We start from the raw sequence: 50,851 nt of genomic DNA, 5'->3' as shown, positions 1-50,851 counted from the left end.
GACTGCAAGAAGGCTGGGTACCCTGAACTGCCGCTCGGCGCATAAGCACAGATGACAGTCAGGACCCGTTCCCTGACCCGAAGGCGACCCGGAGTGTCCACTCCAGGTCAGGGACGAGACCCTGCCCCAAGTGGAGGAGTTTAAGTATCTCGGGGTCTTGTTCATGAGTGATGTGAGAAGGGAGCCGGCCGGCTGGGGTTACTGCAGATGCATAAACACACCTAGTGTGATCTAAATGATGTGAGTCATGATTATGCAGCTTATGTAACCTGTGAAAAAACCCTTCCAGCAGAAAACAAGACAGTCATTCTGCTAAGAAAAGCATACCACTGAGCCACTTAAGCAACGAGTGAAAGAAGCTGTGTGCCAATTATGTGCCAACCAGGAGCCAAACACCCACACCGGCGTATTTCCATTAACTACATGATAAAAACAAATATCCAGTCATGCAATAAAATGTAAGAAGTGTAAAGTAAACACAATGATATTAATATGACTGAAGATACTGCAGACTCACCGTGACAAGAGACACAAAGTTCTTGACTCATTCCTGACTCATCAAAGTGCCTCCTGTGGTGTATCTGCAGATGGGAAGCTGGATGTAAACCCTGGTCTCTGTTGTAAGAGGTACACACTTTATACACCAACCCTGAAAACCTCAAACTGATTCTACCGTTAATGGAGCTACAAGTTATTCCCTTCGCCAGCCTAACTGAGGAGTTCAAGGTCATCAGAACCAGGGAGGTGCTACTTTTTGGAGCCTCAGCAGACACGGGAGTTTCCTCTGCAGGTGTTGCTGTGAAGACTGAACAGACGTGGCAGGCTTTGGAGGCTTTGGAGGCAGCACATATTTTGAGTTGCTCCCCTAAAGCCCTGGTAGAGGGGAGACATATATGGCACCACTGAGGTCTTGAACACAGTAGCTGATGTGATCTCTACAGGGAATCAACAGGCCAAACGCCAGATTTACCAGATACTGGTTTAAACCTCTGAACTAGCTGAAGACCTGTACAGGCTTTACAGGCTTGTTGACCTTTGAACTCACAATCCCCCTAGGAGGACTATTTTGAGGACACCCATGAGCTAAAGGTGGCAAAATATCAGCAGCTTGTAGAATTCTACAAGATCAGGCTTCAAACTTTCCTTTAAAGCATATAGTTAGGGCTGGACCAGGTGACCCTGAATCCTCCCTTAGTTATGCTGCAATAGATGTAGGCTGCCGGGGGATTCCCATGATGCATTGGGTTTTTCCTTTCCAGTCACCTTTCTCACTCACTATGTGTTAACAGACCTCTCTGCATTGAATCATATCTGTTATTAACCTCTGTCTCTCTTCCACAGCATGTCTTTATCCTGTCTTCCTTCTCTCACCCCAACCAATCACAGCAGATGGCCCCGCCCCTCCCTGAGCCTGGTTCTGCTGGAGGTTTCTTCCTGTTAAAAGGGAGTTTTTCCTTCCCACTGTCGCCAAAGTGCTGCTCATAGGGGGTCATATGATTGTTGGGTTTTTCTCTGTATCTATGAAGCGCCTTGAGGCGACTTTTGTTGTGATTTGGCGCTATATAAATAACATTGAAATTGAATAGAATTCTGACGGGTGGAGGATCTGCTGTGAACCCTTGAGATGGGCTACAGGAGGTTCCTGGGTCAGTCTCCGTACCACACACTTACAGTTGTTGGCATCAGAGGGTTGCAGGAGTGGAAAGCTTCCAGATGGCTGTGGATCAAGAAAAGGTGGTGTAGTGCACTGCTTGGACACAAGCTGGATCACCTCCAGCTGAGTCACCCAGGTGAAAGAACGCCTGGGCTCTTCATTCATTGGCTGTATCCCAATTCAGGGTCTGCAGCCTTAAAGTACGCAGCCTCAACGATCCTCAAGGGCCGCGTACTTAAAGACCGCTAAGGCCGGAAGTGCGAGGCTTGTGAAATGGGACGGTTTAGCCTCCGTTGCGCTGCCCAGGTTGCCTAGCAACCATGATACAACAGCTGGAAACGTTTCATACAGCTTTGTTTGACAGAAATGAAGGAGAAAATCTTTTGTTCATTTGTTTGTTTGTTTCTACATGAGCTTTGATCATTCTCTGATTAAGCTCAGCTATTGAACGGCGTATATTTTAAAGGCTTTAAAACCAAGTTAGTACAAACGTCACTAATGTCACATGACTTTGCCGACATGTGGCCAACAGTAATGTTTTAATGGTCTTCATTATTAAACATTTGCACATAAATAAGTGACATAATATTCAGTTCTTACTTAAAGTTTACTCTTCGGGCGCCCCTCATCTGCCGTGTTTTTTCGGCAAAACTATCCCCACACCCACCGCCGCGCTATGCATTCTGGGATATGTTGGGCCACGAAGTCTACACCGCCACGTCCTTAAAATTCAGGGAAATTAAGGACGCACTTGAGGGCCGCATTTCGAGCAGCCTTTGAGTTGGGACAGCCTTCGTCGCGTCGCTGTGACGTAATCGGCCTTAAAATGCGGCCTTTAAGGCTGCAGACCCTGAATTGGGAAACAGCCATAATGTGACCCAGCTCCTCACCTGCACAGGTGATGTTTCCTTAAACTTAGTTGTATAGCAAAATCCTTTAGGGGACAAAGGTGCATGTAAAACATAATCCACGAGGGCACACTGACTGACTAACATGAAGCATGAGCAATAAATTACAAGGAAATCTGTTTTGCAAAATAAAGTGGAAGTTGAGCCATCACAGAAACCTTGATGCTTTCTTAAGAACAAATCTTCATCATCTGCCAGTCCAGTGGTTACAGAAGACAACACAATAAAAACAGAAGACAATACAATAAAAACAGAAGACAACACAATAAAAACAGAAGACAACACAATAAAAACAGAAGACAACACAATAAAAACAGAAGACAACACAATAAAAACAGAAGACAACACAATAAAAACAGAAGACAACACAATAAAAACAGAAGACAACACAATAAAAACAGAAGACAACACAATAAAAACAGAAGACAATACAATAAAAACAGAAGACAACACAATAAAAACAGAAGACAACACAATAAAAACAGAAGACAACACAATAAAAACAGAAGACAACACAATAAAAACAGAAGACAACACAATAAAAACAGAAGACAATACAATAAAAACAGAAGACAACACAATAAAAACAGAAGACAATACAATAAAAACAGAAGACAACACAATAAAAACAGAAGACAACACAATAAAAACAGAAGACAATACAATAAAAACAGAAGACAACACAATAAAAACAGAAGACAACACAATAAAAAACAACTCGGTGAATGTTTCCACTACTCTACAGATTTTATTTGAAAGACTACAAGAATAAACATGGCTTCATACACGTCTTGACAGGTCTATTAACTGACTTTTTATTGATCCTTTTACTCATTACCATGACTATGGCTACGCAGTCACGAGTAGTTAGGTATGGTAACAATGGGCTAATGTTACAAAGTGCCAAACGTGAAAAAAATGCAGGTTCTGACTTATCGGTGTAGAAATGAAGGCGCGGAAGCAAAGCTGAATTTGAATAAAGAGATAACGTAAGACAGATGACATCAGTGTCGCCTCTTTAAACAGAACTAAAGGACACTTCCATGTTTTCTAGGTTAGGTCTCATTTTAAGCTTTCATGTTGTAACTCAGTTGGTTCAAAATCAAAGTGAAGGTCAAACGATATTCATTTTAATTTGTGTTTTCAGTATCTCGGCTATACTACACTGTGCTGCAGAGAAACGTGGTTTTACAACAGCCTCTTTGCACACCTAATGTCTGCATTCAGTTTGCAAAATAGTAATCATTTGGACTGAGATGAATGCATTAGAGTTATGAGAGTTCTTGTTTTTAAACTGGACATGTTCCAAACCACACTCCTTTGTTGTGATTGTGAGTACATTGTTAGAACGGGAAAAGCAAGAAAACAAGACTGGAATTGGCATGCTGTCCTTGTGCTGGCATGGGCTTCCTGCACGTACTCCGGTTTCCTCCCAAAGGTGTGAATGTGAATGCATGTCTCAGATGTAAGCGCTGCGGAGGATTGGAAACATATATAGGGTGTACCCAACCTTTCACCCAATGATTGCTCGGTTTCAGCTTCAGCTGCCCAACACTGAACAGAATCGGAGAAGCGATGGCCAGCAGGATGGACGAGTGCCAAAGTTATATTATAAATATGATAAATGGTAGAAAAATTCACACCTTCTGACAGAGTTAGCTAAAGAGATAACAAGCAGGTGCTTATGAAATCACAACGACAGTTTTTCACTGTAGGTGCAGGACTATGGTAGGTTAGGCCTGTTGGATTCACTGTCACACAACTGTTGGTTAAATCATCACGGAATCAAAAACTAAACACCAGCAAATTTGCACATTTTAGCCTTTAAACTCTTAACATCCGCTAGGTCACCATCAAGTGGTTTAGGGACAAACGGATAAAGTTGGGTTTTGCTACATTTTCAGAAATTAAAAGATAAGAAAAAATATGTGTTCACTTTTTTTCCATTTGGGAAAACTCTGCCCATAATCATAGTCTTATATTAGTGGCACAGGCAGGATGAAACAGGGAAGTAAAGTTAAGCCAGTGCAGACGTGCCCTAAAGCTGAAGGCCAAGAGTTCTGGACCTGTAGAAGTTTGATCAACCTTTTGATGAGTTTACAGACTCTGACTAATTTGGGGGCATGTTGAAACAAAAGTTTGTGATTTCACCTGTTATACTGGCTGCTGTGAACAGGTCAAACTACAAGATTGAAGAAAGAAAGCCTGGTTGATATGTTCTCATTTTTCATGTCATTTTTTAACCACTTTGATCTTATTTGCGTGTTATTTTCTTACAGTTTGCAATGAAAACTTCCATGATCAAAGACCATCAAGAATGGATTTTTCTAAACACATTTAACTTTAAATATTAACTCTCATAGCATGCAGTGCATATGCCAGTAGAGATGTGAAGGAGAAATCACTTTCAGGCACAGACATAAAACACTGGTGTGGTTCTTGACGTGTGCGTTAGAATGCATCGTTCCTGTGGTAGCTTATTCCTAAACAGATTCCATAGCTAGGGTTGAATATTCCTGTCATAACAAACCATTCTTGTAATTTTCAAATATGTGTTCCCTTTCCAAGCGCTTCTTGGGCGGTTCTTCAGCAGTGGAACAGCATTATGTCGTCTTTCCAAAGAGCATGCAATAAAAATGCAGACATTTTACAAAGGGTTACATCCTATATGATCATCTCTGTCTCTGGCTCCTACTCGTCCCTCTCAAAGGTCTCCAGGTAGGTTTTGAGAATTAGGGTGTTGGTGTATGTGAGGTTTGTGGATCTGTAGAGGTCCAGGCCCGTAAGGATCTCCACATCTCGTACTCGGGCTGTGTGGAGCTTCAGCATGTCTTCGACCCACTTCGATTCATCCTCGGCGCTCTGCAGAAACAAAGGCTGTGATTCAGCAGCCGATACCATCATCAACTTGTGCATTCAGTTTTTTCTAATATTTTCCACACTACTTGAAAACATTTCACCCCACAAGTTGTGCAATTGCAGCGTGACTTTTCCAAGTGACTTACTGTCTGACTAACAGTAAAGAAGAACGATGTCTTTGTGAATGTTTCCTGTTTTACTTTCATAGTCTTGTGTGTGGACATTAGTCCCAGCTGTGTTTGCACCTGTTTCCTGCCTGTGTATTTCAGTCCTCAGTCTTGCTCTGTTTGGCGTCACGTTGTTAACCATCAAACCTCCTCAGTGCTGTGTGTTTCCTCCCTACTCGTAGTATTTTCCTAGTTCTTAATTCCAGTTTAGTTCCCTAGTTTACATGTTTTTAGTAGTGCTGTCAGCGTTAATGTCATTAAAATGACTTTAACACCATAATAATAATAATGGATTGGATTTATATAGCGCTTTTCAAGGCACCCAAAGCGCTTTACAATGCCACTATTTATTCACTCTCGCATTCACACACTGGTGGAGGCAGCTACAGTTGTAGCCACAGCTGCTCTGGGGCAGACTGACAGAAGCCAGGCTGCCATATCGCACCAACACCAGTAGGCGGTAGGTGAAGTGTCTTGCCCAAGGACACAACGACCAGGACAGAGAGCCCGGGGATCGAACCGGCGACCTTCTGGTTACAGAAACCAAACCCCTGAGCCACGGTCGCCCCGTTAACTACCATGCATCAACCCATGCATGTTCTGAGTCCTGCGTTTGGGTCCTCATCCTGCCACACAGGGAAACATGAGACGTAGTTATTTCTAGGATCTGAAATATAATATAAACATAACCTCTGCACACTGCCTTGCTTCTCATTTTTATTCAGGACTAACATTTCAGTTTGTGCAACCTTTGACCCTGTACTTTATTTCGTTTACATTTCATCTCTTTTCCTTTTTTCTGTTTTTGCAGTTAAGGCATCTGTGAACTGGATGGATCCGCCTTTTTGTTGGGGCTTGCTAAAGTTTCACATAGCTAATATATATATATATATATATATATAAATATATATATTCCACCATGCTGTATCTCTGCCTCTGTATATATTAATGTTGTGAAATTTTACCAGCCAGAATGTATTTTAAATATTACACATGCTCCAACGAGCTACAAAGAGAGTCCATAAACCTTTCTCATATCAAACAGCAAGAATGCCAGTCCTATTTCTGTGGCTGCTTTGGTGTAAGCGATATGTAAACCTATGAAAACTCATCGTTAAATATCCAAGGTGCAGTAAAAACCCTCTTTAGCAGAGAAGTACACTTTAAAAACGTCTAAACATTTAGAACCCATCGAGTTGTTTTCTCTAAATTTATGTTTCAGTCATTTGAAACTAAAGCTAGATTGTGTTGGTTCTGCATGATACCATTTTACCAAGATTGAAGATTATGTGAGACAAAATGAAACAAGTTAAAATACTGACCACATAACTATGCTAAGCCAGCACACCATAGTTCATGGGAGAGCAGAAACACATGTCAGCACTTGCCCTGCCAACAGAGTTTGGTTTACTTGTTGCTGTTTTGTTGACTCACTGTCAGCACTTTGCAGAATTAACAGGAATCTCAATATCAAGCGATAAAAAAAATTTCAAACAGCTTTTCATGCTTCCTCAAACTGACAATTTTAGCAAGGTCATAAGACACATGACACAGAGCTGCACACTGATCCCAGCATTGCAGTTATTATGCATGACCGATTTAGAGCTGGTGAATGTGACTTTCCTCAGAGCTACATTGTGACACCAGTAATGCTAAACCTCTGAATCACCAGCTGTCTAGAAATGACACATTTTAAGCTTCTAATCCGAACGTGACTCAGAATTTTTTAATATCAATATTTGCTCACGGCCTGAGTTGTTGGTTCCTATAAAGTTTATAGTCAAAATGCCAGTAACCAGAAATTATACAAGGTCTCCATGTTTTTGTGGATGTTTTTATATCTTAATTAGCTCTTGTGAGGTAGCAGCATTATGTAGGAGGAATCCAGTATTGCAAAGTTTCATATTGTTTCCCTTCTGAACCCACATTTACTTAGTTTTGCAGATGAAATATTGGCTCTGTACTCTGAGCCTGTAGCAGCCTGATTGGCTACAGCCTCCAAGATTAACCCACAGCTCATACACACAGATGACATGCTGGTGAACACAGAACAGACCAGATATGTTTACACAGTTGATCTAACACACAACTTGTCCTTTGGCTTCAGCGGCCCGGTTTTCTGGGTTATGGCATTAGACAGGTCTGACACTCCGTACTTTATACGCCAAACTACAATCTTTTACAAACTGAACACCCTGGTGTGAGAATGAATCTACTTCAGAAACTGTTCTGGTTCAATAAACGGTGGTTCTGCTGCTTAACATGGAGTTGAAAAGCAATCCAGAAGCTTTCAGTACCAAACATGTTGTCCCAGGACAACCGTACGTAAAACCTGCTGGAAGTAAGTCCAAGATCGTTCACAAAATAATATACAAAACATCAACAATGGAATCAAACCAGCAACCTCTAACCGCTACACTTCATTGATGATAACATTGACAATAAAATGCAAGATGCATCACCTGATGGAAATAATGTGAAATTTAGACTGTATAATGCTGGGAGTATGACTAATGCCATAACAGATCAACGGCATTAGCATTGATGACTACTATTGACAACATTTCATTTGCAACAGACAAAAATAAATATACAACAGGGGTATTTGTTGACTCAAAAAAAAAGCTTTTGATACGCTGCAACATTTTATTTTGATTTCTAAGCTGAATTATGTGGTGAGACGAATCGTTTTGAACTGGTTAAGTAGTGTGGGATTTTAATATTAACTTATGCCATGTTAGACCCCTAATTAAAGATTGTGAATTATTATGTAGTTTTAGTTTGCATTATTCTCCTGAATTAGAAGAAGGTGATAACTATTACATTTGGTAAACTGATTTGCATTACATTAGACTGCTGATTTATTGTGAATGAATGATATTGTTTTGTGATGCATTATACTGCTGAGTTATAAGAAATACTGTTCACAGAAAGTCATCGCCTTAAGAGTTTGATTAGAAGAGAACAGAGCATACTGCCCCATCTGCAGGAGCAGATAAACAGGGAGCCAAGGTCGTATCTAGAAAATAGGTCCCAGTATGTGCATTATTTAGGGAATTCATCTGAAAGACTGAAAATTGAATGTGGGGTTCCTCAAGGTTCTGTTTTGGGACCAAAACTTTTTAATTGATATATAAATGATATTTGTCCAAAATGTTAAATTCCGTTTTGTTTGCAGATGACAATTTTTTATTGTGCTGGAGATAAATTGAAAGAATTGGCTGAATTAATGGTTTCTGAAATGGAAAATCTAAAAAAAGGGTTTGATGTAAACAAATCATCTTTGAACTTGACAAAAAGCGAAATTTATAATTTTTGGAAAGCGTGTAAAAGAGGATGAAGTAACTCTGTCCATTGATGTTCCAATTAAGAGAGTTACTGAACTCTGTTTTTGGGGGGTTAGTATTGGAGGATAAATTAACATGGAAATCTCATATTGAACATGTTAGAAAAAAGATGGTTAAAAATATTTATATTTTGTGTAATGTCAGAGATGTACTGGATTATAAGGCAATGCGTATTTTATATTTCTCACTAATTTTCCAGTTATTGTTCTGCGACTTATATAAAACTTTTATACTTAGAGGAAAGTGGTACGAATGGTTCATAATGTTAAATATAGAGAACATACAAATCTGTTTATAAAATCGAAATTGTTGAAATTTGAAGACTTGATTTGAGGACCAGTCGGTCCGTAATGGTCGATTTGGGCAGCAGCCCTTTTATTTGCCACACACAAATACACTGTGGTTTTTGCTCATTCAGCCTGGGACACAGACACTCCCCTGGTGGTTCACTGCTGCCTTCTGTGTCTCTGCTCCTCACTGACAACATGAAACAACCCCACGTCAATCCTCTGACCATTATTACTTTAAAAACTGATGGTCAGTCCGTCCTGAAAATTGCTAAAACTTTGTATGTGTCCCCAAGTGCAGTCACAAAAACCATCAAGCCATGAGGACCGCCCCAGCAAATGAAGATTTGAAGACCTCTGCTGCTGAGGATAAATCCATCCAAGTAATTAGCCTCAGAAATCACACCTCAGGTTCCCACAAAGAGTCCCAGTAGCAGACACATCTCTACATCAGCTGTTTAGAGGAGCTGAAAAGCTCAAATAGCTGCTAAGAAACCACGACTAAGGAAAAGCAACAAGCAGAAGAGATTTGTCTGAAAAAGACAAAAAGTGAACAGATGGTCTCTACACCGTGAAGCATAGAGGAGGAGGTGTGGTGGTGTGGGCATGCTTTGCTGGTGACACTGTTGGGGATTTATTCAAAACTGACGGCACACTGAACCGTGGCTACCACAGCCTCCTGCAGCCACATCCCATCCAGTTTGCATTCATTTGTTTTTCAACAGGACAATGACTCCAAACACCTCCAGGACGAATAATGATGGAGTGCCAGAAGTAAAGAAAAACCAATGAAAAGGTGTGTCCAAACTTTTGACTGGTAGCGTACCAGAAAGCCCAGCAGCGCCTCCATTTCTTGAGGGCTCTGAGATAGAACAGGCTGCAGATTGAACTCCTAGTGTCCTTCCACCGTGCCACTATCGAGAGCGTGCTGGTGCACGCCACCCCTGTGTGGTACGCTGGTTGCACAACAGCTGACAAGAAGAGACTACAGAAGGTCATCAGAACTGCAGAGAAGGTGACCGGCTGTCCACTCCCCTCCCTGGACTTAATTGCCAGCTCAAGATGTCTCTCCAGAGCCAGGGCAATTATAAAGGACCACCTCCATCCTAACCACCACCTCTTCAACATCCTTGCCTGTGGAAAAAGGTTCAGATCCATCAGGTGCAAAACCAACAGACTAAAGAACAGCTTCTTCCCGTGGGCTGTCAGAGCTCTTAATGCAAACTAAGAGTGTGTAAAGACTTCCCCAACACATCCACCCTGACACTGCGGTTGATCATCTATGTGCAATATCTCCGTCTCTCCATGTTCTGTGCAATATTTTTGGCTCATGTGCAATTATTTTGGTCCCAGTCTGTTTCAATGTTTCCTACACATACACCATGTATATAGTACCACTCACATATGTATACATATACACTGCTTTTTATTTTATTCTATTTATTTAATTATTTATTTATTTCCCGCCTTCGTTGTATATTGGTTTCTCTTCTTCTTACTTTAGCACCTTTGTGGTTCAGCTACCCAATTTTGCTGTGCAAGAAACTGCACAATGACACTAAAAAGCTCTAAGTCTCTCTAAGTCTAAGTACCTGCCTGGACCTTCTTTGCCACCAGCTCCACTTCCATGCACTCCTGTTCAATCACTTGGAATTTTCAAACAACTCTTTCCAAGAAGAGAACAGAACTTCCCTGCCTGTCCTCCACTCCTTCCACCGACTCTCTGCTCACCAACTCCTACGGAGCACTCCCTCCCCTCAGCTGCTTCACTCACCTGTAGACCAAGTTAGCCAAACCCTCTCCATCTCCGATCACACACCTCTCTATAAAAGCAGTGCCAAGACTAACTCTTCTCTCTGCCCTGCCCCTGTGAAACTCTCCTAGTGTCTCATTAGTTAAAGACTTTGAAATCCTATGCATAGTATCTGCTTTTGTATCCATCCTCGTGGTGGGTTAAACATTTACAGTCATGATAGCAAAATACGTTTGAAACCAGATAAGTATCTCCCTTTGGGCTCTTCCTGAAATGAGATAATTCAAGAATTTCCTTGTTTCATTTTGCATTTCATCCATCTTCTTGTTTCTGTCCTCTTAGGACATCTGTGAATCGGATGGACCCAACATTTTTTACGCTACTGTATACTGGTTAAAGTGTCATCCACAGATGACATGAATTCCAGGAAGCAAAGGACAGACTCTATTTTTTTGGGAAGATGAAACCTTTCAGTGAGGAAGTACGCTATTTCTAATAAAACTGAAAACATTTCAGGTTGATCTCAACACATTCTGTGAATAGTCATGAGCTCCGTCATTGGGAAAGGGATCCAACCACAACTGATACTCGTCCACATCAACAGAAACCAGTTGAGCTGGTTCATGCATGTGACTAACTCCTAAAGATTACTCCTAGGTGAGGTGTTTCTGGGATGTTCAATTGGGAGAAGAGCTCAGCACATACCTGGGACACACTTGAGAGGTTACGCCCGACTGGCTTCTACATGCCCGAGTACCTCCCTGAAATAGGCTGGGGGAGGGAGGTCTGGGGATCCATGACCAAGACCCAGACAACACCCATCAATGCAAGAAAATAGATGTTACAATTACTATATTATGGTGTGTAGCCCTTTCTAAATAATTAAAATCAACTGTATGTAACTATGTGCATATATGTTTGAAAATGTCAGATTTTACATAATCCTCCTGACAGACTGTAAAAACACAGCTTCAGGCGGAGCTACAGAAACTCAAACATCACCGTTATAAGATGTCAAAACAATATGACTCACAAGCAAAAGGTTGACAAAGAATAATATTTTGTCATGCCAAGACACAAGAGCTGAAGCGGTGTGGAAAAAGTTGAAGAGCACAAACAATCCAGGTACACAAAGGGAACCACAAACACTATTTATCCTCACTATGCTTGTCACGCACAGAGTGAGGGTAACCCCTCGGATCATGTTTCTTTTAGGACGTCAACCAAAACAAACAGAGTGCCGAAGCCTGCCAGGATATACTCAACTCAAGCTCTGAAGAGGTATTCCCTGGAAAGCACATTACATTAAAACATGTTCCCATTTATCCATTCAGGGAGTCTGCCAGGAAGCCAGCTGTTTCCTCCATATCAAATATCTTTGCCAGCTTCCAACTATAGCTTTTATCAGACTGAAAGTAATCAGTGGAGTGCAATCGTTTCCCAGAAACAATTATAATATTCAGAGTAAGATGACAGGAAAGCACAGACAGTGTTTCCTTGTCCGGGGGAACATTGGTCTGTCAGGATTGATTAACTGTTCCGATACCAAGAGCAATAAATACTTCCAACAAATAACTACAACCTTCTTTTTTATTGAGGCCATAACCATAACATTACTTTCATTCTTTCTTTTCTTAGAAATTCGCCATGCCATAAGAGCAAATGTGCCGCTGTGGCTCCGAAAGTCTGCTTCAGGCACGTCCTCCCTTCTTCTAAAGAAGGTACTTTGTCTACATCTTCCCGATATCTTGTTCTTTGTCCCGTTTCTTTGCTCCATGGATATTGTTAAAGAATATTTCCTTACAGTTTTCTATGTTTTTTATTCCCTCTTTCATTCCTTTTTCATTCTCTTGAGCCTTCATTTCCCAGTCCTGCATCTTCTCATACGCAGATTCATAGGCATCCTATTACTGAGCAATATATATCATATATTGATATATAACAATCTGTTGTTGTTACAATTTCCTCATTTTAGTAATTGTGTGGATGCCCTCAAAGGCACTATTGAGTTCCTGTTTCTCTTTATTCTTTATTTCACTATAATCTAGTTGCTTCCGTACGTTTTTTTGGCACTTAACTACTCCCTCAGTTTTCAGCCGATTTTCTCAGTTCAAACTTTTAAAAATTCTGCTGTTTCTGCTAATGGGTGCTATGGCTTTTGGTGCTCATAACTTCTATACTTTTTGAGATATTGAATTTTTTATGCAATATTTTTTGCCCATTTCTTCCACATTATCCATGGCGTGACTGATTTTCCTTGCCGGGTTGACCTGTGTTTTAGCTCAGTGAGATGAGCAGCCGTTCTCAGACTGGGAGGCCCGGGTTCAAATCCCGCTTATGGCAACGTTTCTTTCAGTTATCAATTCAACTTATTTAACTCTTTTCAACACAAATTTCAGTTTTTTCTGCTGTTTTCAGAAAAAAACTCTTATCAGCAGAAATTCTGCTTATTCACCTCTTCTGCAAAATTTTCAGCTTTTTCACCTCTTATCAGCACAAATCTCAGCTGTTTTCAGAAAAAAAACTATTTTGAGCAGAAATTCTGCTGATTCATCTGTTTTCAGCACAACTTTCTGCTTCTTTACCTCTTTTCAGCAGAAATTCTGCTGATTCATCTCTTTTTGGCAGAATTTTCAGCCTTTTCACCTCTTATCAGCACAATTCTCAGCAGCTTCTGCTCATTTCAGCAGAATCGTCAGTCTCTCCACCTCTTCTTTGTGAGAATGAGTTTAGCTCAGTGAGACCAGGCGGGCCAGGTTTGAATCCTGCTCAAGGCAAGATATTTTTTCACTACTTTTCAGCAAAAAAATTCTCCGTCTTTACCCCTTTCAGTAGAATTTTTGGCTTTTCACCACTTTTCAGCAAAACTTTCTGCTTCTTCACCTGTTTTCAGCAGAATTTTCGGTTTCTTCACCGCCATACAATTTTTGCAACTTTTCATCTTTTTCAGCTATTTTCAGCAGACAGCTTCAGCGTTATGGCATCCACACAGCATTTTCGCAGGAAATGCAAATTTTTCTAGTTTCCTTTTGCAGTTTTCCCTCGCCTGCTTGTTTTGGACTAGCCTGGCTCATCATGGAGAGATTTTTGTTAGCTTCCCCTCCCAGTCTGTCCATTTCCACTGTCTGCAGGACTTATTGCATCAAGTATGTCACAGCACAGAATTATGTTGCAAGGCAAGGGTTTGCACAGTTCGCAGCCCTCCCCTGAAAACATCCATGAACTTTGACAATTAACCACAAAAATGATTCCGTCAAATAATCAAACACTATATGAGCAACATCTTGTCAACAATCCTGTGACAGTAAATAAAGTATCTCAACACACTGGAGTCAGTTTATGTTTGTGCAGTAAGTTAGCTGTTAGCATATTATAAGTTAGCATATTACCATAACCTCACTGTAATACAGATTTTCATTAGCCTTTGCTATCAGTGCAGAATCTTAATGGCTGATATGTTGCACACAGACACACTGATCATGTACTCCGTGTTCTCTGAAAAGAATTGTTTTTATCATTTAGGACATTTGGAGTAAAACGGAGCAACATGAGACTAGATCAGTAATGTCTTTCAAACAGCTCGTGCAAACCTCCAACCTGGTGGTTGTTGGGAAGCCATCTCCTCAATTTTCTCCTCAAATGATCAGTGAAGCTAAACATCTGTTGTACCGTTTGACAAGTGACAATGGGCTAATTTTTAACCATAAAAACACACAAACTCAAATGTTTTAGCACTTTTCCTGATTTATTTTTCTTGCAGCTGTTAGATAAGACACGATTTCAATGTTTGCCGATGGCTTAAAAAGTTAATCCAAGGAGCAGCCTCTGTGTGTCACACACCGTGACTCATTGTTTATTCAGAGGCACATTTTTCAGTCACACTAACCCAGACCTTCCCAGAGTGTGGGGTCCGCAGAGCCATTGCAGGGGGGGCGCGGCATGAAGGGAAAAACTAACGCTTGAACACTGCTAGCAGGGGTGCCCACAAAAACGCAAAGCAGGAGATGAAGCATCACTGAATATGTTTCCAAACCAACTTCATTCTGAGCCAAAGACTAGAAAATATGGTGAAGCAAATCTTCCCTTTGGCTTCACCTGCACAAGTGCTGAGGTAGGTCTCCCTGCAGGATTAGTTTTCCCTGCATCGGGAGCAGCGCTGGGCTGTTTAAATCACAGACAAACAGGATCCCACAGCTGTTTATGTTTTTAAACCCATTTTGCACAGAGAGGCATTTTTTGAAAAATGTATTGATAGCAATGTTGAATATTATTACACAGGAAAAAACAGTTATATGTAAAATAATCACATCGTGACGCCTCTGCCTTTGTAAATGGAGGGACAGTAACTGCTTGTGTAAACGTGTAAAACCTGCAGATAGTCAGATTAACAGTATTTTGTCTCTATCTGTCATTCTGCAATTCATCTCATGTAAACAATGACGTGGCACGAATATTTTTCTTGTAAAACAAAGGGGGGGCCAGCGAAAAAAGTTTGGGAACCACTGCCCATATTTCATTACATATTTAGACAGCGGGGACAAAAGCCAGATGTTACAGCAATGAGTCACATCATTATTTAGTACGTGTCCCAACACTCAAGTTTTGGCATAATTTCCATTCACAGACAAGAGGAAATCAAGTGGATCCAAACACTACGAGTCTAATCTGGATTTTGCATTTCCATTGTCTATAATCAAATATTTATTGAGGGTGCAGTGGTTTCATATGGTAACAGCTGGCCTCTTGTCCTCACTTCTATTTGCCGTATTGCCAGCTGCCATATTACCTCACAGCATCACGCAAACAAGGACTGCAAAATACTGTTTGATAGGTGGTTTCTGTAATCTGAGCGTTGTGCTTATTTCAGGATCATTCATGGCTCCCTGAACTGCCCAGCTGGCTCTGAACTAGCAGTTCTGCATAAACAGGCAGTCAGGGTGGTAATAAGTTCACATGTCATGTTGCTGTACTATAGACACAGTGTTTGCCCCTCCCTGATTTCCTATTTCTTTGTATGTTCATCACACTTAAATGTTTCAGATCATGGAACATTTAAGTGTGTTCCACTTTTTTGTTTACCATCAAACAGGCAAACACAAAGGCGTTTATTAGTAAAGGAAAAACTTATAGCCAGTTATTGCAAACGGTTGATTGGTGGCCCAACCAGATATTAGGTTTACGGGCCAAATACTGTCACACAGGACCAGCTAGGTTTGGATTTTTCCCCTTAATAAAAGACCTTCATTTAAATTCTTTTCAATGATCTGAAATATTTAAATGTATCAGGAAACCATCAAACGTGTTCTACGTGTTTAGGAGGACGAGGGCATCTTTGTTGGGAATCACTGATGCCTGATAAGCAACGGTACTGTTACAATCATGACACCATAGGATGTAAATCTAATCTAGTGAGCGAGCATAATTGGTTCTTTGTGCAGGGAGTGAGCAAAGAACAAGTCAGTGACGCACAGAATCAGTGGTTCTGTGAGCACGATGTTACTGGATCAGGGTTTTTATCACATTGGTCATGACTCTTTGTTCCAGTTGTTCCAGTGCCTCCCAAAGCACACGGCACGAGTCAGTGTAAGAATTATCACTCTGCTTATCATTACAATCTCTCTAAATTATTTTTCACTTCTGAACGGCTCAAAAACCCCCAAAAGTCTGACCTGGTCAAAGTCTAGAGTCCAATCAGATTGAGCTACTTTGGCGTGACGTTAAACACGATCATTTTCATGCTGGAAACCTTCAAGTGTTGCTGAATTTAAGAAAAAAGGACGAGTGGGCCAAACTTTACAAATGTTCCCATTGCTGCTTTCTTCTTCTTTTCTTGAACTTTTCTTGACCTTGACCTACTTTTACTTGTTTGAAAGACGTTGTATATCTATGGAAACAGCACAGTTGCTCAGCTTTACTCCGTCCAACCCGACAGAGGAAGAAAAGACCAAGTTTGTGCCGATAAACAAAGACGCATTCTTTAGAAATGACCCAGTGGTGCAGTCGCAGCACGGGCTTGTTGGCTGTTTAGCTTCAAAGCATGGCATGAGAATGGAAGTAGTTTAACCATTACTGAGTATATATTTGTAGGGTCTGCATAAACATGAGCAGTGTGTTTATCATGAACTAATTGCAGTTTTATATTTAGAGCTGTTTGTAAAAGCTCCATCATTTAATCTGCCCGCTCCATTCATTCTGCTCACGACTGGAGCTGAAGAGTCTCAGGAAAGTTTGGAGATGTTTACAAAGCTGCCCATTAACAAGCACACAGGACAGCGGATTAATCACACTTTATGTAACATTGTTGAGCTTGGACGCAGAATAAGAAAATGTAAAATGTACTGGTACTAAAAGTGAATTAAAAGAAATGCTGCCCATTGTTATTTTATTACTTTAATTTGGAGCCATGCAGTCGGCCTTCATAATGATTTGACACAGAGTGGGTAAGTCGTGCTTATTAAAGCATGACTGGCGCCTTAATCAAACGTCAGAGTTGCAACACATCCCCTCCCAGAGATTAGATGATCAACTGCAACTTATTGCAACAAGTCTGAGGAGCTTGGGAAGAAACATTTTGGGAGGAACATCGAAGTATTTCAGAACAGCATGTATTTAATTCCTTCCATAACAGTCACGTGACTGTGTTGATAAGAACTATCCATCTCTATGGTAACGCTCTTAAACGAAAAACATCATCTTAAAACTTCAGTGAACGATTAATGAAGCTGAATGAGTTGTTTGTAAGGATGTGTTATAGCTCATTACTGTATCATTACCAGAGATGGGCAGTAATCCGATTACTTTTTTCAAGTAACGAGTAAAGTAAGGGATTACTATTGCAAAAACAGTAATTAGATTACCGTTACTTTCCCGTAGGAACGCTGCGTTACTGCGTTACTAAAACCGTGATTTTTTTGCGAGAATGTCTCATGACAGTGACGTAAGCGAGTGCGACGTTCGTGACAACAGCTGTGTGCAGATCAACAATGGATCATATATCGAGTGCAGAGAGAGTATGAGCGTGCAGCGTTTAAAGCGTGGAAGTACTGACCTTACTTTGAGTTTGATTCCATAAAAAGTGACAAAAACATTAGTGTCCGTTGTGCGTGGGAAGAAAACTTCTTTTTACAGCGAAAAAAAACCCTAAACTTCCAAACAAGCACCGAGTAGCTACGACGTAATGGGAAACTCACAGAGAAACTCGCGGATTCTTCCACTGACCGCTGCACACCTGCACCAGGGTAAACCTCCGCCTACCCCACTCCTGCTTTACAGGTGAAAATAGAGCAACAGGACCGCTAGTCTGTGACTTTATTTATTTTCTGCTGTGTTTTACTTGCATCTATTTGAAAGACTGAGTGTAAACACAAAAAATATTTTATTCTATGTGCTGGAATGTGCAGAAAATAAGTTTAAATATTAAACTAATTTCTTCCAGTCAGAGAATGTTGCAGATAATTAAATGTTTGCTTGATGCATAAAGTTAAAAGATTAAAACTAATAAAACAAGTTTTAAAAAGAGACTTTTCCATTTGATTACATTTTGTATGATGATTATGTAGAAAAAGTAGAATTGGGCTGAAAGATCTATCACTTTATCACCTATTCAGGTTGTAAATCGTGTTGTTAAAAAGTAACTAAGTAATTAATTACTTTTGAAAATAAGTAATCAGTAAAGTAACGGGATTACTTTTTTGGGGAAGTAATCAGTAATTAGTTAATGATTACTTTTTTCAAGTAACTTGACCAACACTGATCATTACTGTCACCTGAACTACAAAAGCAGATACAAAGACACGATGCATGACTTCAGCTCATCCAGGAGGAAGCAGACAGGCCTGTTGACTGCTTTTATTTTACCGCAGTCCAGTGCTGCCGACACAAAATCAAAGCTCTACCAAAACATAGCACAGAATAGCATCGTTAAGGTTCACGATATTCATTTTATTCTCCTTTTTCTCAGTGAACGATCTTTTGTAAGAATCTCTGTTTTAATTAATAAAGATGCTGTTCGCTCACATGGCCCCACAGAGTCGTAGATTCAAATGTAAGACACGGAGCTGAACACAAGCCCATTCTATTCACCTCAGTTTGGCTGCAATGAAAACAAGTATTATAAAAGGATTAGCTACACTCATCTTTGTCGGCTTAGCTTCGCTGACTCATTCCTCGAAAGACGTACTACTCGTATCCACTTCACTCAGAAGTTATGCTGACTAGAGGTCAGCATAAATCCAGGTCAGAGATTAGAGACAAACCCACAGACTGTCATGGTGAGTCATCATATTACACAAGATTATAATACCAGTGGTATTATTATTATTATTATAACAACAATGGTTCCCAAATAGCTCGAGGCAAGTCAAGACAATCCTTCAGAGTTCGTAGTAATTGACTGGTTCACTTCCTGTCTCTCAGACAGAACTTTTATGGTGAGTATGGATACATGCTCCTCTAAGATCCATAAAATGACACGTGGTGTGCCCCAAGGGTCGGTTTTAGGCCCTGTACTTTTTAATTTGTATATGCTCCCTCTCGGCGGTGTCATCGGGAGGCATGGAGTGAACGACCACAGTTACGCTGATGACACTCAGCTGTACATCTCCGTGTCTCCTGATGACACCGGACCAATGGATGCCCTTTTTAACTGTATTTTAGATATAAGATCTTGGATGGCAGAAAACTTTTTACAGCTTAACCAGGACGAGACTGAAGTTTTAATCGTCGGTCCTGAGGCTCAGAGTCAAAAATAACACCCAGGTTTTTCACTGTTGTTTTTGACTCTGAGCTTGGTTTTATCCCACATATTAAACATGTAACCAAAATTGGATTTTATCATCTAAAAATATAGCCAGAGTCCGCCCTATTCTCTCTCGGGCCAACACGGAGATGCTGATGCTTTTATTACCAGTCGCATTGATTACTGTGATGCCCTGCTCTCTGGTCTCCCCAAACAGAATATTTCACCTTTACAACTTTTACAAAACTCTGCAGCTCGTGTGCTGACGAAGACCAGAGGGCGGGCCCACATTACACCGGTTTTAGAATCGCTGCACTGGCTCCCCGTGTGTTTCAGGATCGAGTTAAAATAACCAATAAAAGTTATTTTATTGGTTTTTAAATGTCTTAATGGTCTTGGGCCTTCTTATCCCTCAGATCTGCTTTTACCATATGAACCCTCGCTGTAAGAGCCAATTAAAGGTTAATTTTATTGGTACTGGTAAAATGATTAGAGGAGAAATATACATGTTTGATGTTAAGAATATAATTTCTAGTTAATTTCAAAATACTGTTTTGTTAAAGGTATAGAATATAGAAGTGCGACATTCTAATGCGCTTTTTAGTATTTTGGGCTTCCGGCACACTGTAATTACGTAGTTGGGGAGTCGGATAAGCTGAAAGCAACACAGTTTTGTGACCGAGTCTTGCCATGTAAATTAAAAGTTTAAATAAACATCTTTTTTGCAAGAAAAGTACCTGGACTTGCTCGCGTTTCAAATGCATGTTGCCGGACTGACTCCTAAAGGTGGGACAGACGAGTGAAATAGAGACGGAGTGCCGCCACTACACTCGCGGACCTTGAGGTCCTCTGGTACTGGCCTTTTGATTGTCCCTAAAGTCAGGACACATGCTCACGGAGAGGCAGCGTTTCAGTGGTCTGGTCCTCGTCTGTGGAACAGCCGGAGGAGCTCAGGGCCGCAGAGAACGTACATGTTTTTAAGAACAAGACCTTTTTAATTTAGCTTTCACCTAACGTTTATTTATTTTACGCTTATTTATTCTATCCTGTTATTCTATTATTACTTTAGGTTTTACCTAATATTTATGGATTTTATTCTTATTCATTTGTGACAAAACCCAGCTGAAGGAGAATTCTCCAAAATGACTTTTCTGCAGTTTGAGTCATTACATAAAGTATCTGATATTTACTGTGTTTAAAAAGGAAGACGATGAATGGCAATCAGGAGAAGTAAATGTTTATCTATCGGCGATACTTTAATCCCTGGGAATTAAAAATTCAAAGCATCATCCTGTAAATCTTTTGATTGTTTTTCATGTTTTCATTTTTTTAATCTTTCAATAAAACCCTACAGCTTAATAAAAAAAGGTTAAAGGTCATTTTTTTTCCCATGCTGCTGATCATGCTGTGCAAATGACTTCACTACAAAGATATGGAGGTACTGCCACCTGCTGGAATGATTGGAGGCTCTTTACCTTACAACATAAAGCTCCATAAGGCCATGAATTCATTCTTACTCACACTGCATGCCTCACTGTTGTCTGGCTTGTTAGGAAGAAGGAAGGAGAAAACCTTTAGCGCTCCATCACACTCATCAACCGTCTGGTTCACCTCCTGGCAGCTTGTAATCACAGTGTAGAAGTGGGTGGGAACGGGGAAGCCATCAGCTGAGAACCTGCACCGAGGAGGGGGATCAGAGACACGTGCAAAATGTGAAAGAGTGAAAAGCAGAGGTCACAGGTCATCGTACAAATGCATCACTTACTTTAGGAGCTAAATTGCATCAGAAGTCTAGTAAATCTTTACATAACCTCCACAATCAGAGTGACAGTGTAAGCTCCACAAAGTGAAAACCACAGCATGCCGTGTAATTATTAATCACTTAAATGATTCCTCACATGGAGACGACATGCTCGCCATATATTTATCGTGCATTTATGACACAGGCAGACAGGAAGGCTCATAAAGACTGGAGAGCATCGGAGGGATAAAACGTCCATCCGTGTACTCACAGCGCTGCTGGGAAAGAGCTGAGGGAGTTATCAGGACTCGCTGCTGCCTCAGAAATGTGCACATCCTCTCTGCAATATAATCAGACTGTGTATATCCTGCCACCCCTCTTGTAAAGAGGGTATAATATAGTTAATAATTTGTATTTGTGTTGTATTTTGCATTGTCTTGCTTATTCTTATCTTTTCTCTACGACTGACAGCTCTGCGCTGCTTTGTGCACAAATGGCAACAAAATAACCTTGAACCTTGTGTTGATGTGTTTTGACACACATGCACATGCAAGTTTACTTTAGTTGTTATCAGCTGACCGGGCGCCATCATCACTCGCCGCTGCGGTGAACTTACTCTTTTATCTTCTCGGTGGTGTCTCGAAGGCCGTCGTAGTTATAATCAAAAACAGGGCCGCAGAGAACGTTGATGCCATTGTTGGCCTCGGCGTAACGCCGCAGCAGCGTGCCTTGTAGGTAACTCCACACTCCTGCACACCCACAGAGAAATAGGTCATGCTGTTTATACTCTCACTTGTTTATAAACATCAGTAAGAAACACTCGAGAGCAGCTCACCCTCTGTCCAGTATTCGATTTTGTAAATATTCATTTTTTCTTTTCGAGTAGATTTTTCATTTCAAAGAAAGAAAGAATAAAAACAGGAGAAGTGAGGTTTTACTGGTGGAGTCAACATCTGTAAATCTACTGACCATAACAAGACTTTAGGCGTCACGTCCTAAATAAGCAAACCTATCCTGCCCATTTATTCCTGCAACCTTTTATGGCCTTAATATAGAACCTATTAGCCGAGCAGACGCAAACAGACACAGCTGACGCACACACAGTATAATGGATGCATGCATGGGGCAGGTATGCAGAGACTGAGCGTCTGCTTTCTCCTGATAAGTCCTCTCTCTCTTTATAAACAATGGGTATCAGGCCATCCTCGCTCACACCTGACATCACCACATTTCTGTCCCGTGTCTCATGGAACAAAACTCAATTTCCACCTCCATGAGCACAGTTAAACTAACAGATAAAAATGCACATGATGTCAGACTCATTGTTTAACTCTGAAACTATTCTCTACTCTAAATACAAAGGGAGGGGGTGAGAAAGTGAAACAGACTGTCACCAAACAGTGTTGTTGCAGCGGCTTCAGTGCTGATAAGAATTCATAATTGTTCAAATAGAGATGCAGTCACTTCAGACAATCTGACATGTTTTTGTTTGGGCTTCGAGCTAGAGACTGTATATCAAAGATGGACATTGTATTTGCTGTACTTTTGTATTTTGAAACCTTGATGTTGGCCGAGGGCCGACTGTGGCTCAGACTGAGGAGCGAGCTGCCGACCAGCTGGATCATGGATCAAGCTGTCAGTGGATCATGAACAAGATACTGAACCCCAGGTGTTTGTTTGAGTGTTAGATAAAAGAAGCTCAGGTGTCGATCAAAGCACCGTATAAACAACTGATCAAAGCTAATAAAAAGATGCTACGGCAGGGGTGGGCAACTCCAGGCCTCGAGGGCCGGTGTCCTGCAGGTTTTAGATGTGTGCTTGATCAAACACAGCTGATTCAAATGGCTAAATTACATCCTCAACATGTCTTAAAGTTCTCCAGAGGCCCGATAATGAGCTAATCATTTGATTCAGGTGTGTTGACCCAGGGTGAGATCTAAAACCTGCAGGACACCAGCACTCGAGGCCTGGAGTTGCCTACCCCTGTGCTACGGTTAAGGTTCTAAGTTCTAGTCCAGGGGTGGGGAACGCCAGGCCTCAAGGGCTGGTCTCCTGCAGGTTTTAGATGTGTCCTTGGTCCAATACAGCATATTCAAATGACTAAATGACCTCGTCAACGTGTCTTAAAGTTCTCCAGATTCTTGGTAATGGACTAATCATCTGATTCAGGTGTGTTGACCCAGGGTGAGATCTAAAACCTGCAGGACCCTGGCCCTTGAGGCCTGGCGTTCCCCACCCCTGTTCTAGTCCATTGTAGGATTTTTGGAGCCAGAAGAGGAATTTGCTAATTACCAGCTGACAGTTGCATATTTGGTTAGTAGGTTTTATTTTACAGACAAAGTAGTGCTCAGTGAAAAAAAGTCCCAATGTTTCACTAGCCTGTTACTGACACTGAAGCACAAACATCTTGTATGGGAATGTAACATATTTTGTTGAATGCAGTAAAGACCAGATTTCCCACATTCCCGGTCCCTGGTATAATTACAACATCTTGAGACAACTGTTAGCGTGTTGCTACAGTCACTGTTATGTTACTGCTTAGTTAATTTCATGTTTTAAATGTTAGTAAAATGTGCCACCCTGTGGCCCCTTTAAGTCGATATTTTGTGACAGTAGAAGAAGAGTTAGACAGGAAGTGGATGTTTTCTTGCTATGCTGTTTCAAGATGGCTGCTCCACATTCATGTCCTTCTTTGGGTGTTTGTTAAAGCATTGTCTGTAAGTATTTAATGGTAAAAAGCAATGAGACACTCCAAGTGTTGTCTTCATGTGTGATGGACCACAGTTAACAAGTTTTCAATGTGCTATTCATATGTAAATGAGATCGCCAGTTCATATGCTAATTAGCGGTGCTAATCGTCATGCTAGCTTCTCAAATGCATTGTTAGGTAATTGGTTTAAGGCACATGTTGTTGTTAACAGTACAGATGAGTAATGTACATTTCCACATATGCTTTATTGTTACAGTTTCACAAAATGAAAGAACCAGTAAACTTCATAAGATCTCATCTATTGTCTGGAGTTCCTGGGTTCATGTTTAGCTGTTTGGATAGCTAGTCAGACTTCTAGCGAGGCCATTTACAGTCACGTACAGCCAGTGTTGCCAACTCCTCAGTAAGGAAAATCGCTATTGGTTGTCCTAAAAGTCGCTAGAAGTCGCTAAATGACGTCATCGCCTAATTTGCATAATTGGTCATGCTAATGTAATTGTAATCTATGTTGTTGGAGAGAGAAATAACATCGTGGAAGAGACATAAAGTGAGTAAAAAAAACGTCCTAAATGCATTTAGAATTTATTTAGAACTACAAATTAAATTTATTTTAGCAATTATTGTTTTTTTAATGTCACAATTCCAACCCTGCTCCTTTACCCGGGCTTGGACCGACAAAAGTGACCCGAAATTGGCACTCTGGTGGAGTTACTTTGTGTGTGTGTGTTTATTAGTTTTAAACCTGATCCACAAAACAGCATAAGAGTAAAAGAAGAACTGACTGCGTTACAGCACCCGCTGCTTGTTGAGAGTAAAAGCGATATGCGCTTTCACGTCTTTTTTTAGCGACTTTTTTTTAGAAAAAAAAGTCGCTAGGGGGTCTGAAAACTCGCTAAATATAGCGACAAAGTTGCTAAGTTGGCAACACTGCGTACAGCTGAAGTGAAAATACAAAATTTTGACTTTTATGGAGGTGACTTACTCTTGAAGGCGGGGTACATGGGGACAGTGTTGGTGATGAGCGAAGCGTCATATCTGGACTCGGGAGATGTTGCCAGCTCTGTCAACACAAACGTGTGAGTCACACCTGTCTTATCTGTTTGCACATATCCAAACAAGCTCGTGTAAGATGTTGACATCGCAGAAACGTCGCTCAGAAGTTGTGACAGTCAAAGTTAACCCAGTGAAACTTCTGATTATTGGAATGATTTCCTATTTTCCCGGCACTCCGCTGGAATTCCAGTGTTTTCCTCCACAAATATCATTTTAAATGTAACTATATTATGTTAAATAACATAAGCTATAGTGCTAACAATGTATGCAAAGTTTGGACAAATGAACTCCCCCATCATATGCACAAGGTGGCCTGGTCCATTTCCTGTCGTTCTCCAACTTCCTTGGAAAGGTGAACTTCAGGAAACTGGTTCTCAGGGCCCTGATTGCCGTCCTTACTTAAGGGTTAGACTTCTTTTTGTCACATAATTGATACATTTTATTTTCTATAATGTTCCTCTATGACTACATCAGTTAAATCGTCAAGAATTAAAGCTCAACAAAACCTAAACGACTCTTTCGATTACAATTAATATTACAAATAACTCAACATAATATAATTTAATCTCATTTATACTAAGATTTTATGATGTTTGCACAATGTATACAAAGCAACATGAATATTTCTGCACAGAGGGTCCTGTGTTCACCCTGCGGTGCTACCTGGGGGGAAGAGGAAGCCATACGTGAGGTGGGTGTTCTGGCCGTAGGCGCTGCAGCTGTGACTGTGATCAGCTGACACTCTGGCGTCGACTCGGATGCACTTAGCACTCGGAGAAGCATCTGGTATAGGAGTCATGTCCTCCTGTGAGACAGACATGTGACAACATACAGTGAAGCTGAACCGAAGATGTGGTTAATTCATGATTTAACAGTAGGAGCATTACTTTTATCCTGCATAGGGCCGGGTAGGGTTAATGTTTTTATCCCTTAATAAATGAAAAAAGTGTTTGTTTTGTTATTTAATGGTTTCAGTTGCACTTCGGTGCAGCTGAAAGCATCTGAAGTGAGAGTGAAACTCAGATGTAATGCTGGGCGCTAATATAATGTTTACTTCCACTCATGTCTGCGTGTTTTGGCATTCATGCATGACGATGTGTATGCACGGAGCAGGTGTGCCATATGTGAGCAGCTGCACAACATCACAACACCTGCAACGAGTCAAACACGCACGTTCACCGAATCACAGGCCGAGTGTGTTTACTGGAGTGGCTGTTGGAGATTTCATGTTTGCATGTTTTCAGAGCTCGGTCACATCCTGCTGCGACACAAACACAGTCGCTCACTGCAAACAGCACGCACAGAGTGCCTCTAATGTGGTTTAACCTCATTTATATCAACAAAGTTCTGAGAGTGAAGAGAGGAAGAAGACGTTTGTTTACATGCTGGACACGTCTGCACACGCTGTTCGTGCAAACGCAGGGCAGGGTTCAAAAAAAACTACAGTCACTGTAGTTTTGACCATAAATGCTACATTTCAAACATTTCAAACTAATCACCTGAGTAAAGACTTTTGTAATAGTCTTTACTCAGGTGTCAGTCTAGCATCCTCACACTGGCTGCCAGTCACTTTTCAAATGGATGTTAAAATGTTATTATCCGTCTTTAAGGCGTTACATGGGTTCGCACCCTCAGACCTTTCTGATCTTTTGAACGGGTTCACAAGGTTAACGAGGTCTGCGGGTCAAATGCTCCCAACTGTGCTGAGGTCCACATTAAAGCACAGAGGAGGTCGGTCTTTGCTGTAACTGCTTCTAAACGTTCAAAACCCATCTGAAAACTTTTATTCCTTGGCTTTTAAATCAGAATGAGGAATGAATGAACTACTTTTATTTGTCTTATTTCTTATTCAAATCTTCTCATTTTATGCTTTTTTCATAAATTTTCTTTTTACTTTTTATCTCTTTTAATTATTTTTAATTTTAAATGTTCAGCACTTTGCTCAACAGTTGCTGTTTTAAATGTGCTGTACAAATACATTTGACTTTGACTAATCGTCATAAAGCACTGATTGCACCAGGGTTAGTAACACCAGCATGAAGTGCATTCAAACATGCTGATATAGCAGCTTCGAAACATTGCACAGGAAGGCTTCTTCCTCTTCTTCTATCCCAAGCGCCCTCTTGTGTCTTGCAGGCACCTCTGCATATCCTCCTTGACCACAACCATGGACGTCGTCCAAAGTCTTCCTCATTCCTCCAACACATCCACTCTCCCTCCTCTGAACATGTCCACACTGTCTCAGCCTCGTCTCGCTAGTGCTGTCTCCAAACTACTCGACCTGAGCTTTGCCTCTGATGTACTCATTTATAATCCTGTCAATTCTGGATACTCCAAAATGAAAAAGTTTGCAAAAGGTGAGTTAAAGTGCTTTTCACAGACAAGAGTATAAATATAAGAATAAGACTTTCCACAGGAGCAGGGCGGTGATGACCTGCAGACTCTTCAGGTTCAGTTTCTTGATATGAACAGTGTTGGTCAAGTTACTTGAAAAAGTAATCAGTAACTAATTACTGATTATTTCCCCCAAAAAGTAATCCCGTTACTTTACTGATTACTTATTTTCAAAAGTAATTAGTTACTTCTTAAAAACACGATTTACAACCTGAATAGGTGATAAAGTGATAGATCTTTCAGCCCAATTCTACTTTTTCTACATAATCATCATACAAAATGTAATCAAATGGAAAAGTCTCTTTTTTTAACTTGTTTTATTAGTTTTAATCTTTTAACTTTATGCATCAAGCAAAAATGTAATTATCTGCAACATTCTCTGTCTGGAAGAAATTAGTTTAATATTTAAACCTATTTTCTGCACATTCCAGCACATAAAATAAAATAATTTTTTGTGTGTTTACACTCAGTCTTTCAAATAGATGCAAGTAAAACACAGCAGAAAATAAATAAAGTCAAAGACTAGCGGTCCTGTTGCTCTATTTTCACCTGTAAAGCAGGAGTGGGGTAGGCGGAGGGTTACCCTGGTGCAGGTGTGCAGCGGTCAGTGGAAGAATCCGCGAGTTTCTCTGTGAGTTTCCCATTACGTCGTAGCTACTCGGTGCTTGTTTGGAAGTTTAGGGGTTTTTTCGCTGTAAAAGAAGTTTTCTTCCCACGCACAACGGACACTAATGTTTTTGTCACTTTTTATGGAATCAAACTCAAAGTAAGGTCAGTACTTCCACGCTTTAAACGCTGCACGCTCATACTCTCTCTGCACTCGATATATGATCCATTGTTGATCTGCACACAGCTGTTGTCACGAACGTCGCACTCGCTTACGTCACTGTCATGAGACATTCTCGCAAAAAATCACGGTTTTAGTAACGCAGTAACACAGCGTTCCTACGGGAAAGTAACGGTGATCTAATTACCGTTTTTGCAATAGTAATCCCTTACTTTACTCGTTACTTTAAAAAAGTAATCAGATTACAAGTAACGCGTTACTGCCCATCTCTGGATATGAACAGCAGCTAATCTTAAGCAAACAACTGGCAATCAATATGAACATTAGAACTCCTGAAATATACCAGAAAAAAAACTCAAACTTTTATCTTCATATCGTGGAAGTGTATCTGTGAATTTATCCTCTGACGTTTTTATAATTTGGACTAACAGGAACACAACAACCAAAGATCACTGAATGAAATTCCAACAAGAGAACAAACTAAATAAAGTTTTAGGTGACTTCAAGGGACAATCAATGGCTGTAGAACCAAGCTGACTGATATAAGAACTTCACATGTGTGTACCTGTGGTGGCAGTGTGTATGATGTCCACAGGGGCATGGCTAGCTCTTTGCTGTATCCACTGATGAACTCCACATGATGAAGAAGACTGTACTGAGTGTCAAACATCACCGCTGGTCGACCAAACGGCAGCTGGGTGCTGTCTGCAAAAACAACATGTTGTACCTCGATGCCAAATTATTTGATTATACTTCATAATTAAAGGTGATTCTGTTGGTGTCCTCTGCAGTTCCTACTGACCAATAAAACGGCAGAAAATAAAAATGAAAGCAGAAACAGGAGGCATTGCTTTTTTATTGCTATTTCCTCAGCTGCTAGCTGAACGCAGCTGTTCCAGTGTGTGTGTGTGTATAACAACACTTACTATAACTGTAGACCCCATCTGATACACGCGTGAACGGTCCATTGATCTCCACTTTGTTCTGAAAATGATAAAACGTGTTTTTTTCCTCATCTTTGTTTGTTACAGAAGAAAGTGACAAACACGGTGAAATCAGCTGAATTTAGATGTTAGAAATGATTTCTGCGGCATCGCTGCCTCCCACTGACCTCATCGTCACAGCTGCAGCCCAGGTCGTGGCTGATTTCGGCGTCGGACGGCGGCGACGGTGCCGTGACTTCCTCTGGCATGCTGGGTTGGAAAGGCGGATCTTTCAGCAGGTCGTTCAGACTGCCGTGTGTCCCGTTGTTTGGAACTGGCTTCAATCCCAACAAGTCTAAAGCACGAACAATCAGAGGACACACTATTATAATAGTAATGATAACATCAGTATTATCATCTAGGCCAGGAGCGTCCACCTCCTGCCCTTTAGAGCTTCCGTCCTGCAGCTTTTAGATGCATCCTTGTTCCGACACACCTGAATCAAATGAGTGGCTTGTTATCAGGCCTTTGCCAAACTTGATGGCTGAAGAGGTATCCAACCATTTGATTCAGCTGTGTTGGAGTAGGGATGGCTCTGCAGGACATTGGCTGTATCCCAATTCAGGGTCTGCAGCCTTAAAGGCCGCATTTTAAGGCCGATTACGTCACAGCGACGCAACGAAGGCTGTCCCAATTCAAAAGCTGCTCGAAATGCGGCCCTCAAATGCGTCCTTCATTTCCCTGAATTTTAAGGACGTGGCGGTGTAGACTTCGTGGCCCAACATATCCCAGAATGCATAGCGCGGCGGTGGGTGTGGATAATTTTGCTGAAAAAAAACAGGATGAGGGGCAGCCGAAGAGTAAACTTTAAGTAAGTACTGAATATTATGTCACTTATTTATGTGCAAATGTTTAATAACGAAGAACATTAAAACATTACTGTTGGCCACATGTCAGCAAAGTCATGTGACATTAGTGACGTTTGTACTAACTTGGTTTTACAGCCTTTACTTTAAAATATACGCCGTTCAATAGCTGAGCTTAATCAGAGAATGATCAAAGCTCATGTAGAAACAAACAAACAAATGAACAAAAGATTTTCTCCTTCATTTCTGTCAAACAAAGCTGTATGAAACGTTTCCAGCTGTTAGTATCATGGTTGCTAGGCAACCTGGGCAGCGCAACAGAGGCTACGCCGTCCCATTTCACAAGCCTCGCACTTCCGGCCTTAGCAGTCTTTAAGTACGCGGCCCTTGTGGACCGTTAAGGCTGCAGACCCTGAATTGGGATACAGCCAGTAGCTCTCGAGGACTGGAGTTGGACACCCCTGATCTAGACCATATTTTCTCGTATTCAAAAGAAGATAAAAAAAAAAATTTCTTACCACACATGACATTGTATAACTCTATATTCTCAAACTCCGGCACCATCTTCTGAAATTTAAAGCTTGGCCCGTGGCCAATAAAGATTGTCTGCATGCAAAAAAGAAGAAACATGTAAAAAAAAGTCAAACAGTGAAATCAACTCGTGGAGTTTTCAAACAAACTTTATGAAAAACCATCGTGTGGACATCAGATCAGAGAGATGTACTCCTCATCATGAATTATAAGGTAATATTCAGCCATGTTTCTTGCCCTTCTCTCAAATTCTACTTTTCTCAAAACAATACTCCGTGTGGAACAAGAAGAAACCTCTGGGGCTGAAAATGAACCTTAGATTCCAAAAGCTGCAGTTCCTTCAGCCACCACTTGATGTCATCATCAAGGGTCAGTCAATCATGGGCTTCTGTGATAAACTGCCACTTTATAACAGATGGGCTTCTTTACGTTCTTTAACAATCACATCTGTACTGACAACACATCTGTCTTCAACTATTTAAATTCTGTTTACCTACAACTGCTACATGTCAGGCTTTAACTCACCTGGTTCAGCCACTGAGCTGCTCGTAGAGCTGCTGGTGTTTAGCATATTAAGGTACTCTGGCTCGCTGTGTGATTTAAAAAATGCTACATGGTAACCTTTGGCTCAGAAAGCCCAAGATGGCGGTACTCATAATGGTATTCAAACAAACCAAGCTTGACGCGCGATGCCTTTAACATATAAACACAGAAGGAGCAAACAGCAGACACACGAGTACCCTCATGCTGGTTATCTTGTTGTCAAAGCCGTGATCACCGAAGAAACCACATCGAGTCCTCGGTTTTTCTGGCATTTTCCTGCAAACAACAAACATGGAGTCAGTCACAAACATGCAGGCACTGAGTCAGTCTGTGGTTTTTCATCTCACTTTCTAAATATCAGTGAACTGGATGACTTAAAGTCCTCAAATTTAACCAGACATCATTTAAACATAAAATGGGAGTAGAGGTCACTGAGGCTGCTAGTTTCCTTTGTAATCATCTTATTTATTCCTCAGACTTGATAAGATCTCGATTTATTGGTAGTTAAAACACCGTTTCTGACCGATTAGAATCACAGGCTACCTGGCAATGTGCCACTTCCTCTCCATCAGCAGATGGACATCCTCAATCCGTCTGTTGTTGGCGTAGTGAAGCCTCTTGGGTAAATCCCGTTTCAGGTATGGCTTGAAGTGCTGAGCTGGCATTTTGCACTGAAACAGTAAACACAAAGGTGAACGACCCCTGCAAACACAGCGAACCGCTGGGCGTCTCCGTTTGCTTTAGGCTGTACTGTGATCGCATATATTTGTTACTTACAGTGAGGTTTGCAACCACAATTTTTGGGTCATCTGGAAATGGAAATTTGAGAAATATAAAGCAGGTTTTGCATCTAAAAAAGCATGTGTCACAGTGTGCTATTTAAACGTGCGGACTTACACGTGGTCGATTTTGGCTCACGGGGTCGTATTCTGCCCAGCGAGCCAGGGATCAGCATGATCTCGTCTATGTTGAGTGGGTAGCTGCTGAGAAACTCTGTCCTGTCGCAGTGGGCCTCCTCCATCCCTGAGACATAGCAGTGACATCTGTAACTTCTCGACGTACACAAGTTATGTGACCAAACGTGTCATGCTTGTGGTGCTGACACTGAGAGTAAACGCCAAGTGAAGGAACCTGTGTGTCTTTTAACCCTTTAAGACCTACCATAGAACCAAGTCCGCCAGAGCTTATATTATATGTTTACATGCTGTGGAGCCATTTTTGGGAGCATTTCAAGTTGCTATACATCAATACAACCATTACAGCCCAGATTTTAATAATATGTCTGCATTAAGTGCATAGTAATTACATAAATTGTAAAAAAGTGCAATAAACTACAAAAAATTTGAAAATCGTTTTTGTTTTTTAACATATATTTCTAGTTAGAGAAATTTAAGAGGCTTATCCCTCAAAACTGTAAATACAAAAAAGTTGCACAAAATAGTTTCCCACCACAGGAAATTTATTTTGAGTGTCTTCATAGTTTTATTTTTGAAATACACCAATTTTTATATACACTGCAGGAAAAACGAAAATAAATATTATAGTGCAAATTTGCAAAAAAGCAGCATATGCATCAAAATAAACTATTTCCAGCAGTGCAATATGAGTCCTAAGCATCCCAGAAACCACACAGAAAGTCATAAAGTCAAAGATAACTTTTAAAAACACCAGTATAGGCTCATGAGGCCCTGATGGTAAAAAAAACTACATTTCCGCGAAAATGACGTCACTTCCGGTTTCGGGCAGGTCATGGCGGACATGCAAAAGTTCGCACTGACATCTATCCCAATGTAGGAAGTGTTACAAACAGCTGATTGGATCGGCAAAGCGTGTTTCTGGAATATTATGTTTTTGTTGCTGCAAGTGCTTTTTATGCAGTTTTTGCAAAACTATATGTGGAAGGAAACTGTGACCGAGGACAAGCTGATGGCATAAGATGTAAGTACAACTCCTCCGGTTTCATATGCAAAAAAAATTATTGCGCTAGCTTACGTGGTTGCAGAGCTACCGGGATTTAAAAATAGTTACGCAAAACAGAGCGTGCTGCTCTGACCGGCTTTAAAGGGTTAAAAGAACCATGTGACTTTCAACAGTTTTAATAGAGACTATCAAACCTGATGTAACTCATGATTTCTGTGGCCACCAGAACTAGAAGAGGTCAGATCTAGTGTTTCTTTAATCCTGTTTTTCTCCCCTCACCCTCAACCAATCACAGCAGATGGCCCCGCCCCTCCCTGAGCCTGGTTCTGCTGGAAGTTTCTTCCTGTTAAAAGGGAGTTTTTCCTTTCCACTGTCGCCAACTGCTTGCTCATAGGGGGCCATCTGATATTTGGTGTTTTCTCTGTCATATTGTCTCTATTCATACTAAAAGCAGTGTGAGGTGTTTGCTCTTGTGATTTGATGCTACAGAAATAAAAGTGAACTGAATTAAACTAAACTGTAGAAATGTTGAGTCATTTTTGACCAATCCTTTCTCCCGTAGCCCTCATATAAAAAGTCTGTGCATAACTTCTTCCTTCCATTGCGAAAATTGGGAACATCCCATCTCAGAGTGATGCTGAAAAACTAGTCCATGCATGTGTTGTTTCTGGACTGGACTATTGCGATTGCTCGTTTCCAGGCTGTCCAAAAAAGTTCAGTGAAACCCTTCAAAGTTGATCCAAAGTTGTTGCAGCAAGAGAAATAAAGAGATCATATTTCTCCAAAAACACTGGCTCCCTGTCAAGACTGAATTTAAAAGTCTCTCTGGGACGATAAAGCACCATAACTGTATTATTCCAATAGAGTACTTCCATCTCAGGCTGCAACCTAGAAGTAGAAGAACCTTCAGCTATCAGGGCTCTCTCCACTGGAACCAGTTCATACCTGGATCAGGTGACCCTGAAACATTATTTATTAATGAGGCTTCAGGATCAGGCTGCTGGGGGACTTCCTGAGCACTTTTCCTTCCTCCTAGTGAAGGAGTAAAGGCTCTAAAGAAGGTATCTTACTCTGTAAAGGAGCTCTTCCCTCCAAGTACAAACATAGAGGACTGTCTAATCATTGCTGCATTTACAAGAACTGTAATAAAAGGGTTAATTAGACAAAATCCTCTGATTCAGCAGGTTTGTGTGGAGCTCGTACCGTGATCTCCTACAATGATGAGATTGATGCAGCGGTGCAGGTTCATCTGCTTCAGTCCATTCATTAGCTGACCAATGATGTTGTCGATTTCCCTCAGAGGGTTGTCCAGCTGTGGACAACATTTCAATTGAAACCAAAATGATTGATTATTGCATATTATTAATCGCACCTGCAGTGAAGAACTCTTAGAGCATCTTCAGGCCTTGCTCACCTCACTGCTGAGTGGACCCATTCGATGTCCGTAGGCATCGGGCTGCTCTGAGTGGATAGCATAAACATACGGCCTGGAAAGACACGACAAAGGAAACGTTGTGCTGTGAGACACTTTTCATGGAACAGTGATGACTGAACAAGGTAGAAAAAAAACATCTCAAGCATCTCACCTGAACGCACAACCAGAGAAGAAACACAAACACCTACTTCACCTGCTGACACACCGAGCTGTACAAACACTCCATGCACGTCACTACCCAGCACTTATCTGCAGCATCCCTTCAGACACCAAGCTACTTTTTGCACAATGCAACAGTATTTTGCACATTTCCACTGCACTGTCTTGTTTCTGTGTCGTCCTGTTCTGTCTGCTGTTTCACTGTCTTGTCTTGTTTTATTGCAGTGTTTGCACATTACACTGCTATATGTCATATGTAGCACCAGGGTCTCTGTACTGTAACACTGTGCATGGTTGAAATGACCATAAAAGCCACTTGACACTTATCAGCTTCTGACCCCAGACTAGCTCTACATACACTTAAATCTGCAGTCTCGTTCTCTCTCTATTTCTCTCTAAATAAACACTTCTGCTTGGAATAAAATAAATACAAATTAGGTTTGCGAATAAAATAAACTTTTAAATTATTGCAGATAGGGATGCACCGATACCGATACTGGTATCGGGTGTCGGGGCGGATACTGTAAAATGTGTGTGTACTCATACTCGTAAAAGTTAACTGATACCATGAACCGATACTAACTTATTTCATTAATCAGAGGGTGGCTTGTCATTTCTGTTGTAGTTTTTTAGATTGGCCACTAGGGGCTAATTATTATTTTATTTATTATTTATTTTATAATTTTTTATATTTTATTATTTATTTAATAATTATTATTTTGTGTGTTTGTTTACAATATGGACACTCTGCAATAATTTAAAAGTTTATTTTATTCTCAAACCTAATTTGTATTTATTTTATTCCAAACAGAAGTGTTTATTTATTATTCTGAAAGCTCGAGACAGTGCCAATAGTTCAGTGATATTTTGTTAAATTACAATGTGGAGACTCTGCAATAATTTAACAGAAGTGCTTATTTTTCACTTGAAATTTTTTTGTGGTCATTTTTATTAAGATTTTATTTTTTATCGGCAGGGAATATAATAAAACCTGTCTTCCAATTAATTGTATTTGTGTGTGTGTGTGTGTGTGTGTGTGTGTGTGTGTGTGTGGTAGAAGTATCGTTTTTTGTACTCTGTATCAGCAAGTACTCAGATCCAAGTATCGGTATCGTATTGGTTTGAAAAAAATTGTATCATTGCATCCCTAATTGCAGAGTGTCCATATTGTAAACAAACAAACAAAATAATTATTATTAAATAAATAATAAAATATAAAAAATTATAAAATAAATAATAAATAAAATAATAATTGGCCCCCTAGTGGCCAATCTAAAAAACTACAACAGAAATGACAAGCCACCCTCTGATTAATGAAATAAGTTGGTATCGGTTAACTTTTACAAGTATGAGTACACACACATTTTACAGTATCGGCCCCGACACCCGATACCAGTATCGGTATCGGTGCATCCCTAACATGTATCCTTTTTTAAATATTATTTCCAGTTGTAATTTCACACATTTTGACAATCCTCTGATCCTGATTCTGATCCTGCTTGCACGGACCATCGACCAGATAATCATGAAATCAACACACAAACTTTGACGTGAGAGAAACTTTACACGAGTGCTGCAGTTTTGTTTAGTAAGTAAAAAAGATATGGACGCACCTGACATCATCGGGCAAGTGCAGCCAGTGCAAGATGGTCAAAATCCTCCTTTCAAGGGGAATCACCCTGAAAACAAGAATCAGCTGATGATTAAAATGTTAATGACAAAACCTGCGTGACGATCACTTTTTATTCTGTCACCGAATAGCTGAGGCTGATGGTTTGAATGTAAATCAGCAGATGAACACGCCGTTTTGTTCTGACTGCTCGGACTCTTCAATGGCCTTTGTTGTGACGGACTGTGTAGGAGTATTGTCCCATTGTCTGTCTGTCTCAGGATGTGACTAGTGCGCATCTTCATGTGTAGCCCTCGTGATCATTGAGTCATGCAGATACTCGCTGACATGAACCTGTCTGCTTCGTGCCTGTCGGTCGAGCTGGGCTCGTTCATCGGGTCAGATCAAAATCAAAAGCTCCTCTTTTACTTCTGTGCTGCTCAGACTAACAGTTTGTAGTTAATTACACGAAGCATCAGAGAAGCACTGTTGCTCGATCATGTCACACATTTTAATACTTGCTTTTTAAATTAAAATCTTTGACTCTGCCCAGTATCCCGTTATCATTTCACTTCTCCTCACTGCTTCAGACTCAATCTTCAAGAGTTTTTCAGCTACTGAAGTGTATTTTTGTTGTTTTTTCCCTGAACCTCCCTCATTATTTCTCCTCAAAGACTGAGTTTTATTTATTTTAGTGCATTATTGTGTTATTTGGCAAGTAGAAAGATTTCACCACAATGAACAACAGCTTCATGTCTCCTTTCTGTACTGTTTCCCTAAATTGGCAACATCCACACCTAAGCCACTTCCCCAGCCACAAACTGGCATCCAGGCTGTACCCAGCTGTTTGCCCCATGAAACGAGTCATAGGCTCCAGCCCCACTTATCCCTGAGGGGGCACTTCATTAAGAGAGATCCAGGGTCGGACATTTAAAGAAAATCAACACAAAATATATCAAGAATGTATAAGTAGTGCAGGAAAAGTGGAAGTGACTCCTCAGCAGTGTTGGTCAAGTTACTTGAAAAAGTAATCAGTAATTAATTACTGATTACTTCCCCCAAAAAGTAATCCCGTTACTTTACTGATTACTTATTTTCAAAAGTAATTAATTACTTAGTTACTTAGTTACTTTTTAAAAACACGATTTACAACCTGAATAGGTGATAAAGTGATAGATCTTTCAGCCCAATTCTACTTTTTCTGCATAATCATCATACAAAATGTAATCAAATGGAAAAGTCTCTTTTTAAAACTTGTTTTATTAGTTTTAATCTTTTAACTTTATGCATCAAGCAAAAATTTAATTATCTGCAACATTCTCTGACTGGAAGAAATTAGTTTAATATTTAAACCTATTTTCTGCACATTCCAGCACATAAAATAAAATATTATTTTTGTGTGTTTACACTCAGTCTTTCAAATAGATGCAAGTAAAACACAGCAGAAAATAAATAAAGTCAAAGACTAGCGGTCCTGTTGCTCTATTTTCACCTGTAAAGCAGGAGTGGGGTAGGCGGAGGTTTACCCTGGTGCGGTTTTAGTAACGCAGTAACGCAGCGCTCCTACGGGAAAGTAACGGTAATCTAATTACCATTTTTGCAATAGTAATCCCTTACTTTACTCGTTACTTGAAAAAAGTAATCAGATTACAGTAACATGTTACAAGTAACACATTACTGCCCATCTCTGCTCCTCAGTAAAGTCTGATATCAAAAGCTACTGAAAAACATTCCAGTACTAACTTAAGTACCAAGGCCAGAAGAACGTGCCTGGTTTCACTCCTTGTTTCTCAGCCGTGATCCAGATCTGAAAAAAAGAAACAAAAGGAGATGAAATCCAGAAATCCAACGGTCCTCTTAAAGTGTTTTAAGTGACCTTAACACATTACGTAAGCTCTTCAAATCTATGGAGAGAAAATGTTGACAAAATGGTCACAAATGTGTTCAATATTCTCAGGCTTTTGTGTCACTCTGCGTACTTACAAATGTTGCTCCAGCACACGTACAAACACCAGTATTTACAGAAGCACGCTTTTTTACATTTGCATTTTATGCTTTAAGAGCTACGCCTGCTTTTTGTCCTGCACTGGACTCTAGACTGGACTCACAGGCTGTCCGCCCCACCAGCGGTGGTTCAGTTTCTCTCTGGAACGCAGTGTGAACGTGGCGTTAAAGTCCGGGTCATACATGGTGTTCCCCACAATCCCGTGGGACTCTGGGTACAGGCCCTGCAGACAGACGGCACATTTACTGTTTTAAAAATGAGTCCTACGCTTGAGTCCAACACGAGCGCAGTGTGAGGGCATTTTGAACACACTGCAAACATTTGTGTTTGCTCATTCTGCAGACAGAGTACTCATTAACAGACTAGCTTTACTGTAACTCTAACATGAACCATCCATTAATATGCTGGCTCACTCACCGTGGCTAAGGTGTACAAATTTGGGAATGTTTTTGATGGGTAGACTGGTCGCATGTACGGCGTAGACGTACCACATCCTCCTGAGGGGAAACAAAAGGAAACTTTTTGTTACATTTTGTATTTTAAAAAGTAAAGAGTTGTGAAAGCTGCATTTTACAGGATGATACAAGTAACTAGGCTTTATGTTTGACTCATCAAAGAGGAAATAAAGGTCATACAGAAACTGTTGGCTCTGTAAAAATCACTTAAATACAGATGAAGTTAAAAAGAAGACATACTGAGTTTATGAAGGTTTGGGATGACAGACTGGTCCTTCTTCAGGTAGGAGGCTCTGAACCCATCGAGCGAGAGCATGATGAGAGGAGGACGGACGAAGCTGAGAAGCACAAGAATGACAAAGTTGATTGATCTGGTAACATCACCAAACTGCAGTTATCCTCCAAAATGGTGTTTCAGGTTTCTATAGAAGACGTGGAGCCATTATGCTTTTTTTGGAGATGTGGTTAGTCATCAGACTCCACGGTAGGGATGGGTACCGGTATCATAAACGGTAGTAACCAGACCGAAAAGCAGCGCACATTTCGGTGCTTTATTTTCCTGAGCTGTGATACACTTTAGATTCTAGCCAATCATTTTACGTTTCCGAGGATAGTAGGCGGGTCCAGGTACGTACGTTCTTTTAGAGCAGAGCTACAGATTAAAAATGTCCAAGGCAAAGCGGTCAAAAGTCTGGCTGTACTTCACAGCAAAAGATGCAAACTCAGCAGCTGCAACAAGTGCTTTAAGCTGATACTGTGTGATAATGCATGTAAGGTGAACTAGCAAACACCATCATAGTTACATGCAGCTGTCTTCTTGTTTGATGGCAGATACTCCCTTCACTCTGGCCAAAAAGGCTAAAATGACCAAAGAAAAAGTGGAAAACAGCTAAACATGAGAGGTTTTTGGACCAATTTTGTGTTCTCCATTCTTTAAGCACCGGCACCGTTTCAAAAGTACCGGTTTGGCACCGGTATCGGATAAAACCTAAACGATACCCATCCCTACTCCATGAAGTTTGCATCTTCTCCCCGTGTTTGTGTGGCTTCTCCCCGGGTACTCCGGCTTCCTCCCACAATCCAAAGCCATGCACTTAGTGGGGATAATTGGCAACTCTAAATTGCCCACAGGTGTGAACGCGGGAGTTAATGTGAGTGCAAATGGATGTCGGTCTCTGTGTGTGTTAGACGGGCGACCTGTCCAGGGTGTACCCTGCCTCTCACCCTGAGACAGCTGGGATAGGCTCCAGCGCCCCCACGACCCTGAAAAAGGATAAGCGGATGGATGGTTGCTCATCGATCTTACCCTGCAGGGCATTCAGGACTCTTGATGTCCTCGCATTCTTCTTGCAGCCATGAAGTCTCACCTTGTGAGGAAACCACAGTACATCACATGCTTTACAGTAAATTTAATCTCCATGTCACTCAGTTAAAATGATACTGATATGTACCTTTGCACATGGACTTGTAATTTGAGCAGCAGTCTCCTTTTTCCAGACAGTCCTCTGAGCAGTGGCAGGCATGGTCTTCGTTCCTCTCCTCCCCACAACGTTCCGGTTTGCATTCAAAGCCTCCCTCTGAGCACAAACAGGAAGTCAGTTCATTGATTATTTCTGTGTGTGAAAAATAACATTTTCACAGGATTCTCTGCAGTTCTTTGAAAATCTCAGCACATGCAATGATTCAGCAGCTTGTAGAAGCAACTTCAGCAGCAGTAACCTAAGTTAGTCTGGTCCACTGGTCCACTCGTCTTTGCAACACTGCTCCAGTTGACTGAGGTTGATGGTTATTTGTTTGAGCACAGATCTCTTAATGATCTTTTTCTTCTTCGGTATATTCAGATAGAACTTTGCAGACCTAATCTGTGCTGCCATGCTCCTTCTTAAAGATTAGAGTCCTATCCTGGCACAATATCATAACCTTTAACATTTAACATGTGAATGAAATGAATAGTTTGAGGCCTCTGAGCTCCAGCTCTTGTTCTGTTTTGGGGGTTTTGCAGTTAGCCTGAGCAGAGACATCCACTCCTGGGAAGATGGTGACATCGTGATGAGATATACACAGTGTTGGGAAGGTTACTTTTAAAATGTATTCCATTACAGATTACAGAATACATGCCCCAAAATGTATTCTGTAACGTATTCCGTTATGTTACTCAATGAGAGTAACGTATTCTGAATACTTTGGATTACTTAATATATTATCATGCTGTTTACAACTACATGAATGTATTGCTGTGATTTATTACTGTTACTGAAGGTCCGCGGCTCCGAACTGTAGTAAAGGGACCTCTGGCTAATACGGTGGGTTCTGTGTCAGCTCGTAGCTGAAAACTAGCTTTACTTTGTTGTCTGGGTCAACTTTGCTAGCAGAGACAGAGAGAGGTGTTGAAAGGCTGCTCCAACGGAACTTATTGTTTCAGAGGAAAACACGAACACGTACAGTCGAGTCTTAATAGCTTACTTACAACTGGGCTCGTCAGGCTCTCTTCTTGGCTGCAGTGGTTATTATTATATTTACATGCTTCCAGCTCCCGTTTCTGCTCGATGACAGCTCGTACTTTTCCTTTTTCTCCCTCCCTCGCTCACAGACACATAACGTGTATGGCAGTCCATTCTCCCTGCAGCACGGACTACACTGCCCATGATGCTACATTCTTTAGAGCTATATCTGTAGCATTCTGCCTGTTAGCTTAGCACAACAACAACAGGCGCTCTCTCACCCAGGAAACACGCAGAGAGAGAGCGTCGCCCTGTAACCATGGCAACCGTAACGCTGCCGCCTGGAACAACAGAACGTAGCTGTCAAACAAAACCCAAACAGTCCTGACCCGCCACAATATGAAACAGGGAAGTACCGCCGTGTAATCCATTTATTTCAACAAAGTAACTGTATTCTAAATACCACCTTTTTAAACTGTAACTGTAACGGAATACAGTTACTCATATTTTGTATTTTAAATACGTAACGGCGGTACATGTATAGAGATTGACAGACCACGTGACTTTCGCGCATTGCATGCCGGTAACTCGTGGCAAAACAGTCCAAAACGTTCATTCTCCGGTTCCAATACCTTCTTGCTTTTTCTTTGCCCCCCAAAAAAGTTATGTACAAAACGAAGGAGAACAATGTCGGTCTGTACAAAGACAGACTTGATGAAAAGGCAAAGAAAAGATACGAGGAAAAAATCAAAGGAGTGAAAGGGTTAGACCCTTACGAGCACACGGAGTGGACAAAATACGTCAGCGTGCTGCCCAACTTTCACCACGCTCATATTTATAATTATACGGTTCTTGGAGTGAGTGCATACACTCATGAAGTTTAGTAACTTCAGGTCACTGCAACAAGCCCAGGAACAGTTTACCGACGGATGGGTACAGGACCATGAAATGCACCGTGTAGAACGAAAGACCATCGTACGTATCATAAGTTTACCAGTCTCACAAATCGTCTTCATAAATACACATTCGTTAACCGTTTATTAATAGGACCTTTAAGCTAAACGGTAATTAATTAGTAGTGGAAATAATTTCTGGTTCGCATTACAGAAATGTAGCAGTGACAATAATATTGTATGCTGTAATCGTACTGGGCAATTAGTGATAGCATAGCGCCACAATTTCTGTTCAGCGCCAGACTTGCTTGTAACCTATATCACCAATTATGTTATAAAAAATGACATATTAACTACTACAAAACACTGACCTTTGTGGAAATGTTTGGAGCAAACTAACCTGTGAGCTGGATGTTCTGGGACGTTATATTTGGTCTTTGAATGGCTGCAATCCAGGCCATCTGTCGCCTCTTTTTACTTCAGAAACATGGCTCGAATAATTTCTCTTCAACGACGTAATCCGATAAAAAAAAAAAACGATCTCTTTACCCGTCGGCTTCCCGTGGCTGTCATGCGACCGGCTATTGCAGTTAATAATACAACAGCTTCTTAACAGTTTGTGTTTCTTTTTATCGCTGTGTAACTGATTTCAATTGAAAGCCTGCGTGCGCTAGTACCTCTTGCCACGAGTTCCCAGAATTCTTTGCGGTTTTACCCTTGAATGACGTCACTTTTCAATCTATTCCGTTACTCCCCAACACTGGATATACATACATGCATTTGATTAGCAGCACCAACCTGCTTCCTACCTCATTAATTCAGATGAAAGCAGGAAACACATCAGCGTGCTGCATCATAACAAATTCAATCTGATTACATCATAACGTTACTCTTTCTGGCTCCGTTTAAGACGCGTTTTTTTCCTTTCATTCAGGCGTTTACAAAACTTCTGAAGGAATGTGTTATCATGTACAAAGTTTTCACAAAACTCTGGTATTTGTAACGTTTCCTGAGACACTAAACGATGCTGAACCGTCACACAGCCTGGTTAGTAGGTGTGAACGACATTAAAAATGACTTTCAGCTGTTCCCTTATTCACAGCACATAGTGCTCTGTGTTTGATTTGGCATCTCAAAGGATTTTTGTCACAAAGTCCACAGAGTCTCCTCGTTCTGCAGAAACCCATCCAGCAATCAGACTCCTGCACAGCACGTTCACTCCATTCACTGATCGTTAGCCATGTGGTACAAACTCTACAGAGCTTGTTGATTAAACCATTGTGTTACTGAGCCTTGAAAGTACTGCAGTGTCTCTGTGGGTCCATGACCATCTCAGGCTGCACATTCGCCTCCAGCAGCCTCGACAGCTTGTTCAACTTTAGCTAAATTCTGCCGTTCAGCTGCCTCCGAGTCCCCAATGAGCCCGTTCCACTGTTTAACTGTCTTCTCCCAACCAGCGTTTTCAGATCTCAGATCTCTGTTGCATAACAAAGGGTCCTAAAATGTGTTACAGATGATCCATACCCAGGCAACGCTGACTTTTTATTTTAAAAAGACCCACAAGAAGCTCATGGTTGCTGAAATCATTTGAAGATTTTTTAAATGTTCCAGTTGTTTACTTCATGTTTTCAAGATGAACGTACAGTTATCTGTGATGCAACCAAATTAAATTAGCATCAGATGAAAATTAACATTTAGGCTTTTGTTAAATGTCCCTGTGTTACAAGAGAAAGTGCTCATCCCGAGCTTTGTAGGCATGTTAGACACTATATGAAGCATATGTAAATATCTATACTTTTAATATTAGACCGCTCTGATTGGCTGTTCCACATCTCTAAACTGCTTTTAAGGGTTTACATTGTCAGCTCGATGCAGTTGACCAAGAGCCACAGACTGGGTAAGAAAACAGGAAGTGAAGAAACGAAGAGAGACGTGAGCGAGTGTGTAGAAGACTGACCTGTTTTCAGGCAGTGCTCGTCAAAGTCAGAGCAGCAGCTGTAGTAGGTTTTGCAGAGATTGTCACATCTGCATCCCGGAGGGCTGGCCACCTCCAGCTCAAAGCACCTCCCCTTACAGGAGCCCGCTGAGCTGACCCACTCTGAAATGACTACAGGGAGGGGAAGGGCCCACATACAACGTTTATCAAGTATAATGGTGTACAGCTCTGATATAAAATGTGCTTTTATGTCTTTAAGCAAAATCGAGAAGTCATAGGACACAAGTTCTAGCTCAGTTTGCCTCCATAACAGTCGTTCAAGGTACATTAAAGTAATTTTCCTTTAACATTTTTTGTCATCTAGATTTTCGATGTCAAAACTCGTGATTAAAACTCTCCTGTTGATGTGAAGTTAAAGTTAAATAAATGCAACACGTTCCTGCTTGAAGTTTTGTTCATTAAGGAGGAAACATGTACATACAGATATATATTCACATCTATGCTGCTATGATAAGAGTGAGAAACAAAACACCAACAGTAGCTACTAGCTCGTGTTTTTTCTAGCTTTGATGCTTTGGTGTAACTTAATACACATTTTAAACATCGATGTCACTTTGGTCAAAATGCAGAAATAAAAGTTTCCACCATATTTGATCCCATCAGTCTTCAGCTCAGCTATAAGACTTTTCTTTCTGAACTCAACAGCCCATAATAAGCGTTGCTAAGACACCGAGTGTGTTCTCACTTTTAGTATGAGACGGCGGGTTGTCTCCTCCCTCTGAAGGTCGGCTGGCTTGAAACACATAAGCTCTGCTGACATCAACGCCCCACAGACAGAACACAACCACTACCTGCAGAACACCAGAGAGCATTACTTTTAACACATTTCCACTCCTCAAGGTCAAAGGTCAGGCTGGGAGCATCTCTACAGCTTTAGTATCCTGCTCAGCAAATCTTTACAAGTACTGATGTTTACCAAAGTATGATTTAAAACCCAGATTTAAGGTGAAAGCAGCTCAGAGTGGTGACAGGAGCTTTGTTTAATGCAGCTCCAATGATTTTAATAGGTTTAATTACACCAGGGGTGGGCAACGCCAGGCCTCGAGTGCCGGTGTCCTGCAGGGTTTAGATCTCACCCTGTGTCAGCACACGTGAATCAGATGATTAGTTCATTACCAGCCCCCTGGAGAACTTCAAGACATGTTGAGGAGGTCATTTAGCCATTTGAATCAGCTGTGATGGATCAAGGACACATCTAAAGCCTGCAGGACACCGGCCCTCGAAGCCTGAAGTTGCCCACCCCTGAATTACACAATCATGCAGTTGGACAAGTACGACTTTCCCTGAAGAATCAACTAGATGGCAACTTTGTTGCTCGAAGATCTGTTAATGATGAAGCCTAAACAGTTGTGCACGTTGCTGTGCCATGTGCACCAGGTGCACTTTTACACCCACATACAGTTGCAGATGTTGACCTGATGTCTCCACTTTTACCCAAATAATAATAAAAAAGATTCACACAGATTTACATATTCAGAGTTTCCTTCTTCCATTACGATATTTATTACTATTCAATATTTTAGACAATAAAAACACTCAAATTAGTAGAAATCTTACATGAAGTAACATAAGTGAAAGCATAAGTGAGACCATGACCTGAACACCGAGTTTAGAAACAAATGTTTGATCTGAAATGTGACTCACATCCGCGGCTCACGGATCACGTTTGGCCTTGACAGACAGTTTGGACTCTGCAGGTCAACCTCATGCGTGTCATGTGTCAGCGGCGGTAACATTTCTGCGCCGTATCAGGCACACACAACACTTGTTATAAAGTCCCAAAGTAGCCCAATTAGGTCCAGATGTGTCTGGTAACTGGATATTTTCTGTCAACTCAGCATGTGGCCAGATGTTAGATGTACTGTGACTTCTCCTCCACACTACAGCTGTCACAATCTATGTCAATACAGCGCCGTGACTTGTGGATCGTGTCAGAGTGCTCAAGGTTGCCAAAATCAGTATGTTATCCGGGTATTTTGACGTCAACTCAGTGCGGACTGGTGTGTTCTTTAAACTCTGACGATCCAGTGACTGATGACTAATTCAGGTATAAATCATTTTTAATATATAGCGGTTGCTAATTTCAATTCATTCTAAAATGAATAATAAAAGTGATGATGGTGATCAAACCCACGTCCTGAAGGACGGACACGGGAGTGATCCACGGCGGAAGCGTTAACCTAAAGCGTTTGCTTACCTTTACCTCCCACAGGTAAACAAATCTGCGGCATTGTTGACAATGAGCTGTTCGAGGCTATCCATCATCATCATCATCATCATCATGTGTCCCGGCGTGAGTCAGACCAAAAATAACAGCAGCAGTCACCGCTGCTGCATAATTGATACTTCTCAGACTTATGTAACGCCTTCTTTCTTAAAGTGAAGCTTCCAGGTTTGCGCGTTTGCGCTGATATGAGGCGCGGAGCGACTGTGTCGCTCTCAGGTCGATACATCTGCAGCCCTGCGATCTGTTCAGAGGGCAGGCGGGGCGGAGCTGGGAAACGCTTCAAATGAAGCAAAACGACACAACGCTGCAATCAAACCAACAAAACTGTCACAGTCTTACCGTACCAAGTTTCCCACGAGCATTTTCCACAGAGTCGCTCTACTTCTGAAAGATGTGACCAACGTCCGACAGAAGGTCCTCGGTGCACCTCCGCAGATCGATGAGGCACCGCGCAGGCTCCAACTCTCTCTCTCTCTCGCTCTCTCTCGCTCTCTCTCTCCCTGTCTCTCTCTCTCTCTCTCCCTGTCTCTCTCTCTCTCTCTCCCTGTCTCTCTCTTTCTCTCTCTCCCTGTCTCTCGCTCTCTCTCTCTCCCTGTCTCTCGCTCTCTCTCTCCCTGTCTCTCGCTCTCTCTCTCTCTCTCCCTGTCTCTCTCTCTCTCTCTCCCTGTCTCTCTCTTTCTCTCTCTCCCTGTCTCTCTCTCTCTCTCTCTCTCCCTGTCTTTCTCTCTCTCTCTCTCCACTTGTTTGCCTTTGCTCTCTCTCTCTCTCCCTCTCTCTCTCTCTCTCCACTTGTTTGCCTTTGCTCTCTCTCTCCCTCTCTCTCTCTCTCCCTCTCCCCCTCTCTCTCCCCCCTATCTCTCTCTCTCTCCACTTGTTTGCCTTTGTTCTCTCTCTCTCTCTCTCCCTCTCTCTCTCTCTCTCCCTCTCCCCCTCTCTCTCCCCCTATCTCTCTCTCCACTTGTTTGCCTTTGTTCTCTCTCTCTCTCCCTCTCTCTCTCTCCCCCCTATCTCTCTCTCTCTCCACTTGTTTGCCTTTGTTCTCTCTCTCGCTCTCTCTCTCCCTCTCTCCCTCTCTCCCTCTCTCTCCCTCTCCCCTCTCTCTCCCCCCTATCTCTCTCTCTCTCCACTTGTTTGCCTTTGTTCTCTCTCTCTCTCTCCCCCTTTCTCCCTCTCTCTCTCTCTCTCTCTCTCTCTCTCTCTCTCTCTCTCTCTCTCCCCTCCCTCCCCCCCCCTCTCGGTGATCCAATAGGAGATGAAGTAATGGTAACAGCTGCGCTGTGGTACAAGAGAGCGTCAGGTCGGGGTGACGCTCCGGAGTCCGACACAGTCAGCAGCATTGAAGCGATCAGAGAGAGAGGGAGGGAGGGGGAGGAGGGGTGTGGGGGGGGCACTCGGGGAAAATAAATTGTCTAATCTTTGATCCTGAACGTTTACTGTCTAAAGGAATATGCTGGTTTCATTAATATTGATTTCTGTGAGGTTGATCAGACTTTGTTGTAATAAGCGCTGACAGCTGAGATTTAAAGCTCTCTGTAGCTGCTGTGGAATAAGAAAAGTGTGGTGGACACATGTTGCACAACAAAGCAGTTTTGAATTTTCCTGAGAAATGTTGCACTGAGTCAAAGTCCCAAACTGACTGTATGCTGTCTTATCAAATGCTTAGCGTTGCCTAATGACCGGTGATGAAATCTGAGCAACGCACAGTGACTGTGACGGTCCAGAAAAACAGAAAGCAGTTCCAGCTTCACCACATTTTCAGTCTTTATTCGTGGAATACTGAAAATCATCTGAAAATACCAGCAAACTGTGGAAAATCCACAGGACGGGGTTTTTGAAGCTCTGTCAAACTACAAAGTTCATATTTCCCTTTAACACAAACAGGAGGTTGAGCTGAACATTGGTTATTTCTTAAAATGAATTTTGGCTAAAGCAGTAAAACAGAGCTGCCACGTCACTCAGCGAGGACACTCCCTGCATGAATACACTTTATGTTCTGTCTGCAAATGTTCCAAAGCAGCCAATGCCCATGACTTTCAACAGGAAAGTACTGCAGTGCATAAGGATGGGCTTTCCACAGCCATCTATGTGAAGACGTGGGCAGTGAGGGCTTGTAAAGTAAACCTGTTTGCCTCTGCTTCGAGTTTTTGGGGCTTTTCTTTTACTATGAAATTCACACACCTCAGGAATAATTCACCAGCACACAATCACCCCTCAGGTTCCTCTTTGTTCACAGGAGAAGGTAGAGTTTCATCCAGGATGTGGCACCAACACACCAGATGTGGAAATGAGCTCTGTCCATCGTGTGTCTTAGGTGGCGAGGAGGGCGGCGTTCCACTGGAGGTGCTGGAGCGATTCTTAGTGTTTCATTTAGAGATCAGAAGAAAAACATGGTTGCAAATTAGCAGAACGTGTGCACTGATATTCCCGCCTGCTACCACACAACAGCAGGCCATTAGAGGCTATCCAGAAGCTGTGTGTGCAGAACCGTGAACCTCCTCCTCAGGTAAAGACGAGAAACGTTTGGATTTGTGTTCGTGAGACACCTCAGAGGACATTTCATAAGTTTCCTTTACTTTAGACACACGTGCTCAAATTTCAGCGGAGAGGTCAGAGGTCATGTGCTGCAGGTCAACATTTATTGACTTGTTCAAGGACATCAAACACATCAGCGTACTCTCCTGTTTTTCTTTTGTTTTTATTTACCGAACAAAGAAAGTCTTTTGTGTTTCAGTGAATGTGAATCTACTTGAAATTCATGGCAGAACGTAATAAATGATTAATGGCCAACACTTATAAACACACGTAAACATTTAAGGGACTTTGTATCACAGAGGGTGCACGTCTCAGCCGGAGACAAAAGGCTGATCCAGCATCAGAAGCTCAGCCTCCGTCTCTCTGACTGAACTGACTGAAAGCTCAAAGATACCTGAAGCCTGCAGTTTACCAACCCAGCGCAGCCAAATCATGTGATTCACATGTTAGACAAACAGCGGGACGAAGACACAACACTACGAAGAGAGCACCGTTAGTCAAAGCTATCTCGTCTCTGCGCTCCCTCTAATGGCGCCCTTGTACGGCGGGCGAGAGGCTTCAGAAGATGTTTATCTGTCAGGCTGGATGATCACCACAGAAAGTCACAGCTCAGCCATGTTGAACAGCACATGCAGCCTTTCAAAAGGCTCTGCTCTCACTGACAGTCTGCTGTTGGGGGGCGTACTGGGGGAAGGGAGCTCTCCGGGCTTTGAAATGGATCTGTACGTCCATCCCCTCGGGGGGGAACATCCTCGTCTTACAAAGACCACACACAGACATAAACAGTCACATATGCACGGGCACGCATTCAAACAGAGGCAGCGTGCCAGAAGCACACACGCTGGTTTTCATGGACAAGAAGACAAAAGACAAAACATTTGAGAACATTTTAAGAAACTGCGCCTCATTCGTGGTTGTTTCTGAGCCAAGCTTTGATGCTTCGGCGGGCTGATGGCGGTCAGGCCACAGCTTGAATTTCAAAGCACCTGGACAAACCACAGCAGCAAAACCAGTGAGATTCGATTAGATGGAACTTTATTCATCCCTCGGGTGGGCTCCTCCGGGAAATTCAGTTTCCAGTAGCACCGACAGAAGTTTAATGTTACAGATACAATAAAGGGGAATGTGCATAAGCATAAATATACCATATGTACACATATATAATCCATATAATACGGATAGTGTGGAGGTGCATGAGGCTCAAAAACATCCACTTCTTGTGTACAGGCATTTTATTTCATTCTTCAGGTCACCAGGCGCCTGCTGCCGTAGGCTGAGGATGGCTGGATATTTAATTACCCTGCTCATCTCAGTATTTGAGTGCACGATGAAAATATTCAAAAGACTTTGCAGACATGCAAATATAAACAAATACTCATGAAAACTTTGCAGGTTTTTTGGATTTCAACTCTATTCAAATCTTCACACTTCAAACATGAGACGAGAAGACGGTTTGCAGCCAAATCTTCATGTTCCTCAGCCTGAACTGAACTCTGACTCATGAACGCTGTGGACAGAAGCGCTGACCTTACAGAATCTGAACTTCCTTTTGTCGTGCCTCACAGCGCCGCTGTCAGCTCAGCCTAACCGGAGAGGCAGGAAGAAGTGTGACACAACCAGAAAGGCAGATGCTTCCTAAACAGTGCTTACACATGCACTGAGCCAGCAGCTCACTTACTAGAGGAGAGTTATGTGACTGCATTAAGGTGCCAATGACACCATTTAACTTTAACACATAGAAAAGACAGTCAGCGAGAACAGCTGTTTGCATATAAAAGTACTCAAACAGTAACTGAAAAAGGAATAGGCTGAAGCCTTATGGCTTATACTTATCCTCTCCCTTACCCCCATAGAAATAGTCAAATCCTTAACCCTTTAAGACCTACCATAGAACCAAGTCCGCCAGAGCTTATATTATG

The 50,851-nt window shown here is 41.5% G+C and overlaps 1 protein-coding gene and 1 long non-coding RNA gene across 2 annotated transcripts; both read right to left on the bottom strand.

Moving 5' to 3' along the window:
• Positions 1 to 3,284: 3,284 nt before the first annotated feature.
• On the bottom strand, positions 3,285 to 46,895 carry enpp2l (ectonucleotide pyrophosphatase/phosphodiesterase 2-like). The gene is made up of 25 exons (XM_085149196.1): positions 46,745 to 46,895; positions 44,859 to 44,964; positions 44,135 to 44,284; positions 40,295 to 40,420; positions 40,150 to 40,210; positions 39,084 to 39,181; positions 38,806 to 38,885; positions 38,492 to 38,611; positions 38,135 to 38,190; positions 36,388 to 36,453; positions 34,595 to 34,667; positions 34,384 to 34,492; positions 32,158 to 32,283; positions 32,038 to 32,069; positions 31,804 to 31,931; positions 31,458 to 31,536; positions 30,705 to 30,792; positions 29,509 to 29,675; positions 29,324 to 29,381; positions 28,963 to 29,102; positions 25,880 to 26,021; positions 25,146 to 25,223; positions 22,070 to 22,202; positions 21,234 to 21,387; positions 3,285 to 5,424 (listed from the first exon to the last, which is right to left on the bottom strand). The coding sequence occupies exons 1-25, from the start codon at positions 46,760 to 46,762 to the stop codon at positions 5,254 to 5,256; spliced, it is 2,559 nt and encodes an 852-aa protein (XP_085005322.1). The 5' UTR covers positions 46,763 to 46,895; the 3' UTR covers positions 3,285 to 5,253.
• On the bottom strand, positions 11,453 to 21,227 carry LOC146492565 (uncharacterized). Its single transcript, XR_014872048.1, has 2 exons — positions 19,755 to 21,227; positions 11,453 to 19,702 (listed from the first exon to the last, which is right to left on the bottom strand). It is a non-coding gene; the product is annotated as an uncharacterized LOC146492565 (long non-coding RNA).
• Positions 46,896 to 50,851: the final 3,956 nt, after the last annotated feature.

Source organism: Neolamprologus multifasciatus, chromosome 22 (assembly GCF_963576455.1).
Source record: "Neolamprologus multifasciatus chromosome 22, fNeoMul1.2, whole genome shotgun sequence".
NCBI classification, from domain to species: domain Eukaryota; kingdom Metazoa; phylum Chordata; class Actinopteri; order Cichliformes; family Cichlidae; genus Neolamprologus; species Neolamprologus multifasciatus.
The sequence above is the reverse complement of the archived record's forward strand: the minus strand, read 5'-3'. Positions and strand labels throughout refer to the sequence as shown.

Excerpts from the sequence above, each read along its gene's own strand:
- enpp2l (XM_085149196.1), bottom strand. Across the intron at positions 40,421-44,134 it reads CGAGCACTGCCTGAAAACAG|AGGGAGGCTTTGAATGCAAA; the intron begins GTCAGTCTTCTA and ends GTTTGTGCTCAG. Across the intron at positions 31,932-32,037 it reads TTGTGGTTGCAAACCTCACT|TGCAAAATGCCAGCTCAGCA; the intron begins GTAAGTAACAAA and ends TTACTGTTTCAG.